We start from the raw sequence: 72,089 nt of genomic DNA, 5'->3' as shown, positions 1-72,089 counted from the left end.
GCATTCGTGACCCCGTGACCCTCCCCGGTACAATCCCTGTACCTTCACTATAATTCTGAACTATCACCCTGTTCAAATCACAGTGATAAGTCTTATTTTGTTGCCTTCTGATTTAGAGGCATTCGCTCAATTCATTATTCAAACAAGCAGAAAGACGAAATAATTACTGTTACTGTTGCTATGTCTTATTTTAAGAAAAAGGTGAAAGAGAGAAGAAAGAAAAAAAAAAGAAAATAAATAAATTTAAAAAAACAAAAGGAAAAAAAAATAAAGAAATAAAGTCAGTCAGGAAGTATAGCCAATATCAGCTTCACAGAGTTATATTCAGAGATTATTCTTAAGTCTTAAGTCACCAACTTTATCTTATTTTTGAGCTGAAATTTCTCGCAAATACGCTTGGGCCTGGATTTCCGAAGCAAAATAATGTGTGGCTCCCTTGAATATAACCTTTAGACAAGCAGGATTCTGTAAATAAACAGTTGCGCCCAGTTGTTGAAATGGCGCAAAGAGTTGTCTGAGCCTCTATCTGCGCTCTACAGTTGCATGGGCGAAATCACGGGCGAGTAAAAAATACCATTCAATTCTTTCTTGTTTGTGGGCCTTGCAAAATCATAAAGCAGTTGTTGCAAGAGAAAATTGCCAAAATAGATTAGCATAGCTCGGGGGTATTGCGAGGAGGTGGTAGATCGTTTAGATGGTGTTAGTGGGAAGCGATGAGCCCGCTGTATTTCTTTTTCCCTGTCCCATGAGTGTAAGTCCGGGAAAGCTCCTTTAAAGAGTGTAATCATAAAAGTCTTAGGGTCATTCTCCTCAGCTCCCTCCGGAATACCAAGAACACGTAAATTATTACGGCGTAGTCTATTTTCTTGCTCCTCGACTTTGAGCATGAGGTCCTTAACTATACCATCGTGTTCCTCGCCTTGTGTTTTCAGGGTTATGATGTATTTCTCGAGGTTTTCAGTACGCACTTCAACTGAGGCCATTCTATCTGCAATCTCAGCACATGTCTTGGCCACTTTCCTGATGGTGCTCTGAAGCTTTTGCGTGGCGAGGCGTGACCTTCGGGTGCCTATCTTGACCTCCTCTTGAAAGTTCTTTATGGATTGCAGCACTTCTGATAAAGTAGGTTTACCTTTAGAATCAGCCACCCCAGCAATGGTGGCTCCTGTGGGTGTATGGCACTCTTGAACACATCGTCGGTTCTGTCAGAGTTGACAATTGCGAAGGGGAATAGTACCATCTAAGATCCATTGTGCTGTCCTGATCAGGAGTCTCACATTTCTTATGTCGACTGGATTTCTTTCTCAGTATTTTTTTTGTGCAGAAGGTCTCATGGATAGCTCTGAGTCTGTGCTGCTATCCCAATTTTGGCTTCCTCCTTCACTTGCGACGGATATACTTCCATCCAACATTTCAGACTCATCCGTGAGCGAATAAAATTCTATATTATCTGGGGTGTGAGGCGGGGGAGCGAGGTTTTTTTCCTTATCAAGCCCACTGAGGGTCACCATATCTTCATTAATCAGATCGCCTTTCTCCGCTACAGTGTTATTGGGAATTTGTGGGCTCTGTAAGTCAACGATGGGACAAGGTAGTGGAAGTTTATACCCATCATCTTCCTGAGGTATCCCCAGACTGGTAGCTGGACTAGACTGAAAGATTGGTGTTTTAATCTCCATTGCGTTTTCAGTGGACAGTGCAGCCGCTATGGAACCTGTCCGGTCCACCGGACCATCTGTGTCAGCCACTTCTCCCACAATCACGCTATGTGTTTTCCCATCGATCGGAGCGAATATTTTGGAGATAAGTGGTTGTCCACCATGAGCATTTTGGGTAGACTGACCATTATTTACGCCTTTAGTGTTCTTTGCTTGTGTTTTTTTCCCTGTTTGATTGTCCACTCGCTCTTTTCTGTGGAGTTGAGTTTTTCACTTTGCTCTCTGTTTTTGGCTCCACGTGTGTCATGGCGTTTTTGGCGACTTTCAACTGCTACGGGGTTAAGCTGTAAAAGTTCACTTCCCTGTGGGCCTGTCAGTTGTGCACTTTTAATTTTATTTACTTTCGCTCCCCGCCCTGCCATCCTTACTTGTTTCATTACAGTATGTTGGATACAATGTATCTTCCGCGTCCCAAATACCGTCCGGAAACCACCACGGCTCCTGCGTGTCAGTTTCAGTGTCCCTTCTCTCACGCTCGGCAGGATTCTGTAGATCGCAGAAAACCCACCAAGGAGCACGCTGTGGTAGAATCCCACTGCAGGGCAGCGTCAGCCAAGGATGCAGGAGCAGAGCGTGCTGAGAGCAATGTGGACCAGGGGAGATGCATCTGCATCGCTTCTATCACAGCTCGTTCTTTTTGCCCAGCAGACGTTAGAATCGGGATCGGGACCGAAATCTGCAGGTACTCGACTTGCCCCATGAATCAGTTTTGAAGATCTTTTAGGCGTTTAGAATAAAGAAACAGGGTTTTTTCGGATTCATTTCAGGCCGGACCGGCAGAGCTGCATCGGCGGCGGCTACTCAGACGCCATCTTGCCTCCGAACATCCAAATAGTGTTTTCTGTTTTCTATGGCAAATAAAACAAATTTTAAGTCAGTTATGAATGGAGCTCTGTTTAAATAAGCAACAAATCTAAGGCTACATGCTATAATTCATGGAAGACGTGTGGCGCCGTGGCCAGGGCGACTGACTCCGGAATTTGGGGATCACGGTTCGATCCCCAGCGCCGGTGGCAGATTAGCCCAGCACCATGTGACTCTGGGCAATAGCTTGCTTAATCTTCCCATCGGCTCCCAGCGCCTAGAGACCCTTACGGGTGATTGTTTGCGCTTGACAAATGTGGATTATTATAATTCATGGGAGGCGTCTCTATTTCACAATTGAAAGACACATTCTGTTATCTGGAAGGTCAAGTTCTTCAAGCAACCTGTATTTCTACAAACCATTAATTCTAGTTAGCTGTCACTGTTTTCTGCACCTTTAAATGTCATGTTAATTTAATACAAACTCTATGTTATTTACAACCCACATTCTATAGTTAAGACAGAATCTAAAGTAGTCACAATAATTATACATTATTTATGTGCATGTTTTAGCATTCAAAGTGAAATAAATCTTTATTTGGATTAATGCAATCCATAAAAGACATTTGTTAAAAAGACACTGCAAAAATATAAATGCATTTTTTTATTGATGAAAAAACATTGACACTGCCTTAAATGAGACCAATAAGGATGGACACCTACCATAACCCATATCTAGAAATACAGAGTGTTATTGGCAGTGATGGTACACACTTTTGCTCTCAGTAAGATAAAACTTATAAATAAGTACACTTTAAAATGTTTCAAAAAAATAAGTTAGCAGGCTATGAATGTGCAAAGACCATAACACTCTATCAAGCTATTAAAAAAAATAACAGAATTCACATGCAGACATACTTAGTTTTGTTCATATGCCATGCTGTCATTTATCTCAAGTGATTTTCTTTTAATGATGGCACAAGTAATACCTGCTGATACAGCACAGCAGATGTCAGCTATCTCAAGATTGCACAAGAAATGAAAAGCCTCCTGATCAAATAAACACCACTCTGCTAAGAAAAGTGGTTGAATAAAACGTTATCTAATATCACAACAAAATTTATAAAAAATAATAAAGTGTATTGTAGCTTAATTTGATTTCCCATCACAAGGGTACTTGGTAAATTGTTAGAACATGCATCTCTTTTAGATTTGGAACTATTTGGTGCATAATACCCATCCTAAATCTATTGAGGTAAAATCTCTTCGGTACACCGGTCACCTTTATGAGGTATATTTGCAGACCTCGATATGTGGATCCTTCCAGGTATCGAAATTAGTAGTTTTATCCATCTCTTTTGTTTCTATGTTGTATTTCTTAAAACAAAACAATTTAAGTTTTTTTTGCTATAGGAAGGATGTTGACTGAACATTCAATGGATATGTTCTCGCCAATTTCCTTGAGTAAGCTTCTAACATATGTTACGCAGGGAATCGTGTCATAATAACACAGGGCAAGGCAGTCGAGTCAAGAATAACTTTATTTGGTTCCAAGAACCATTAAAGTTTGCCAAACATACAATACATTTTATTTGTACAGCAGCATGGTTAAAATCAATAAAAAGAGCATTTCATAGTACACAAACAGTTCAAAAAGGAATATAATCCTGGTACCAAATACCCAGAACAACAGGCTGCTTTGCCAATCATAAAGTCTCACGGATATATAAAAGAGTGTCATTTAAAAAGTTACAGCATTCCTGATCATCTAATGTGACTCATAACGTTTTCTAATAGCCATTGCAACTTTAACATAATTAATTACTGCAGTGTAAATCACAGATGTAGCCAAAGAGTTCAAGAAATTAAAACTTTCAATATAGGTACAAGGTAGGATTCCCCTCAAAAGTGGGGCTAGAAATTTTCCCTCTGCTCTTTATAAAGGGGGCAGAACAATATAAAGTGTAACATGCTCTGAGCTGCAAGGTTAGTGCATGGGGAAGGTGTAAGTATATTGGCCCATCCTGATTATTTTGGGAATGCCACTAGAAAGTGCTAAGTGCATAAACGTAGTCTAGTTAAAAGAAATCAAGTCTGTGCATTGATAGTAAAAGTTAGATAAGATTTCTGATGAGCAGGAGACAGACATAAGGGGCCTGTCACTACAACTGGAGAGCGGCGCGCGGTTACCCCAAAACGATGCGCTTCTTCTATAATAGCTTTTGCATTTGTGTGTATGCGAACAGGGTTGTCATAGTAGTGCCCCAGACCTATTTCATGTAGTTTATCTCTCACAAATCAGAGCCAGGAGATCGACAATGCACTGTCTAGATTAATGCAGTCCCTAATGACTTCCTTTGTGAACATAAATTATTCAGACAGCCAACTCTTTGCAAATAAAGCAGAGGGGCAATGTTTATTCGATCCTCAACAAATTCCAGCCCCCAACTCACGATGGCAAAAGAATGTGGGGGCGCTGTTTGGGTTCACCAGTAGACTTTTTATTAATTTATTTTCCAAAACCTGTAGATGGTGGCTTTTGTGATAACCCCACACTCCTGCCCCATACGATGCGACAGATAGACGTTTGGCTTTATAAAGGTTAACCAGCTCTGTCACCGGCTTGTGACCTAACTTCCAGGCGAAGCAGAAAAAACCCTCCACAACCCGGCTAGTATGTTGCACCCTTGCAGTGATAAGAGGATCCCAATTCATAGCGTTATTAAAAATGTTCCCCAAGTATGTAAAATTGGTCAGCTTATTAATAATCTTACCCCTTATGGCAAACTTTCTGGTTTTGGTCGATTTGGGGCCACACATCGTAATGTACGATTTAATAAAATTTGCTTTTAAATCGAGTGGCAACATAAAATCTGTTTGCTGTCATAGCCATTAGCATAGTGCCATCTGCGTACGATAGTAGTGGTCCCGGATTACCTCAAATTCTGGGAAAATCAATTTCTTTCTCTAATAAGAATGCCTCTAGGCCATTAGTATAAATTAAAAAAGGAAAGGAGCTAAAATGCACCCCTGCCGTACACCTTTTGTGGAGACAATAGGCCCAGTCTTTATCCCCTAAGGAGCTTCTTCAACACCCATTCTCCCCATTAGAGCCCACAACTTCTCCTGATTAACTGTATCAAAGGCACTGGACAAGTCCATGAAGGCCAGGTGGGTAGGACCCCTCCTGGCCTTCTTGTACGTATCCATGATCAGGGACAGATTGAGGCACTGCTCTGTGGTGCCCATCCCCTTCCTGAAGCCATATTGCTTTGTTGACATGATCCCTGCATTAGTCGCCCAGGTCTCAAGTCTTGCGAGGACGACCCTCCCTAAAACCTTAGCCGTGGCGTCGATGAGGGAGATTGGCCTATCCCAGGCAGGGTCACTCCTATTGCACTTTTTAAACACAGGAACCACAATGGCCTCCTTCCAGGTCCCGGGATTGGACCAATCACCACTGCTTTGAAAACATTAGTCAGCAAGGGTGCCCATAGATTGGGGTTACTTTTAAATAAATCTAATGGGACACCATCGGGGCCTCGGGCTTTCATACAGATACCCTTTGCTAAACCCTCCTCAACCTCGGCTACTGAGAGAGCTACACTTGATTTAAAGGCCGAGGTTGAGTCTAATGGCAAATCCTTACTTTTCTCCTCTAACTGGATGCAATTTGGGTTAAATATGGCCGCAAAATGAGATTCCCAGGCATCCCCCAGAATAAGAGAATCCTGTGCCTAACCTCGTCCGTAAAGAAAGGGCGGTTAATTATGTACCAAAAACTTTTGGAGTCTTTAAGGGCAGTAGCTCTCTCCAGATCTTCCCAGGCTAATCTCCTTAGTTCTTCTGTTCTCTGATTTATAATACTTTTGAATGCCTGCCTTGCGCTTTTGATTTGAGTTCTATCACGAGGTTTGGCATGAAGGGCCATTTTAAGGTTCTTCTGGGCTCTGGAACACTCGGTGTTGAACCACCATATCTCCCGGGGTATGCTTCTCTTAACTGATCTAGTCAATCTTTTAGCTATATCTGCACAGACCAGTTCAAAGTCATGAACTACGTCGTCAGGGGTAGCATCATGTTGGAGGCATCTCATAATAGAGTATAAAATTGCTACAACAGTTTTTTCCTTGAATTGGGTGGAGTTTATTTTACCCCAATTCAGTCTCACCCCTTTGTTGCGATTATAGCAAAGCCTTTCCCTGCCTGGGTTATTGTATTGAGGGAAATGGTGAGGGGTTTGTGATCACTGACACTGTTTGGTTCCACCTCAAAATCACCAACAAGTGGGAGGTACTTCCTAGAGATTAACATAAAATCAATACAACTTTCTCTGCCTCCCCCAACATAAGTAGGGCACTGTGATACAACACTAGTGGCCTAATTATTAATAAGGCCCAGATCATTTTTGATAATAATAGAATTTAATGCCTAGCCCTGTGGTGTATGAATGAAATGCGGCTTGGGCTGTCCCTCTATATCCAGCAACCCGCAGTCTCATTTGGTACTATACGTAGAGGTGGTACAGTTAAAATCCCACACCCAGAGGATACATAGTGGCTGCCACTTCTGGCCTGGGCAGAGCTGGCATAGTTCTTCTATGCATAGCTCCACGGAGTTTGGAAAAAGATCTGTGGCGCGACGTGTAGTTCCACCCCCTCCCCACTCCCAAATGCTTTAAAAAGATATAAAGAAGGCACTTACCTGTGTTTTTGCCACCTCCCCTGCCTGGCTGCTCTCCTTCCTGCTCCTCTCGCGTCCTCAATGTCATTCTTCATTAAAAAAAAGCTATGTTGTAAGTCTTGTGCGGGCGCATGCGCACACGCAAGACGTACAACGTAGTGGGTTTTTTTCATTAAGAACTTACGAGGATGCGAGAGGAGCAGGAAGGTCATTACTTTGGCCATTTGGATTCAAGTCACATCATTTTTTAACTATCTTCACATTTTCCCACTTAACTTAATCTAACATGTTTTACAATTAATTTCCAATGGTGACATTGTTCCTCTTCCCACACGTATGAGATCCTTTAGTATTTGTCTATTTTATGATATGTCTCATATTGCATTTTTATTTCTTTATTAAAACTTGAGCCCTAATTACAATGCCAGTCGGATGAGCGTCCGACCTCCATCATTGCGGTAAAGGGACTGGCGGACAGGTAGTCGGCAGTCCCGACTGCCTAATTAGATCCGACTGCCATGGAGGCAGTCAGAAGCATGCCTCTTTGCATTAAGACTTTGGCTTCAGCCCAGAAAAGGGCTGCATCACAAGCCCCAATGCCAAAAGGCATGCTTTTACACATCCCTGCGCCCTGTGGCAGGCACCTCAGGGTGTCTGCCACATGACGCATGGATGTTTGTAGGGGCACCGGTTTTGCTCCCCTGGCCTTATAGCGGAGGCCAGGCCCTGCTAGGGGTCCCCAAAGTCTGTTTCAGTCAGTCCAACCGCCATTGAAAGGCCGTCGAAAAGTGCCATTGATATTCGTACGGCGGTGCCTTAGGAAGCACCGCCCTCATTTTAGGGATTCCGATCTGACCGCAGGGAGCCCGTCGGAACTACAGCAGTCTTTCTCTCAAGCATGCAGTCGGACTGACCGCATTGTAATATGGCAGTCTGACCGCTGCTTCGTATGTCTGTGGGACCTGTCTCACTGACATCCTAATGAGCCCTTTGGTGTTCACATTTAAGTTAATAACTTCTTTAATGCAGTGAAGTTTGTTTACCCTTGCTGCTCGTGCCATGCTACCGTATGTAAGCCTAGACTACATCTGGTGAAACCTCTTTACTGTTGTGTGCCTTTCTATTTAGGCAGAATCAGAATTAATTCATAGCTCTTGTATCGAGGGCCTTTCTATTTGGGCAGTGTGGGAGTTCAGTCACTTTTCTGACTAAGCCTGTTACTTCCTTCCCCAATAGCCTGCCAGTTGGCATTCCTATATGTCAACACTTTCCACTACCATAGATAATTTAAAAGGATGGATGAAGGACTGTAAAATATGTTTAAGGTATTATATAAAACGATTTTACCTACAAACTCTGATGACCTGTTGACCAAGCACAAATACACTTCCCATAGTGATTATCTAAAAATATTGAGGCCTATTCATTGATACCATAATCATAAAAGGTTGTAAAATTGTACTTGGATCTTTAAATCTTCATCATAGTGCAGCTTTACTGCTTTATAGAATTCACAAATTCCTATTGGAATCCACATGAAAAGCTGAGCCTGGGGAACGTTTTCATATGGATTCCATGATAAAACATGTAATTTTCATTTGGGGTTCAACCTTCTCTGCACAGTGTTCTCTGTGGTGAAGAATTCCACAGAGGGGGGATGCAATCCCCTGTTAAAATGCAAAATGACTTCAAACATTTTTCTCCAAGAGGAACATATATTTTGTCCAATAAGAAACGACTTCCTTTACATTGCCAGTACATTTGGGGGTAATCCATTTCCCTTTGCTCTCTGCAATGAGATTTTTGCCAGCATTTGGCAAAGTCCCTAAACGTTGCCCTGCTCATCCTTCTTAGTGACTGTTTTTTTTTTTATATCAAAGCAGATAATGGGGGCCCACATTATTTTGTTACATTAGGGACTTTTTATCCTTAGCTATATCACTTATGGAATATTTTCTTCACCATTTAAGCAAAAACATATGACAAGTAAGGTTTTTGAGTTTCAGAAACAGCGATATTTAACAAATCTCAATTTCTAATATGCAAAGAAGTTGATATGAAACATTGACTGTTAGCAGACATCGATTTGTTAATATGTACTATCAGTTAATACCAATTTCTAATTTGTGATTCAGTATCCATCAAAAATTCCAAATCAGAAATCAGAAATTGCAAATATTACTGTGATAGCAAATGATGACATCACAAGCAGAGGAAGTGTTTTGGAATCATTCATTCAGAGTCTGGGAGGGAAATACACCTTTCCATTTCTTTTTTTAACTGTTATTTTTATTTTAACATAAGCTGTACAAAAAAACACATGATTTCAGAAAGGGGAAGGACAATTCTAAAAAACATTTCAATCACAATAATCAACATAAATTACAAATCAAAAGAGGTGCAATTATTCATACATAGTATGGACAGGAGGTAGCATTATCACAAATCAAGTAAAAACCTCCAGAAAAAAAGATTGAAAGCATACTAAAGTGCAGGACATCAAAACAAGAAAAAAAAATGACTAAGGTTCCTTGAGAGTAAGGTAAAGTGCATACACAGGCGAGAGTAAAGATAGTTGCCGACCACCAATAACCCTTATGATGATGTTACATGATGAAATACAGATTGACTTTACAATAAAGTGCAATAAGACATCACAAATACAATCTTTGTAATCATAATTCATTAGGTCAATGACTCAACCTTGTGGAATATTAGAAAAATATTACAGCCCAACCCTTTGGAACAGCAAGATTCACCTTTTGGAGAACTTGAACTATCCTGAACCACAGAGCCCAGACTTCCAATTAAATCAATGTACTGCCAAGAGCCATTGCAACTCTTCAAGCCACTGACCCTCTTCGCATAAGCTTTCTCAAAATGCTTCATTCTAATCACTTTATTCAGCCATTCTTGATGTACTGGGGCCCTGCAGGTTCACCACTGTTGCAGAGAGCGGTTTATAGTAAAAGCAATTGACAAGAACATCTGTACTCCTTTCACTATTACTGAGGATTGACCATTTTTAAAAAGGCCCAAAAGTACCAAATCAGGATCCAAATCCATTGCTTATCCCGAATCTTAAAACAGAAAACAGCTGCTGCCAAAAGGAACTCAACATGTGGCAAGTGTAAACAGTATGAAGCCACCCCCTTCACCCTGGTGCTTGCAATGAAAACAACAATTATCAAGTGATGGAAACATTCTATTCAGGGCTACTGGAATGTAGTAGGCCATCCAACAAGATAGGAACAACATCCTTTTGAAGTTAGCCACTCTCAACAACTTATGGTGTAGTGGTGATATAGTCTGCAAATCCTCCTCCAAAAGATGGCAATGTGTTGTTAGATGGATTTTATCTAAAATATTTGGGATCACATTCTGTTGCATCTCTAGATTCCATATTAGCCTGTACCTATCCCCTACACCAACCATCTTGGGCCTAACAAATGCACGGAGTGCAGGATAAATATTGAAGCTGGGATCAAAATGATGAGCCCTGATGAAGGATGTGATCTGATGATAATATGAGTAGAGCAGTATGTTTTCAAAGGTCTAACAATAAGATCTTGCAAAACCTTATATATGTTTTCAGAAATGTTGGAACCTAAATAAAGACTGGTAATTAAGTACCAGCATCCTGCAACATTTTAAGCATAAAAAAAGAATCCATCATACCTCTGCCATCCAACACTCTTGCACACAAATCAAAAAGGGCCGCCTGGTAATACATTTGGAAATGGGGAAGAGCAACCCGCCCTGTAAGTTAGCCAACTGGAGAGTGGAGTAGTTAACTCTTTGTACTTTTTTGTTCCAGATGAATTGCCTAAAAAGTACACCCAAATAAGCAAAACAAAATAACTACTATTTACTTTAATGGGAATGTTAGAGAAAAGAAACAAAAGCAATGGAAGAACAGACATTTTAATAAGACCACCAGGGTCAGGAGTGCAAAGACCATCTATCGAGGAGTCCCTTTAGTTTAAAAACCTCTGGGAGATAGTTTAGTTGTAGTCTTGGAATAATCACCAGTGATGAAAACTCCAAGATATCTATTGGATTATGGGCTCTGGCATGCAAATGCAAAAGGACAGGAAGGGCATTGATAGGGGAATTAAAAAAGAAAACCCCCAGTTTTAATTGAATTGATCTCATAACCCCTGATACCTTAAAAGCGGTCAAATTCATCTAGAATCTGCTGTATATTACCGTTTCCCGGCTTCTGATACAGAATGACATCGTCTGCAAACATTTTAAGCTTAGCCATGACCAGGAGAGGGGACTCAATAGCCTGAGAGGCTCTACTCCTAATCACAAATGGCTCTTTATAAAACATGAATAAAATGGTTGAAAGGGAGAACCCCTGATGAGTCCCCCTATTTATTGCCACTGTTCTTGCTAAATGGGAGTTTTAGCATTGGCCCCATGATATACATTTGAAAACATTCTAATAAAGTGGACAGGAAAACCAAAGCTCTCCAGAACTAAAAGCAACATGTCCCAGTTAACCATGTCAAATGCTTTTACAGCATCAATCATAATAACTATAGCATTTATCTGGTTAACTGAGAAAAGGTCAATTGTCTGAATTAGAAAGCCGGTATTTGCTGCCATCAACTGCCCGGCCACAAAACCTGACTGGTAACTATGCATTGGAGCCTGAGCAAATGGAGTGATAGGAATTGCCCATAATTTTATGAAGGACTTGTCATCAGTGTTGAAAAAACTAATAGGCCTGTATGAATTAACATCTTTAGAATTCTTGCCCTTTTTAAAGAAATTATTAATTATTGATTCCTTAAAATAGGTTGAAACCTCACCTCCTTTTTCTAAGAAAATTCAATAATTCTGTCCAAAAAAAAAGTCTTTCGGTGGTGAAAGTTTTTTAACATGCATCAGGGAAGCCATTGTTACCGCAAGCCTTCTCATTAGGCATTGTGCCCAAAGCATCCTTAACCATCTTCAGGAAAACAGTGGCCATAAATTTCTCAGCCTGAGTATCTGACGAACACAGCATTCTAATAGCTAGAATATATAGAGCTATACTTGACTGTGAAGTTAAATAGCTTGTTTCGTAAATGTCCTTATAGTGCCCGACAAAGACTTTATTAAACTTGATCCTTTTTCGAAAGTAGATCTCCCGTGGCGGGTTTCTGCAATTCCCTATCAAACGCAGCCTCCTGTCTCACCCGAGTCGAACAAGTCAAATACCTCCCAATCGGTTGGCTTTCTTCATATAATTGCTGGCGGAAAACCTTCGAACTAGTAATTTCTTGTAAAACATAAAAGCCCCCCAGGTTCTGCTTAACGTTTTCATGGGTTTTTAACAGCGATGCATGATTTACTTCTGATTGCAAATGAACAACCTCATCCACTACTGGGGCATTAAAATGCACCAGATTTAAGAGGAACCTATTAGCTGTGGCCTTCACCTGTGTCATCAACCCTGTGGGTCTCTGATTATATTGCTGAGGACCCAATCCAACCCTCTTCCCAAATAGATCACAACACCTCTTACTGCAAGACCAGCAGAGGCAAACAAAGCATGGTAGTACTGCCTTGGAATATAGACCTTTGGGGACCCTCACCAGTGCCCCACGTGAAGACATATAGTGAAAGAAACACACAGAAGAAAGGAACCCACACCCAGTGAGAGGGGAAGTGCCCACAGTACCCCTTCCTGGGTGAACCTAGCTCAGCTGAGAGCCAGGACACTGCACCCTGTTACACCAATGCCCTCCCCCCACACCACCACAATTTCTGTAATTTACAGAAATATCAAGGACATCATTATGGCAGAGCAAACTATTGTCAAATAAATCCTGATATCAACATATAATAAGGGTCCCTATATATCACAATTGGTGACAATTACAATTAGGACTTATTAGAAATCTGCTGCAAAAGCTCCTGTGTCTCGGACCATTACAGAACAGGTGAAATTGCCCCTTTACCAACATCTTCAATTTAGATTGATGTTCAATTGCTGCTTGAGCACCATGTGCTTTAAACATTTAGAGCATTTTAACTAAGTCTTTTCGCCACTGGCTGCAGAACAAGACATCTCGGAAAGGATGCAGCTAAGGGGTACTTCAGGGGCAGAAAACTGCCTTTGCTTGATTGCCTTTGACAGAACATGCTCTTTGACTTAGTAATCCCCAAAGTTAACCAAAATCGTGTGTAGGAATTTTTAACTGGTAGAACGATGCCCCGTAATACGATGGCCGCTTGTTAATGTCAGATTGGCAGAACATTAGGTGTATTTGTAAAGCACACCTTCACACATCTGCTTCTAGGTGCTGAATAACAGATGTTATTGTTTCCCAACTCAATAGTACTCATTTAATCAACCTCAAAGGGATGAAAGGCTGAGTCGACCCACCAAGATTTAAACCTGTGACTATGAGGCTGAACACAGGCACCTACAGAGAACACATTAGTCCATTAAGCCACAAGACCTGACTGTGCAAAGGCACACCAAATACGCAAGAAGAAATAGTTCCTCTAAGTGGTCATGTAGCCAAATATCTTTCTTGATGAATTAAAGAAAGCTAATGTGGCTAACAGGCTAAATAATAAACCCAGAGAGAGTGAAGTAGTATCTATTAATAATAGTGCATCTGTAGTAGCCGAACTAAGCTCAACTTGGATTATGAGAAACCATAATGGGCAGGGAATGTTGATTAACACACCTGCCATAGAAAAAGCTATTAGTAGGTGTTCAGGCAATAAATAAAAGTAGAATATATTTTTTTCCAATTACATGTATAAAATAAAATCCCAAATTCTCTTAAAAATTGAAGCAAATTGGCGAACTATTGTTTAAAAATATTTGTTTAAAATGTTACATCCCCAAAAAATTGTTTAAATGATATAAAAAGAAAAATAAACTATATACTAACGTCATTGTTTGTGTAATATACCTCAAGAGTAGCATCAGTCCTGCATGGATATCCTTCAGCAGCTCTTGCAGCAATTTGTCCTGGGGTTTAGGTTGATGGGGTTGTTTTTCTTCATTGTAAGAGTCATCATTAAAAGATTCCATAGTTTTGCCTTTTCATTTTGCTATATTGTGTACTTGTGGCTATTATTTTATAGTATGTGGCTGGAGTACATTCCTGTGGACCAACCACTATGACACAGACTGACAAAACCTCTCCAAATGCTCTTATAATAACTGATTCTGTTTGCTTGTGAGAAGAACTGTATTCCCACTCCCATGCTGTTCCTGGATTTAAGTAGGGTGTCAGTACCACCAATGTGGATAATAGGCACTATCACCTGTGATGCACAGCATGTATTTAGAAATGTGTGAATTTCAAATATCATTTTTTATTATCTATTATAATTATTGTAAACATGAAGCCTTAACAAGCAACCAGCTATCTCCAAACTCTTCTTTAGAGTGTTATAAGATGCAGTGCAGTGAAAAAATATAGGAGTCATGTTTGCTACCTGGAAAATGGGGTACTTTGGGAGTGATGAATCCTAAAGCATTACACACCACACCACCTGTATATAGAATATTTATTGACTTTTAGAACTCTAATGAAAGTTCTCTTTCAGAGCAGGGAAAATGAGGACACAGGTTCCACCCACACATCAAAGAGTATTTAGAAACTGTGAAATTGAATTGCCATTGTAGAATGCAAGATGCCTGTTTGGTCAAAATACATGCACATTTACTCTTTCCATCATGGAATCTAGAAAGTTCCAGAAAACTCTTGACAGTTCAATTGAGAGATTCTCTGTCAGGAGAATCAAGTAAGCACTAAACTGGGTTGTTGTGGAGCATTTAAGGACGAGATGGTTCTCCGAGATGTTGCATCCTAATTCCACTGCCGGACTCCAGGGCCCCAGGAAGATTTAACACTATTTGAGTGGAAGCTCGATAAGGGGGAAGGGGGTGTGGATGAAAGAAAGAGAGAAGTCTTCAGCTAGTATTCCTGGAAGTACCCACTATGAGGGCTAACCCTAATGTGTTGAATCCCACCTTCCAAATGGCGCCTTTGTGGATGGTGTGTTCTGTGCTAGCTGGTTTTTGGCTGTAAATCGCCACACACAAAGTCACATTTGATCTATTGCCCTTTACCCCTTGTTAGTTCTAGTAATATTCTTCACCTTTGAATTCCCCCTTTCTCATGATGCAGAATGGTAGGCGCCCTCACTCTCTCTCTGCTGTCAGATTGTTCTTGGTGCACTCCAAGGAGCATATTTAAAAGGGGATATCGCCACCAGAACATCACGTTTTAGCAACATTCTGGTGGCGGTATCCCCTTCTCCTTATTTGCAAAGCAAAGTTAAGCCACTCAACATGGCTTAACGCCACCATGTAAATAAGACCGCTAGTGTGTGAATAAGACACACGTTTGTTTTCCCTTCCACTTGTATGGTCTGATGAGTGTGATGAACCAATGCGCAACTTGTACCAACCTATGCCTGTCAGTGTTGGGAGCAGTATTAAGGGTTTCTTGACAACCGTCCTACTCACCTTACTTCATGAGAACATTTTGTTATGCCCTTTCAAATATTAATGCAAAAGTAACAAATGATGCACGGAATGCTGGACAATGAAAATATCCACCGCAGTCACAAGGATCTGGGTTTAATCCATCATTCTTTTGCTCACCACACCACCCCAGTTTGGACCCAGCCATATGCAAATCAGTCTTGACCCTGTTCCTTATGGGAACAGTCAAGCCCAAACAGCCGAGCAAAGTGTTCCCTGAACCAGAAACAAGCATCCTGGGACCGGTTTCAGGGCATCACCCTTCATCAGCCAGGCTAGCTTGAATCCAGTGGTGTGGTGAGCACGGGACCCACGTCTGGGCATACCCTTCCCACTTAGGGCAACATACTCAAAAGAAACAATTGATGGACGGAATGCTGGACAATGCAAACATTCACCCCCAGTCACAAGGATCTGGGTTTAATCCATCATTCTTTTGCTCACCACACCACCCCAGTTTGGACCCAGCCATATGCAAATCAGTCTTGACCCTGTTCCTTATGAGAACAGTCCAGTCTGAACTGCCAGGCCAGGTCCTCCCTGGACCGGAAACAAGCATCCTGGGACCGGTTTCAGGGCATCACCCTTCATCAGCCAGGCTAGCTTGAATCCAGTGAAGTGTTGAGCACAGGACCCACGTCTGGGCATACCCTTCCCTTAAGTCTCTTTTTTTACCTTGTGTCAGGAGTCGCTCAGAAGATTCATGTAATGACTGCTAAAAATGGTATGCTAATTCTCATAAATATTAGCATACCGTGTGCATTGTGTCAAAGCACACAACAAGATCACACAGTTACTCAGAAAACACAAGAATTGACTTAACAAATAAATACTACAGTTTACAGGTTATTCTGCCTTTAAACCCTTGCAATCTACCATAAATATGAACAGTGAACCACATTTAACTTATGCGTCCTTTTCTTTGCAGGTGCAGTGGTATGCATGTGCCAATAAAGAACAGCACTGGGTAAGTCGTTAAGTGTTCTAGTGCTAGTTCTAGTGCTAGCGTGTTACCGCCTTGTACGTGTTCCAAATATTGATTTTGTATCTTCTTTTCTTTTTATGGTGAAACTGCTGTGTTGTAGATTAGAGGAGCTGCAGAGCCCCGAAAGACTCTAGGCTTCCGTTATAGAATAAGTAAGCACGTGCTCGCGGCTAGGCAGGGCTAAAAAACCCAGCGTTTGGTCACGCCCAGGGAAACGCCCCACGCACTGACAGCTGGAAAGCATGTGGTCTGATTTTGAGCACATTGCCCATTGCTGACAAGGCATTAACTAGGCGTCCTTTATGCCTGTACATGAGAGCAAACCAAGTATATTATTTAAGGAGGATTTTGGGATTCCAGCAAATCTCTACTGTGCACTGATTGCCAGAAGCTAGACGTGTAGGCTACACCGGCTGCAACTCATCATTCAGATTAAGAATACCTGCTTACTGAATCTATATCTGCCATAAACCTCCGTCATAGTTTGATCAAACAAGTTCATACTTTGTCTAAAAATGCTCTAATTTTTCCCTTTCCTCTGGTATACTCCTAGGATGACCATACTTCTCGCCATTACATAGAGTGCTACCATTATGTACGTTTTTATATTTTGCAGCTGGGTTACCACCTGCTTCCGATTAATGGTAAATTCTGCATGCTATTTACAGTTTATTTTTTACTATTTACAAATTGCAAATAGACATATGGTTTGCAAATTGGTAATTGGAAATTACAATTTAAGAAACACAAACTCAAATCAGAAATAAAAATTTAGAAAATGTTCAGGACTCCATGCAATTTTAATGAATATAGTCACAATTTAATGAATTGAAAAAGTAGCAGTCACAAATCATTTTGCTAATGGTTTGTGACTCACAAAACCTTTCTACATCAGGTCCTAAGTTATTTAGCCGGCAACTGGGAGTGTGGCTCTTAAGGAGTTTTTACACAAGTGGTCCACAACTAAAGGAAAATCTCAAAACTCTAATTGGTGGCAATTCTAAACTTATGTCAACAAAATCAAACAAATATTATTTAAAATTCCTGTTCCGTTTCATTGGGAAATTTTATTCAATGCACAGTTTTTCTTTTCAGTTCCTGGGAACATTAATAAGAATATAATTGAATGAAAATATTGAACACATGTTTGATGTTCTGTATTTAATATGGATTTATACTTACAGAAAGTATGTGGAATTATCTTTAATTAAATGTTTGCAGGAAAGGTAAAACAGATTAAATGAAAAGGCTGTGATTATAATTGGCACACATTTGTAGTTTTTTCATGTTGAAGTTATAGAGTCTAAGAAGCATCTGTTTTAGGCATATGGTGATACATCAATTAATTCAAGGGTTAATTAAGAAATATAAATGTGTGCTCAGACTTTGATTATTTATACTGAATGAAGACAAGTGCCTATTTTCAATCAAAGACATTACAGTGTTTACTTTAATTAGAGCCTGATTTATATATTGGCAATAATCATATTTCATTGCAAGTGCTTATCTTCAATATAATGATCCACCCACCGAAATTAGAGTGGACCATAGTTTGGAAATGGCAGATGTTAGAAAGGGAGGTCTCTAGTTGGCAGTGGCTTACACTCTGTCCAAGTAGGGACCCTCCCTTCTAATCAGGGTAAGGGAATTACATAGCTAAAGTAACCCCTGCTCACCCCCTTGGTAGATTGGCATGAGCAGTTAGTCTTATCTCAGAGGCAATGTGTAAAGCATTTGTAGTGAAACACACAGTAACACAGTGGAAAGACTACAAATGGACACCACACCAGTTAAAAGATAACAAATCTTTATCTAAACCAAACAAGATCCAAAACGACAACAATCCATTATACACAGATCAAGATATCACTTTAAAAAGGTTTAAAATAGTTCAGTCCATATAAAACTATATATGTGTCACTTTTACCACAAAGTACCTGTGGTACCTCAAAATCAAATACAAACACGGGTGCAGAAAAGGTGAGGTGCCAGAAAAGCAAGTGATGCATCGGTTTCTTACTCGCAGGGAAGGTGATGCTTCAGTTCCGTGCATCCAGGGGAGGTGATACATCAGTTCTTCACTGTCACGCAGGGGAGATGATGCCTCGGTTCCTTACTGTGAAAGGGATGATGGGTCAGTTTTGTACTGTGAGAGGGAGTGATGCATCGTTTGTTCGGACACGCGGCCTTGGTTCCTTACTGAAGCCCAGTTTTGATGTAGACATGGTGCACAGGTGCATGGAAAATCCATACGAGCTGGGGTCGATGTGTTGGCAGCGAAACAGGCGCTGTGTCGATTCTTCCAGCCATGAGCAGGTGATTCCTTCAGCCTCACATTAGTCAGAGTGGGGGTCTCAGAGACAGAATGCTCTGAACTCGGCCGCACCCCGGTGATGAGTTGGTTTTTCAACCACATGGTTAGCTTGTGGTGAAAACAATGGCGCTGAAGGGATAATGCATTCATTTTCAGCTGTTCTTGCAGTGGATCAACCTCCAAGGGCCCAGAACAGGAATTGGCACCACTTGGAAAGTCAGAACTCCCAGCAGATGAGTTCAGTGGCTGCCGGTGAAGTTGTTGATGGCTCTTAGACTTCTTAGCAGGAGACAAACACACAGAATCTCTTGGAGAATCTTTTCATGCATGATACCAAAGCAAAAGTCCAGTCTTTAGTCTCTCCGAGACAGAAGCAGCATCTGTAGGCCAACCCAGAAAAGCAGACATAGCAAAGAGACCGTACTCCTCCTGACATCTCTCGAGCTCTTCCTCTTTGTAGACTCTCCTCTTGATCCAGAAGTGTTCTAAAAGTCTGGAGTTGAAAGTCCAATACTTATACCTCTTTTGGCCTTTGAAGTAGGCATACTTCAAAGGATAGTCTTTGTAGGGCTCAGATCCTGCTTTGCCTTTGATCCAGCGGATTACCAGCTTGGGGTTACACACACACCATATACTCACCTGGGCCCATAAACATTCATACAATAAGCTAGTAGTTCCGCCGGAGTCAATTTTGTTTTACCTACAAGATTTTGTTATCTTTACCCATATCTTACCATTCCAATCTCCTTGATAATACATTTCCTCTGGTCAATGAATCTAGTAGCTAGTAGTATAGGCAGAAATATAACATTTAAGTTTTTCAATAATCACAGACTCAAAGAGTTTTAAAAGTTTTATCTAATCAACATTTTGTGAGTCAAAGATCAAATACATGTTAACATCGGGTTCATTCAGGAAAGAAATCAAATTTAGTTCAAACTTAAATCTCAATAATATATTGTGATGACAGTACCTGTAAAGGGAGGAAAAGAAAGAGCAGATACAAGGACAGATTTCACAGAATTATATTTACCTAAGATGATAGATGAACCCAACGCCTTGAAGATGGGCCAGATGGAGTCCACCGGGACAGGTGGAAGACAGAGGATCAGGACAGGTTCAGGGCCGGGAAGTTGACCTCTTCTAAGTGCAACACCAGCGTCGCACCTCTCTCTGGCACTACTCCCCTTGAGTTTTCTTCCGCAATTACCCCTCTAGATGATTGGATTGTTGATCAGTATTTTGATCTCTCGAGCAGGGTCTCTGGCATCTGCAGGGTCTGAGACAGCGTCTCGGACAGCGTCTGTGGCAGAATACGTGTCGGATTCAGACTCAGACATCTAACTAACTAACCTACCTCAATTATACTATTCGTTGTTCGTGTACCACCCCCAAATGTTTCAATATCGTGTTTTCCCCTATTTCTGATTGGACAGGGCAAGGAGGTGAGTTCATCACACCATATTAAATGTAATATTTGACTTTAGGCTCTTTGTTTTATGTTTCCGCCCCTTAATTTACTTTCCCAAAGCTTTATTCCCACTCTCAATTCACATTATACTTAATACAAATTATACAAATTGTAATATGTTGCTCTTGTCCGGGTCGATGGGTTAAGTTCCCATGTGCTTCTTGACAGCTTGACCTTGGCTGGGCTTCAATGGAGTCATCATAGTTCCGGGCAGGGTTTAGTGCGCGTGCGCACAGATCAGGTGGGGTAGGGATTTCAGTCACCCTCCAAGGCCCATATACAAACTAATAATAAAGTCAGAAAAAGACATGTTAGAATACGAAAATAAATGAATTCACTGTATACCACTTATCACTACTCTAATCCCATTTACTTATAATAATCTTTCGCATTAGCAATTTAGTAGAACTTGCAAGGTTTAGTTTAAGCAAAAGCATGCGCATTATCATATGAGTTTCAAGGGGCCATTTTAAGAGCTATTGCGCAGCTGCAAAAGTTACCCTCCATGCAGAGAAACGTCATACTAAGTAGATGCAGTAGACGCATGCGAAGTGAAATTCAGCCATTTTAATGACACTCGGGTTACTGGTTAGTAATACAAATCGGCAAGCGTCCCCTAGATACTGTATAATGTATGTAATGCAATTTTTAGAATCCTCAAACAGGTTGATTAAGGTGTTATACGTTATTTGATTGCATTGCATCCGAGCAAGTTTCTTCTTTACGAAACCTTGCTCCATCAATCCCCTCTCTGATGGCATTTTATGCCATCACCAATTTTCTATTACTAATTCAGGTGCCAACTTTAGCACTTTTCCATTTCTATTTCTTCTTCAACTCTTTCTTTTTCCCTTTTGTGTTGTAACCTCCTTATTCTTTTGTAAAAATCTCCCTTTATTTCTTCCAGCTGTATTTCTTCTTATTTTTTCTTCTTTCCCTTTTCATTCACTCCATACTCCTTTCTTTTCTTGCAACATTTATGCCAAAACATAATTGCTAAAGCTAATAATGTTATTCCCATTATTGGCATTATTATTTGACCTAAGATACCTTTACCTATATTAGAAAACCAACTACCTATAGTAGAAATGTCAACTTCCAGTGGTTTCAAATCTTCTTCTAATTTCGTGATATTTTTAATATATCCTCCAATTTCAACACTTTTATCAGGAATATAAGTGCAACAATGTTGCGCTTTCAACATTTTACAGACTCCACCCTCTTTTGCCAATAATATATCAAGAGCAAGTCGATTTTGCAAAACCATAGATCTGATCGCAACCAATTCTGTATTGATCATCAAGAACCCTCCAGCAGTGTCAGTAGATAACCGATCAACTACTGTAGACAATTGACAAATTTTACGAGACTTCAGAATTACTCCCACTGAAGGTATCAATGCACCGAATATGTCACCTACTTTTTCAGAAAAACTAGCTCTTTTTATACGTGTTATTCCGTTATTGTCTTCATTGCTTCCAGTGATTCTTTTTACCTGGTATACTTTTGGGAATACTATTCCAAAAAAGCAACTCCCGTACCAATAATCAGGCAATCTGAAATAAGCTTTATTGCCACATACATAATAAATTCCACGAAATACTGGATCTGTTCCACCTTTTAGTCCCCATCCCCCAATTACTAAGAAATTATGTTCGCATTCACTGGAACCAATAAACACACTGTCATATTCAGTCTTTAATTTATGGAGGCAGATCTTCCCTTTCTTTTCAATGTCCAAGGACAGAGCAGCATGAGTCTTGCCAGTTTTATAAATTTCATCTTTCTCAGCCCACTGAGGTATCTGTGGTTTCGGTTCAGAAGCCCTTCTCTGGAAGTCCTGTCTCCTTTGTTCAACTAAGTTAAAAAATACCTGTCTTCTTCATGTAATCTACATGTTAAATTGTGTTTGTGTGCTTCTGCTTTATCTATTGTCTTCATTGTCAGAAAATATTCTCCCATAAACTGTGAGTCTCTAGTACTAAGAACTGGGTTCATGCTCTTTCGCATAGGAACTTCGGAAAAAATCATATCTACATTAGAATAATAATATTGCAATTTTCCTGTTCTATAAAATAAACTTGCTAAAACACTACAAGGGATACCATATCTAATGGAATATGATGATATGTCACACCTTCTGCTACTGATGCCGATAACTTCATACACACAAAACAATCATTAACTTCCATAGTGTCCACGTATTGCACTAGTAATTTTGGAAATACATTTAAAGCAGTGTCATTATCTGTCACAGTGTGTGATATGTCTAACTCATCTGGTGCTTCTAAATCTACTTTGTCTCGTCTTGTCTTATTCTCATCTGGTGCTTCTAAGGCTACTCTATTTCTTTTAGTGATAGCTACTCTCTCATGTGTGTGCATGTTATTCTTTTCTACTGTATCCATTATATAAGGAATGGCAACTGTTAGTGCTAACAAAATTATAAGTACTAAAAATATGCTACACATTCATATACTACAACATTTCTTTACACAATTACGTTTTGGTTTTACAGCCTTTTCGGACTCTTTTGGCTTGCACTGCACTTTCACTTTCTTCAAGTCTTCTTTTGTTTTCATTAGTTTGCGGCACAACTTGGTTAATTTCGTTTTCGGAATCTCTCTCTATCTGACCTTGTCCAGGGCTTATTTCTTTAGTGTCGCCTGCCTGGATGCGTTCTTCTTCCTTAATCTGACCCTGTTCAGGTTTTATTTAAATGTGCCTTTCTTCTTCTTCCACCTGAACTTTTTTTTCTTTTCCTGTCTGGTCCTGATCAGGTCTTACTGCACTTTGGCTTTCTGCCGCCTGAACGCGTTCTTCTAACCTATCTGTCCCTCCTCAGACTCAGGAGCTGTGGTTTCAGTTTCTGCTGTCCGAGTAGATTGTTCTCTCCTTGACTGGTCCTGCTCAGGTTCTCTAACTGTTGTATTTTCACTTTACTGAGCATGCCTTTCTACTCCTATCTGGTCCTCAGTCTTGTCCTGACTAACTAATATGGTTTGGCTTCTGGTTCTTACATTTACTTCAGGTATATCTACTATTGGGATCCAATCATCCTGACTGGTGCTTGGTTGTTCTTGGTCAGCTACTTCAGGATCTATTATTCTGGATCCTTCAGCTGTACAACCTTCAGCATCCCCAACTGCTTGAGTCAGCTGAGGTCCCTCTTCGTCAGGTGCTGGTACTCTTTTGGTATGGCTTGCATGGATCCAATTAGGCAAGCCCGCACATTTTACTGCTGTCGTTGTGACCAATGTAACCTGATGTGGTTTTTCCCACCCTGGTGCTAGGCACGATTCTTGAGGGTGATTCTTCACAACTACCCAGTTGCCGGGGTTCAGATCATGCGCTTGGTTTGGCTGCCTGGCGACTGCGTCTTCTCCAACCTGGTGAGAGATAGAACGCACTTGGTCAGCCAACTCTTTGCAGTACTCTAGCACCAAATCATCAGATATATTCAACAGCTTGTGTCCTGGTATGCATGCTTGTCTCATTGCTCTTCCCATGAGTATTTCATGGGGACTCAATCCGGTATTCTTGTCTGGAATACTTCTGAGTCCCATCAGAACAAGAGGTAAAGCATCAGGCCACACCAGTGGGGTGGATGCGCACACTTTTCCCAATCTTGACTTAATTGTGCCTTTCACTTGTTCTACCACTCCAGAAGCCTCTGGGCGGTATGCGCAATGTAGCTTGTGTTCAATTTTAAATGCTTCACAAATTAATCGTATTATTTCATTATTAAAATGAGACCCTCTATCTGATTCAATAGTTACTGGAAAAACAAATCGAGGAATGAGTTCTCTCAATAGAAGTTTGGCCACTGTCAAGCTGTCATTTCTTTGGGTTGGGTATGCTTCCACCCACTTTGAAAATAAACAAACTATTACAAGTACATATTTCAATCCTCGACAAACAGACAACTAAATGAAATCTATTTGAAGCCTTACAAATGGACCTTCTGCCTTTCTAATTCTTCCCATACCGACTATGGTTTTCTTTCCTGGATTCATTTGTTGACAGGTTAAGCATCTCTGGCAAAGATTCTCTGCGACATGCCTGAACTTTACATTAAACCAATCTTGTCTGAAAAGTCTAATCATTGCATCTCTGCCTATGTAGGTGTTTCCATGATACATCCTAGCCATTGTTGCAAGCATACAGTCTGGCATCTTTGGTCTGCCATCCAAATAGACCCATACACCATCTTCTGCCCTTCTCTGACAAGCAACTTTTTCCCACTCCTCTCTTTCTCTAGTTTCCACCTCATCTTGTAGTTCTTTTATTTCTTTCCATGTTTCTAATCCTGAAAGTAACATAAGTTGGCAGCTGAATCCACATGTTTCAATGTTCTTGTTCACTGCTATTTTGAATTTTGTGTTGGGCAACCTGGTCAGCATATCGGTTACCTGCCGTCACATGGTCATTCCCTGACTGATGTGCAGCACACTTGACCATTGCCACTTCTTTTGGCAATTGTATTGCCTCAAGCAATTCTTTCACAAAGTTTCCATTTTTAATGGGAGACCCTGAAGAAGTCAGGAAGTCTCACTGCATCCAAAGCTGGACAAAGTCATGCACAACCCCATAACCATACTGACTATCAGTGTAAATGGTTACTCTCCAATTTTCCCATTTTTGCAAGCTTCAATTAAAGCTATCAATTCGGCTACTTGTGCAGACTTGACTCATACACACGCCATCTACAAAGAGCTAATGTTCAGCATTCTCCAAAGGCTCCTCCTGTATGTCTGGACGAGGTTTGGTACTGAGTTCTGTCACGTCAAGACATCCATGTTCGACTTCATCTTTCACCTCTTCATTGTATGGATCTGGTAACAAGGTAGCTGGGTTAAGAACAGTACATCTGACTATGGTCATGTTTTCAGCCCCTAGGATAATTCTTTCGTACTTTGTCATTCTACTTGTGGTAAGATACTGAGTTCGGGTTCTTGTTAAAAGAATTACAACTGCATGTGGGACGTACACTTTTACAGGATGTCCCATCACAATAGACTCGCTCTGTATCCAAACTCATGCACGTTGCAGCTACCGCTTATAGGCATCCAGGCAATGCTGATGCAACAGGGTCCAAGGTAGCAGAAAAATATGCCACCCGACGTCGCATTAGACTCTGTCTCTGTGTTAAGACTAAGAGTTCACAATTATCTCTCTCACAACAGAACAGTGCGAATTCTTTCGAATAGTCAGGCATACCTAAAGTAGGTGCTTCACACAAACTTTTTTGTAATTTTACCCTACAATCCCTTGTCTGCAATATCCTACGACACCAAGAAACATCCTTATTTCTTTCTGGGTTTGTGGCAGTTACATTTGACTTATTATTATTATTCTCTCAAAGGTCACTTTTCTTAGTCCTGTCTGTATATGATGTCCCAAATATTTAACTGTTGTTTGGCAAAACTGTAATTTCTCTGGGGACACTTTATGTCCACCTTTGGCTAGATGGTTCAATAAAGCAATGGAATGAGTAACACAGTCGTCCCTTGTTTTCGATGCGACCAACAGGTCATCAATATACTGTACCAGGACTGACTCCCTAGGCAGCACTAATGTTTCAAGACACTTTTTCAAAATTTGATTAAAAATTGAAGGACTTTCAGTATACCCTTGAGGAAAATGATTCCAAACATAAATACGATCCTCAAATCATCAGGATGCATTGGAATGGAGAAAAAGACATGGCACAAATCAATTACGATAAACCATCCTGCTTTCCATGGTATCTGATACAAAATCACTGCAGGGTTAGGTACTATAGGGCATCATGGCGCAACAATCTTGTTTATCTTTCGTAAATCTTGTACTACCCTATACTTCCCGTTAGGTTTCTTGATGCCAATTATAGGTGAATTACAAGGTCTACTCATTATTTCTTTTAAAATGCCTTGTTCATCCATTTAATAATTTTCTGCTGCAACACCAGCTTTTATTTCAGGACTCATTTTGTATTGTCGAGTATTTGGGTAAATTGCACCTCCTTTTACAGTCACTTTTACGGGATCTACATTTTTCAGTAATCCCACCTCTTTTCCTGTAATATCCCACACTTCAGGATTCACTGTTATTTTGACCTCATTTGGTAAGTCTTCTTTGGTCTTTACAGAATATAATTAATCTACTTCTGTTCCTTGTTTTGCTAGCATGATTTTGTACTCTCCATCTTCGTCTGGAGTCGGAATAGCAACAGCATCCGGTGTGCAAAATATGGTGCAGTTCATCTTGCACAAATGATCCCTTCCTAATACGTTTACAGGACTGGAGTCACACACTACAAACTTATGCATCTCTTTGAATTTGCTAATACATACCTCCATTGGTTTTGTAATAGGGGTTCTAATTTGTTTATTCGAAACGCCCACTACTTGGATTGCTTCTCCCGAGAGGGGTAGGTTTGGGATGTCTGCTGTTCTCACAGTAGAACGGGTAGCACCAGTGTCCAATGAAAAGGTAATGTAATTTCCTTCCACCTTACCATCAATATATGGACTTGATTGGTCTACCAGCAAGGATGCGCCAAGTAAACACTCCTCTTCCTCCCCCCTCAGGCACCCTCATAAGGTGCTGTCATCAAAATAAGAATCCTGCAAAAGAAACTGCGATGTTACAAAATATTTCTTACCACTTCCTTCTTGAAATCCCGTGTCCGTACTGTACTTGGCTTGACTCACAAAATTTGGCAAAGGGGCAGGTGGCAATTGACTCTGTAGGTTTACAACCTGCTGTGGTCGACTCATTATCACCTCATTCTGCATCTGTGGATTTAAATTTTGATTTGGGCCATTATTATTCTGTATATTTTTACACTCGTTTTTCCAATGCCCCAATTTTCCGGACCCATGACAGGGAAACCTTTTCTTTGCCTCTTCTCTGCTCAATCACCCTTTTGGTTTGCCCCCATTATTCTCACCATGACCTTGCCCCCTTCCTGTATTTCCTGCCTGATTCTGTAGCTGGAGCTCTTGATGTTCTGCTAATTTCACTTGAGCCCACATCACTTTCTCCTCTAAATTCTTTCATCTATTGTCAATTTCATCACCACAATATTTTGCATATTTTAGGATCTTATCTATGGGCTTCGCTTGCCAGCACAGATTGTGCTGCTTAATCATTTGAGATATATCTTGCTGTCACCCTGACACAAACCGATACACAAAATGAGTCATGCCCTTATCTCCGATATTTTCAAATCCACTATACTGCTTGAACACCTGTAAAAGGCGCTCATAGTAAGCATGTACAGACTCATCTTTTTCCTGAGTTGTTCTATATATCTTTATCCAATCAGTTTATTTTGGTGGAATTTTCCCTTTCAAGAAAGTAATTAATTGGTGATATTTCTTCATAAACTCATCACTAGCCCAATTTACTGTAATTTTACATTCTGTCCACAAATAAGCAGGCACCACTTTGTCAAATAAACCATCCAAATCTTTCAACAAAACCTTTGAAACCTTCACAAATCTCTTAACTTCCCTATACCATTCCACTGTTTTTTTCTCAACTTTGAGAAATCATTAGTAAATGATAAAATATCCTGTCGGGTCCATTGGACATGTACATATCCCCCTCCTGGAACCTCTCTCATTGGGTACAATCTTTCAGCCTTCTCTGTTTCTTTCTTCAAATATTCAGATGTCGATCGATTTGTCTGTGCTTCCTCTTTTTTCTTTGTACATCTAACTTTCCATCAATCTAAATCTCCCCATTTTTGTATTATTGTCGTCAACTCCTTTATCTGCAATTTTCTTCCCAACATATTCATGTTCTCCAAATCTTTATCCGAAAGTTCTGCTCTATAGGGTTTCTGCAACACCTTGGATCTCCCTATTTCAATCCCCATTTCTGAGGCCAAATTTGTCAATTTCTCATTAAATAATTTCGTATTTCTAGTTATGCTCCTGGAAATAAACAGCAGCTCTTCTTCACTATAGGTGTTTAACCTATCCAGTCCTACATTTCCAGCTATCATTTCTTCTAGTTCAACCCTTAATTTGAAAATGTCTAATATTTTCAGTGGTGGGTTTGGTTTCTCTATTTCTTGTGCCCATCTTTCTATTTCTTCTGGGGTTACTATTGTGGCATTTTTCGTCCCAGTGGATGTCTCTATTCGTACTTCTTTCGAGCAACCTGGTGTAACTCTTCTGGGTGTGTCATTCATTTGCCCTCTTATCGGTAAGTCCATTAATGAAATCACTGACACACATTCACTGGCTTGGTCATCAATTACTAATTTCTCTTTTCTAGGTTCAATGATGAGAGTAGTCATGACGGGTGTTTTAGGACAATTTGATTTATCCCCATTCAATAGGACAACAGGACTTATGGTCACTGGTATAGTCAGGGCTTCAGGATGCATGTTTAACTGAGTAATTTTCTGTATTATTTCACTTTTTTATTTTTATTTATCGCTTCCCTTTCTTGGCGTACCCTTTCCATTGTTTTTTCATGTACAACCTCTGGAACTAAAGGTGTATCTAGAACTGGGGTACTCAGGGTAGTTCTATTAGATCTTTCTTGATAAGGCTGAGGATTTTTCATTAAAATATCTTCTAAATAATCATCTTCTGAGTCTCCACTACCAGCCATTGTTGAGTGCTTTGTTTTCTCTGTGCATTTTCCTCCTGTCTGTTCCTCAGCCATCAATACAGGATATAATCCTTCTGTTACCATGGCTTGCCTCCACTGTTTCATCTGCCTACCTCGGGTTTCGCGTGGAAATTTGGGATAAAATCTGCTCCAGTTTCGGTCACTTCTTGATTTATCGCACTCAAATGCTTCAGTCTCCAATTCTTCTAATGCCTCATACTGTGTTAATCTGGGTCTGGATTCTAATTCGTTCATTCTAGTACGTAAGTTATGTAGGATTCTTCCATTAAATGTTCCAAACTCTGGGAAAGCTAGTATTCTATCATCTTTTGTATATTCTATCCAATTTTCTAACCATACACAGGTATGATAGCCTCTCTTGCTACCAATTACTCTCACTTTTATATGAAGGAAAATAATCCCTAAATCAGTGCTTCTAGTCCTGCATAACTTTCAGCACCTTCTTGATCCAGACAAGTAACCTCACTGCAGTGTGGCTTCCATTCGCCAACCGCTATTCAATATTCCCGGGAATTTCCAGACAACATAGAACAGAATACAAACTAATATGTTAATGCATAAATATTTGAAATAATTGAACCCACACTATTCTCTACCTAACTAACTAGAACCCTAACCATAGCTCTGCTACCAATAAAAAAACTGATCCAGTGGATTACCCGCTTGTGGTTACACACACACCATATACACACCTGGGCCAATAAACATTCATACAATAAACTAGTAGTTCCGCTGGAGTCAATTTTGTTTTACCTGCAAGATTTTGTTATCTTTACCCAAATCTTACCATTCCAATCTCCTTGATAATACATTTCCTCTGGTCAATGAATCTAGTAGCTAGTAGTATAGGCAGAAAAATAATATTTAAGTTTCTCCAATAATCACAGACTCAAAGAGTTTTGAAAGATTTATCTAATCAAAATGTTGTGAGTCAAAGATCAAATACATGTTAACATCAGGTTCATTCAGGAAAGAAATCAAATTTAGTTCAATAATAAATCTCAATAATATATTGTGATGACAGTACCTGTAAAGAGGAAAAGAAAAAGCAGGCACAAGGACAGATTTCACAGAATTGTATTTACCTAAGATGATAGATGAACCCAACGCCTTGAAGATGGGCCAGATGGAATCCACCGGCACAGGTGGAAGACAGAGGATCAGGATAGGTTCAGGACTGGGAAGGTGACCTCTTCTAAGTGCAACGCCAGCGTCGCACCCCTCTCTAGCACTACTCTCCTCGATTTTTCTTCCGCGATTACCCCTCTAGATGATTGGATTGTTGATCAGTATTTCGGTCTCTCGAGCAGGGTCTCTGGCATCTGCAGGGTCCGAGACAGCATCTCGGACAGCGTCTGTGGCAGCATACGTGTCGGGTCGGATTCAGACTCAGACATCTAACTAACTAACCTACCTCAATTATACTATTCTGTGTTCGTGTACAACTCCCAAATGTTTCAATATCGTGTTTTCCCCTATTTCTGATTGGACAGGGCAAGGAGGTGAGTTCATCACACCAAATTAAATGTAATATTTGACTTTAGGCTCTTTGTTCTATGTTTCCGCCCCTTAATTTACTTTCCCAAAGCTTTATTCCCACCCGCATTTCACATTATACTTAATACAATTTATACAAATTGTAATATGTTGCTCTTGTCGGAGTAGATGGGTTAAGGCCCCATGTGCTTCTTGCCAGCTTGACCTTGGCTGGGTTTGAATGGTGTCATCATAGTTCCGAGCAGGGTTTAGTGCGCGTGCGCACAGATCAGGTGGAGTAGGGATTTCAGTCACCCTCCAAGGCCCAAATACGAACTAATAATAAAGTCAGAAAAAGACATGTTAGAATACGAAAATAAATGAATTCACTGTGTACCACTTATCACTATTCTAATCCCATTTACTTATAATAATCGTTCGCATTAGCAATTTAGTAGAACTTTAAAGGTTAGTTTAAGCAAAAGCATGCGCATTATCATGTGAGTTTCAAGCGGCCATTTTAAGAGCTATTGCGCAGCTGCAAATATTTCCCTCCAAGCATAGAAACGTCATACTACGTAGATGCAGTAGAAGCATGCGCAGTGAAATTCCAGCGTTTTGTCGGCCATTTTAATGACACTCAGGTTACTGGTTATCAATACACATAGGCAAGCGTCCCCTAGATTCTGTATAATGTATGTAATGCAATTATTAGTATCCTTAAACAGGTAGATTAAGGTGTTATAGGTTATTTGAGAGGATTGCATCCGAGGAAGTTTTTACTTTACGAAAACTTGCTCCATCACCTTGACCTAGCTCTAGACATACTACAGGGGGGTGGAGACAGCATTGTGAGAGGACAGGCACATCCCTATTCAGTTGTCAGTGACAACTCCTCCCACCATTCTAGTTAAGGATGGCTCATCAGTCTGGTGATTGGTCATCAGGATGTGCAGGGCACACCACAGCTCCCTTTGTGTGACAGTCTAGAGTGAATACACAAACAGCCCAATAGTCTTTCTAAACCAGACATCGATTCCACAGGCAGACAGAGGCACAGGATGTGAAAGTGAGAAAATGCCCACTTTCTAAAAGTGGCGTTTTTAAACACATAATTTAAAAACCACCTTCACAGAAAGATTAATTTATAAATCCTGAGTTCAGGAAACCCAAACTCCAAATCTCTATCTCTTCCCATCCCAACTGAAGGTTACACTTGTAGGATGTTACAGGGCAGCTCCAATGATAAGGTATGGGAGAGATAGTCCTTGCAATATTGAAAATGAAATTGGCAGTATTTCACTATTAGGACATGTAAAACACACCAGCACATGTCCTACCTTTCACAAACACCGCACCTGTCAACGGGTCTACCTTAGGGGTGTCTTACATGTAAAAAAAGGGAAGGTTTGGGCCAGGCAAGTGGGTGCACTTGCCAGGTCGATAAGGCCAGTTAAAAACTGCACTCACAGACAGGCCTTAACCTTCGCTTTTCTCACATAAAAGTCACCCCTAAGGTAGGCCCAGGATACCCCTGTGGGCAGGGTACTGTGTATATTAAAAGTACGACATGTGGGACATGTCCTGGTAGTGAATTACAGTATATTTCATTTTTCACTATGGTAAGACTATCTGTCTTATACGATAGGATGGGAGTTTGTTCATAAGATCTTATAAACCGAACTTCCCATTGGTACAAGATAGGGAACGGAGTTTAGTATGCCCGGACTCAGAATGTAAAAATGCACCATTTAGTAAAGATGATTTTTATGTTCTGTGTTTGAAAATACCACTTTTAGAAAGAAGGTATTTTCTTGCTTAGCCATCCTGTGTGCCTTTGCTGGGTTTGTGGATAGACTGTCTTGCTTTGGAGTGCCAGGGGCTGAAGATGTGCATTCTCTTCAGGCAGCCACTGGGAGGGGTTGAGGTGTGTCCTGCCTTTCCTGGATGAGTCAGGGCTTGGCTGAAAAGACCTGGGCTGCATTTAGAGTAGTGGGAGGAGATTTTCTTGCACCTGAACGGACCAGGTCTGCCTTGGACAATGCTGTTTCCACCTCCTGCCGGGAAGCTGGGCCAGAGAAGGCAGAACTGGTTTTTGCTGAGCACAGACACTCTCTGCCACAGGAGAACTAAGGAATTTTGAGTATAAATATTGGGGTCCAGACTCCAGAGCTTTAGAACTCGCTGGAATCGAGGAACCTGTCAAGAAGAAGAGCTGGAAAAGCTGCCATGAGGAGTACTACACCTTTGCTGTGTTGTTGCTTTTTGGGGTTGGCCTGCAGTTGCTGCTTTGGCCTTGGGCAGTGAAAGGACTGGACAGAACTTTCTCTAACTTGTTGATGAGTATCTCCAAGGGCTTGTAACCGAGCTCGTCTCCTGTTCACGAAATCTCAGGAACAGCAAACACTTCACTCACCTCTGGGCACCAGCTCTGTAACTGTGGGTTTCAGCTGCCTCAGAGGGGGAAAAGCAGCGGACTCCATCACTGATTTCATCACTGCCTCTGTGTCCTGAAGGCACCACAGAGGGCACTGCCACATCTCACACTGCAACCCTGGTCTTACCTTCAACAACGACCAACGCCATCGCCACTTAACCACTGCTTGCACCGCCTTGCTTTACCTCACCACCCTGTTCTCACCAACGCTGTCGCTGCTCTTCAACCGGCTCTGTCGCCTGCACCACGATCTGTCAGCACCGCATCGAGCACCGACCGCTTTGCACAGTAGCCCTGGTGTCACCAACACCGCTGGATGACCGCCACCGAGCTGCTGCCTGCACTGCGACCTGAGGACAACGCACGTCACACCGCTACTCTTTGCAAGGCAACCGCAACAGTTGCCACATCCCTCCGCATCAGCTGCAATGAAAACGGCACTGTTTACGTGTCAGTCGACCCTAACTCCGACCCGCTCTGACACGGTCAGCAGGAACTTAGATTTTGTCGTTTTCAGTATCGCGGTACCACTGGACAGAGCTACCGACTTTAAGGCACTGCATTTTAAGTTATTTTTCCAAAGTGCATCTTTTTAAGTACTGTGTGTTGGATTTTTGTGGTTTTGGTCTTGTTTTGGATATATACAAATATTGGATATTTTTCTAAACTGGTGTGATGTGCCTTTGTAGTGTTTTCACTGTATTACTGTTGGTTATGTGCAAATGCTTTACACTCTGCCTCTGAGATAAGCCTGACTGCTCGTGACAAGCTTCCAAGGGGGTAAGCAGGGGTTCTTTTAGAAGTGTAACTCCCTTATCCTGACTAGGAAGAAGGGTCCCTACTTGAACAAAGGTCCCTTCCTCTGCCAAATAGAGACCCCCATTTCTAACATGCACTCTCTGCAGCATTAACTCAGAAAAATTTGAAGTTAAATGTAGGCACTTTAGAAAGTGAAATTACGTGAAGAGAAGTAAAAAAGTTGTGCCCTACAGGATGGTATACATATTTATTTTTACAGCTTTATAGGGATACAATGAACAGCTCCTCTTACTGTGAACAGTGCTGAGTGCATTCTCTATTGTCTTTGCACTGTCTGAACTGCATACATTTAACATAGAATTTCTATAAGTCAATGCACGAGTTGCATACAACAAACCTAGAGATAAGCAACTGTGTCCGAGCAGTGCTTTCTGCAGTTCAAGAACTAACTTGGAGACATTTTGAGTTAAGAGTATGCATATTATACACAGCAAATGCAACAAGATTCTTTCAGTAGATATGACATACAAAATGGAGCAAATATCATCAGCTATAAATGGCACTGTTTTTTTTGCTATGTTGGTGTAAGAAATGGAACAAATACATTTTAAAATGAGAAAATTTGAGGTGCATTCTGTGTTCCATTATTTTTCTAAGAATGTCGAAAATCATTTGGCTTAATTTTGTAACAAACATTGTTCGTGGATCACATCTTTTTTATTCAGTAGTGGAATTGTAAATGAAGAAGTAGTGGAACTGTAGCCATTGGGGTGTGGCCAATGAAAATAGACAGAGAAAGATGCTGTTTTTGAACGGCAGAAATATCATTCTCGAGGCAGACCACATCAGCTCCCTGGGTTAAGCACCTGTTGCAGGGCCTTCTCCAGGAATTTCACAAAATGTTTTCCCTCATCATGTGCTTCCCTGCAAAAGCAAAATGTCTAGTCAAAGTGAGCAGAGCATTTCTCTCTCTTCTTGCCCCCATAATGTCCTCTCACTTGGTGTGCTTCTCTTTAGTCTTTCTACCCCAGTACCTACCACTGATACTCTTTAGATTCACCCCTGAAGGATGAAAGGCTTAGCCACCCTCTGCTGGCATTTGAAGTGATGACTTTGTGCTACACATAGATCGATTAAACAACAAACTACTGTATCAGTATAAACAGTTACATGCATAATTCACACAGATGTCATGTGCATTCTAAAGACTGCACAAGACTGCAACAGAGGTCGCTACATGAATGCTAACCGACTGCCTGAAATTTCACGCAGAGAAAATGGAAGTCTTGATTTTCTGACCCAACAACTCCCCCTGGGAGACCACCTGGTGGCCCACTGAACTGGGACCCACCCAAAACCAAACAACTGGGCGCGAAACCTGAGCATCATCATGGACACCGAACACTCCATGAGACCCAATCAATGCTGTCATATCCACCTGCTTAAACATCCTCCACATGCTCGGAGTGATCTTCAAATGGCTCTCCCTGGACACCAGGAACAGCGTCACCCAGAATTTGATCACAAGCAGGTTAGACTACAGAAACACCCCAACACCCTCTGCCATGAAATACCCTCCCAGCTCACAAACAAGCTCCGCATCATCTGAAAAAAACACTGCAAGACTGGTTCCCAACCTGCCCCGCTGCACCCACATCACACCTCACCTCAGGGAACTCCACTGGCTCCCCATTCAGAAAGCTGCCAGTTCAATATGCTCACCCTCGTCTGCATCAGAAGGGACCCGCCTACCTCAGTCAACCTGGAACCCCCGAGCTACCTGTCAATCATTTGCAGACATCCCCAGAATTTGTAGAAGTAGGTGTGGAGGCCTCTCATTCTCTCATTTAGGAGTAAAGATTTGGAACATCCTCCCCAGGACTTCAGAACAGCCACAACGCTTACAACATTCCGCAAGAAAATGAAGACCTGGCTCATCGACTGATACCCCTGACCTTTCACAACTACTCAGCACCTAGAGATCCTCACAGGTGATTAGCCTGCCCTCTACAAATCCTTTTACATTCCAATGCATTGCATAAAACACCTTACCTAACCTAATGACAGGACCTTCCAGCAATATTTTTCTGGTTGTTTTTGAATGGTATCAGCGGCCATAGTGTCTTACTAAGGCAACATCTGTGGCAGAAAGGAGTGTTAAAAATGCCTGATACAATACAATACTATGTATCAAACAAAAATAAAAGTAAAAAAACCTTGCCATGCATGTTCTTCTAATCAGCGTAAACATTTGTATCCAATTATTTTGGAATTGGAGCCTGAAGTCCGTGTGCCTTGCTCTGTCAGGGAAAGCCATGTGACAAGCAGGCGCAACTGAGCCCAACTAAGGGGGGTTGAAGTATTTAAAACCTGATATCCTGGGGCCCTACCTACAATGGATCGTGAGCAATTGGGCTAAGTACTCCTTCAGCACTTGACAATCAGTGGTAGCGTAATTCGAGTAGTTCTTGCTACAGGGATCCACTCACCAGGATACCCCACTAGACCTCACTCACTCCAGTTCTCTCCCCTTCCTCACATGGCATACTGTTCTTGGCAAGCAGGTAGGCATTTGTGCTCTGGGCTCCTGCAGGTGGCCTTGTATGTCCCTGGATGATCTCCTATCACCCAGGTGGGAGAGTGCTAGGCCTTGGCTCCCAGCTTGCTCACAGGCAGAAGTCTTGCAGAGCGTCTCCTCCTCACACAGCCCAACTGGCTGCTTGACAGTTGGCAATTTTGGGGACCTCGAGATCCTTTTCTTACAGTCAAATTCCAGACAACAAATGTTACTTAAGGTCTGTGTGTTTTTGAAGTTTGTGTTGTGGTTATGCTTCAGTTTGACGTGCTCACTCCTCTGCCCTTCCCTTCATCCAGGAAGCAGTCAGTCACAGCGACTTAACTACAACTCCGATAGCCCCACAACACAGGCCATGGGAGTGACTAGATGTTGACACCTGGAGGTGAACCACAGTGATATGCGTATCAAAAGGTTACCCCAGGGCACTAGCCCTACTCTTTACGATTCTCTTATCAGCCACATCTCTTTTGTGAGATGTGCCTAGGTCTCTTTCCAGGGAACTCTCTGTGAATCTGTGCCGGGAGGTAATGAAGATCTTATGGAGGTGCAAGACATCTTGGTTTTCATTTGGGCTCCAAGCCTCACTTACAAATCTTTCCTGCAACGATTTTCTAATGTAAAGAAATAGGGGAATGGCTTCTCTTTAAGACAAAACTATTGGAATGTTAATAGTAGTTCCCACCCACTTTAAACTCTGCTTTGTTAACAAATGAATCAAACATTTAGAATTATCCACAAGCAAAAGTTGGACATGCATTTTCTTTTCTTTGCAATCAGTTTTCTTGGTATTTATCATTGTGCAAAAAGTATATGGGGTTTTCTACGAACCTATTCAGTTTAATAACATAGATGGCGATCCACAAAGCTGTAGATTCACTTAAGGTTAGCAAATAAGCTTTCTAGCTAGCAAAATCGATTTCCTAAATCCATAAATTTGGAAATGCTGTGACTTCTCCTTGAAAATTGAATTGGCTAATATAGGAATCCTGTCAATATGATGGAATTTCAGTTTGAGCAGTTTTTCTTCTGGTAGTGGGGTGTTGGGTGATTTTTACTGAATCCACCTCCAAATATCAGATGATCACCCACAAACTTGGAGATTGGGGTATCCATTCAATTTCTGAAGATCGTGCCCTTCCTGAAATTGAAGGGCAGTAGTAAGTGTGCTTTCAAGGTGGGAATGGTAGGCAAAACCCCCAAATTGATGGGGTTAGAGCAAGAGCTTTTTGCACAGGAATGCACATTGTTCCCTTGGAGAAACAAAAATAAAAGTTAAAATGCAAATGCTATTTGCATCACATTTCCACATGAAGAAAGGAACACCTTTTACATTTCTATACCAAGCAATATTTATTCATGTAAGTACTCTATGACTCTGAGACTGTGTTAGAATCATAGGAGTTCTTTTGAAACTGTTTGAGAAGCCCTGATTTATTTTGATAATTTTCATTATCATCAAGATAAGAAACAAGACAAAATAATGACACTAACACAGGCTGTTAATAAATTTCAGTGAATACATTGAACAAAACAAAAATGTAAAAAAAAGTATGATCAAAATCGTGACATAAAATAAGAAAGCAAACAGGTATAAAATAAATAGATAACTTTTTGCAATGACAGTCACAGGAATGACAAAATACATATTAAGGCCAGGTAAAGGTAAAGAAACAATCACAATGATAGGCTTCTTTCAATTTAGACAAAAGAAATTGCATCACAAACAAATGTATGCTAACATGGCAACTGCAAATTAACTATATCCTCCATGACATCTAAAATTAACTTTTCTTTTAAGTACACAATTTAAAAAGTCTGAAATTCCATGGCTGCTGTGCGTCCAACCATCTACTAGGGTGAAACCGTGAGAGAGCCATCGTTCCAACAGGCAGGTTTCTTCAAAAAGTTCAAAAATGCACAACACTTGTAAAGTATGAAGTACTTGGAAACAGAATGTAAGTGTCCCTTTAATTACATGGTTAGTCTAAGTCATAGGATCAGTAGTTACATTTGAAAGTTGTGAGGCGTCGAATTTGTGGGTGAGTGCACTCTGGCGAGCAAGCATAGCAAGCGAGCCCGACTGATAAAAGAGGAGTTCAGGGGGGTTCTACCCCCGAGAATTATTTTTTAAAAGAGTGGGCAAATGGTAAATTTGCAAGCAAATTTGAGAAAGCAAGAAGGTTGATAAAGCAATTGTGAAAGTGCAGTTATTACAGCAATAAAGATACTTCATACAATAACATAGGTAGCTGTCTATTCAGTATAACGACAGAACGTCATAACAGACTTTGCGATAACAATGCAGAGTACCTCACAGATTTTTTTATATATCGATATACTTTTTGAAATTAAATGCACTGAGGAAGTGCAAGCTATTGTGATTTGTTGAACTGGACGCAGTGAGACAGCAAGGAATAAACTTAAAAAGGTAGTAGGGCACCCTGCAAGGCACTGTATTTGTCACTGAGGGCAATCAATCATAGAGTAAACATTTATAGTCAGGCAATACACCAGTGATTTAAGTGTCTCCAATATCTGGACAGCAGATAGGGATAACTGAGCAGGTCACAAAATAGCAGCATTCAAGAAATGGTGGGATTAACATATTGTTTACTTTTTGTAGTCAAAATCAGCATGTCTGTCTTTAGTAGCTCTGAACTTCTCAATGACAAACATTAAAGTCAGGGATTCTTTTAACAAAGTCCCTCTCTATTCAGAGCATTGCTAAAGCATTCAATCTTTCCTCACTCCTTGTGTACCTCAGGAGTGTCTTGATTCTGTTTAAAGTGGAAAAACATCATTCAACCTCTGCTGTTGTCATAAGAGTGGTAATGACTATTTTTAGCAAAGCCACAGGCTCTGTAAGTGACTTTTCCACATTAAGTTTCTGAATTAAAGCCAGCAAAGAAATGGAACCAGTGGCCTCCTGATACACATGCATGGATTACAGTACAGTCAACTCAGTTCTCAGATCCTCTTTGATGAGCATAGGATAAGCTTCCACAGCCTGGTTCAGTGCTTGCTCAGGGAAGGAAGTATCATATTTTGCAAACTGATCACTTTGCAGTAATGTGGCACTCACCAAATGTTTTGTATAAGAAAAACAATTCTGTGCATGCAAAATTATAATCTCACGTATCTCCTTTGAAATTCAGAGCAGACAGCTGATGTTTTTCTTGTGGTTTGAGAAACTAGAATCGCTTGGCAGTCTGCTGTCTAAATCATCAATTCCATCTCTGACTTGCTTCAAGCTCATGACAAACAGACTGGTAGCTCTTTGCACAAAGACAGTATCAATTTCTCGTTTTTGTAACTGGTTGTATAGAATGTCGACATGAGGCATTATTTCATCAAATAAAAACAGAAATAACTAATACTCTCTGTCTTGTAGTGTTCTCGCAAAGCCACAAGCTTCATTCTGACTTCTGGATTCAGAGTCAGCATTGGCTTCTATGGTGTCAAAACATTTCTCAAGATCAACCCTATATTGGAATATTAGGTTGATTGCAGATATGTGAAAGTTGCAACGAGTTGGAGTTCCCTTTGGAAGCCTTTTGGCCACAATTTCCTGAAGTACTTCCATTATTTTGGGGGAACGTGAGACGAATGCAGCAATGCCTCCTAAATCCAAAAAGAAAATTTGGGCCTCTAACACCTTTGTTTCTGTCTGTTGCATAATAAGAATACGTTGGTGGGCATCACAGTGCACATATTGGGCATTACAGTACACATCTCTAATTCTTTTTTGTGCTCCAACAAAGATTCGACTCATTACTGAAGCACCCTCATAGCTTTATGCAATATGTTTTTATTTTTGAGGCTGCTCTGGAAAAATTAAGTTCAGTTCACATAGTATAGCTGCAGTAATGGTTTCTACACTAGAGTCTCTTAAATGTGTGAAACCATGGAACCTCTCCACAGCTTTATTGTAATTGTCAATGTACCGAAAGACTAGCATGGACTGTGTTTTAGGGGCCACATCAATGGTGTCATCTGCCTGAATAGCCACAAAGTCTGTGTTTTTCATTTGTTGGAAAATGTAATTTCTCATAATCCCTAGCATACACAGGAGTTCATTTTGTATCACTGTGCAAGTGCCCTTCAAGACTGTAACACTTGCAAAATCTGCTTCCATTTCATTGTCTATGCTTACTATTAAATCCACATGGCCTCTGAATATACTAGGATTTGAGGAACTTTCAGATCCATCATGCCCTTGTAATGCCAGTTCAAAAGCTCCACGGAAATTAATGCAATCAATTATTTTTGACAGTATGTGTCAATTCCTATCAACTGCTTCATTATGTTTCTGTTTTGATTTGCGGTATGCGTTGCTTATGTGCACTTTAATTGGTGTGTCTCCAAACATTCCCAGTCTCATCAGGTTTTTCATATGGATTCTTGTGTGTGCATGCTTCTTTATTTTGGCTGACAAATGCTTCAAGTCTGCTACTCCTTTTTTTGTCCAAGGAATGTCACCACCAAACAGCAAGCAGGGGAAGCAGAACAGAGAATTGGTTTAAGTACTACCTGTAAGCCAATCAAAATTTTGTGTCCCAGGTGTTTGAGAATGTCCATTTGTAAGTCTTCCCTCTGTCTTGGGCACTTTTTTGTAGTTTTAGGATTGGCCGGTCAGGTTCTAATTGTTTTACAATTAGGGGCTTATTGCGATGTTGGTCGATGTTGCCTCTGACTGACACCAACACCGTCTCAGACTCGGGACAGACCGACCTGAGGTCGGTCTTTCCGACCGCCTGATTATGATGCGACCGAACACTGTTCGGTTGGATTCCCACTGTTTTCTATGGGAGCTTGTGTCATGGCCATAAACCGGCCGTAATACAGGCACCTATAGAGAAATGGGTGTGTGTGTAAAACCCTGCACCCTGTGGCAGGTACCCCATGGTGCCTACCTCACAGTGCAGGGTTTTATAGGGAGGTACCCTAGGTACTCCCTCAACAACAGACTGTAAACCGCGGAGGCAAGAGGTCCCAAAGTAACTTTCTGACTGCCTTTCCATGTCAGAAAGGCTGGTACTAAAAGGCTGTGTGAAACCAACTTCGCAATCCTGATGGCAGAAACACTGTCCAAAGGTGAATATGGTACGGTTCTGACAGGCTAGAAGACACCGAGAGCCGGTCGGAACCGAGTCAGAATGACCAACTGGTTTACGTTTTGACAACCGTCATCATAATCTGTCAGTTGGACCGCAAACCAACCGAGTCTGTCGGAAAGCCTCTGACCGCAGTCGGATATTAAAGTTTCCTGTCAATAATCAAAGTACAATGTATTAGGTTTGGTGCAAATACATCACATTTCTATATAAATACATAGATTATGTAATATTGCAGTATATCTCTAACAGCTCCCCTTTGCACAACATGACTGAAAAATACAGCCTTATAGCCTGCTGCCTCAGTGTGCCATACTAGTTGCTGAAGGCCCTGAAGCAGCCATAGCTTATGCTACAGGTGAGGGTCTATAACAAGGCAAAGGAAAGTGCCTTTGACAAGTGGTATAGCCCGAGGCAGCTGGGCTTTAAAGCTAATATGACATTCCATCCACTGAGGGTAGAATGTTTGAAATTAAAAAGGGGGAAACAGAAAGACAAACTTTAGAAATATGTTGGAACAGAAGGATTACCACAGCCATTATTATCCTGAGCAAGTTCATGGTCTTCAATGGAGCTCTCAACATTCAAATCTATCTTTTAATATTGATTATACAGTTCCATGCCTCAAATCGAAACTGATGTGCACCCATCCCACCCACCATTTAGACCACATATATAGCCCTTAACTACAATGTAAAAAAGCTATAGCACTAGTTTCCTTACCGTAAACACTGGTGTTGTTGTGCTGTTGGGGTGCAAGATCAGCAAAGGAGGTTGGGTCCTCTGTTATTATTTGCCCAAAAATTAGGTAAAGTTAATCAGGCTGAGGCTTTAACAGATGCTGAAAAAAAATATAACATAATTTAGTAATGTCAACCAAACACAAACTATACTCAAAAACCAAGCAATGCCTGTGGAAATCATTTTAGGTGAAAAGAGGTTCCTTTGGATCCCTAGTTTTAGTGGTAGGCATTGGTAGAAGTGCTAGGTAGTATTACTCTCTACGATTGAAAGGATGGGAGAATTTTGTAATCTGATCAATAGACCTTCACACCATGCTACACCCAATCCCTGCCCACAAACTTCCACATTCTGGAACTCGGTCTAGGCGCAGAGAGTTAATATGACTGCTGCTAATAACGCATACCATGCAGATCATTAAAATGCATAGAATGCAGATAGTTCAATGCGTTTTGTCAGAGAGATGCTTTTTTGACTTGCAGTTCAAATGTCACAAGCCTAACATAGCAGAGAGAGCTATCAACTGTCATCAAAGAGATGCACACAAACTGCAAGGCCAAGGCATAGGTTAGAGGCGAGCGTTATGATTTTTTTTCTCCAGTCAGTATCATAATTTTGCTAAATAGGGTTCATTAGAGTAGAACAACATTCTTATTAGTAAAGTCAAAACAACCACGTGTTATGTTTTAACGAATGCGCAATCAAACACAGAAATGCTTTTCAGTACGCATCCTACATCCTTCCACTTCATCAACTATGGGGCATATTAACAAGCCAGGCGATAAAATTATCGCCGGTTTAGCGGCAGAAAACTGCCGCTAAAACGGCAATAATTTTATCGCCTGGCTTGATAATATGCCTCTTAGTTTCTTGGAATAGAAGGAGGGTGCCCACACTATAAATTGAACAGATACATACTTTACAAGAACAGGTGGAGGGAATGAAACGTCTCAGGGATGCCAGTGACGTATTGAGTGGCTTTGGAATCACTACAATGAAAGACCTTTTGCTACAAACTGACCCAGCATTCAATGTACAGAAAAAGAAACATTTAATGCTTTTTGGTTCAGATGCAGATTAATGTACTCAAATCTGCATGGGGTGCAGTCTTGGAGATAAATCAGATGCTGAGATGCGTGTATGGTTTATTGGGTCATCTGTAGAGTGAAAAGTGGTGGAGGATGGGGTGAAGATGGGATCGAGAGCTGACATGAATCAATTGTGCATAAGCAGAGGGGCATATTTACAATAACTGGCGCATCCCTGCATATCAGCAGGGATGCGCCAGTTATTGTGCGCCACAGCTCCACCACCATGGATGCGCTGCATTTACAATGCGGCTCACCATGGGGCAAAAACGGCACAGATGCGTGACGCATCTGTGCTGTAAAAGTGGCGCATTGCTGGAGTTACGTCGCAAGCACGACGCAGCTCCAGCAATGCTCTGGGGGGCCCTATCTTGTAAATGCTGCGTCAATCCTTACGCCTGCTTCAGGCAGGCGCAGGGTTTTGACGCAGCATGGGCCTAAAAGTGACTGAGTGAAATCTTGTAGATTTCACTCAGCCACTTTTAGGAGGCGTTCCTGCGACAGAACGCCTACTTCTGGTGCAGGGCTTTACAACGTGACGCATCTCCCTAGATGCGTCACGTTGTAAATCTGTCGCAGCATGGTGCTAGCTTTGCGCCGCCGCTGCGTCACAAAAGTGACGCAACGGCGGCGCAAAAGTGGCGCACGGGGCTTGTAAATCTGCCCCAAAGTTTTCAGTCCACTGTCAGGAAAGGCAGGACCTACTAATAGGGAGAAGGACCGGACGAAAGGCATAAGATGCAGACATGCAGTAAAACATGCATGGCGTCTCCAGAGTGAAGGAAGGCAGGAAAACAATTAGCGTGTAAGACAGAGGAAAGGTGGAAGGTGCAAGATATGTCACTGTCACAAATTAACCCTCCCCATCCAACCTGCACTGTTGACAGGCACTAAAAGGAAACATTTTGCAGTAGAAGAAAATGCTCGTGTACATGTCCAAGCAGCAAAATGTGTGACTGGACAACAGTTAAGCTGGGGCATATCATGATCATTGATGTTGTTCTCAATTACACACAGACCGCAAAGGGCCCTGTGAGCGCTGCAGCAGTGCAACCTTTTCTTGAAAAAATATACAACAGTTACCTTCCATTCCTGTTAGTCTGCCTTTTACTGACTTATATAGAGTATTTAAAAATGTTCCTGTGTGTTGAAGTTTCCTTCTGTTTTCATCTGCCTACTATATGACACAATTTGTTTTGGGTGTGGGGGCGGTACGAAGGGGCTAAAAATAGCCTGCATTTCTTAACCGAGCAGCAGATTACTAGAAAGAAAACTGTTAATGGGGATGAGAAGACTTGCAGAAAATAACAAAAGACAGAAATGATTCACACCCAGACAAACCCCTTACATCAGTTATGTGACTATATCATAGTCATAAAACAAACAATCTAATAAAGCGTCTGAGGGCAACCATCACTTTTACAATTTGAGGTCCAGGTCTATGGAGGGTTAGGATCATCGCAGTACAAAGAACCACTGAGTACGATGTTTGGCACCAGTTTACTTATTGCTTTTGTGGAGCTAATGTTGCTTTATCCGTTTCCAGATCCGAACGCATGAAGTCAGGGTTTCAGTTAGTGGCCCACAGAAGACTTCACAACCACACTTTATTTAACTGAAAACAGATTCTGTGTATTGCTGCTAGGATTTGACATTTGATATGAGGGTGTCTAGATTGGGTTTGGAGGGATTGTGACAGCATACTGACCAGCATGGAGGTTTGCTTTTGTTCGAATCCTGTCCCTATGTAACATCCTGCTGCTGCTCCACGCCAACAAAGTAGGAGTGTAATTGAACCAGGCCCTAAGCCTGACCGCTGGGCACACCCTCACTCGTGCACTACTGCGTCAGGCCCCAGGGGGCACGAGGTCACATGTTTTCTCCTGCAGAGTTGTATCGTAATCGTATCCTCCTTATAAGATTATGATAAGATACTACCCTGCTGGAGAGAACATGTGACCCCACGCCCTTTCGCGCCTAGCGCAGAATCCTGAGGCCCTGGGGGCAGGTGCAGGCAAGCGTGGGGCACAATGGAGGAACAGTGGCCTCCTGGCAGAGTGCAGGCTTGCCCGCGCCAGACCTGCCCGCGCCTCACTGCTTTGGGGTATCCATCCATGTTCCCATCCATTTTGGTTGATATGCTGCCTGGAGTATTGGAGCTTAAGTTTAAAAAACAGTGACAGTAGCGGCTAGCAGGGCTCTTAAAACTTGCACTTTGGCAAATTCCCACATCCACATCTTCTCTTAAAAACATTCTGTTAAGGTACAACATTAACACTTACTGTGGTCCCTTAAACGGAATGTTTTAAGGGAATATAATGTATGTGTTTTTTATATAGTAAAATTATGAGCCATTGATCACTCCCGCCATACTGATCATAGAAACCCCCATCCCAGAAAGGCCTCAAGGCCTGGTCAAATGGAGACTTGTGACTCGGCCGGCCGGCGAGCGGGTTACTTTACTTATGTTGCTAGCCAGCACACACGCAACATGGGCCATATTTCCTTAGTTTCCTATAATTTTCTTTCATTTAGTGATAATCACCCTGTCTTATGCACCAAGTGGGTCGGTAAGGCTTGCCCTTAATTACATTTTTCACACAAACATTTTAATTTATTACAACGAGCCATGGCGGCAGCATGAGAGACATCATGCGCAAAACGTAATATTAAATAGGAAACCTCTGGAGAATACGCCTCATTCCAAAGCCACAGGGTTATGATCACCAACCGAGAAACACGCTAAACAGCATTCAAAGAAGACATCACATGCATGATGTCATGTAGCAAGGAAACGCATACTTGTCTTGCTCATCTAACCTGGCCAGCAGAGGTGAGTTTTTGGGGTTCGGTAAGGTTTGGGCATTATCATTGCTGTTGTTATTATCCACCCCTAACAGAAAACAACTTCACTGCTTTGTCATGTCTGGCTGAATCTGTGGCTTCTCCCCTCTCCCCCTCCCCCACTAAACGTTAACTGCCATCTGATCATGGTCACACGCACAGTTGCGTTGGTTTGCCGCCTACATTTGCTTGGAAATCATCAAGTATGTGGCTGCCTGTGGTGTTATGGTCATCGACTGAGTGTCGTGTTGACTCATCCTCTACTCGATTCCACTGGATCTTCAAGTAGTGGGGTGACTCGAGCCTGCTGCCTTCCTGGCAACAGCAGCATAGGTGTGTGGCACTGGTGATGGTGTGGTTGGTCTTGCTCGCTGGCAGAGGGGGGCGAGACAGACAAAGCCAATAGCCTACTCAGCAACAGCAGAAAAGGCCAATCACTGCATGGCAGAGAAGTCTGTACTGCTCAATGTCAGTTTGGTCAGGAAAGGCACTCGGCCAAACTGACATGCACACTTTGTTGTGCGCTCTTCGTTCTACTTGCAACAAGCTCACTTGCCAGCAGCCATCATCATGTTATGTGTCCTCCACCTCCACCAAACATCAGCCTGCCCCACCCCCCTTGCCGGCTGCCGCCATGGCCTAAGGCTGACTGGCTCACGTGGCAGGCTGATTATTATGTCAATGAAATTGTAAAGTTTCTTCTTGCTTTTATTTATTTTTATATGGGCAAATTTAAGTGGGGCAATTCTCTGGTGCACTAAGGCAGAAACCCCCACTGCATAGGACTGAGGGGAGCTGACAGTAAGTTGTAAGGGGAGAAAGGGGGAGCCATAGTAAGGCATGTCAATGCAATAATAGTGGTGGAAGATCAGAATGAGATCAAATTACAGAAATCCAAGGTGTGGGATAAGGACACTATAAACTTCTCTGTTTGCAGACTCAGTAAGGGATTCATGTTTATGCGGTGAGAGTTGATAGATCGCCATGATAGTAGAGCTTTCTAATGGGGGAAAATGGTCCAACACCATAACAGGTTAGATAGCAAATGTCAAGGTGCTTCGTGTAGGGTAGACGTGCAAAGCAAGACAGTCAGTCAGCAATCTGGTGGTTAAATGCCCTCGAACATGCCCTGTAACCTATTATCCAACAAATGCATCTTTCAACAGTGGGCACCATATTTCCCCAAAAACCTGCATATGATCAGTCAGCCAGAATATCTTTCTTTAATGAGATTGTTTTTTTCACCAAACCTCTAAATCAATCCCATGAGTGGAGATTATCTTCGATTTCCAGTTCACTGATGTGCAAATTTCACTGCTAAAGGGGGGTCAATCTATTGCTTGCATTGGTTTTTGATACCTGTAACTTCAGAGACTTTGGGTAGAATCACTATAGGGGCTTATAGGACGAAGTCAGCATCACTTGTTCTTGACAACGTGAAGCCTGCCTTTCTCCAGTATAGCTTAAGGACCATGCAATTCACCTTTTGGTCCTCCACATCTCCAGCAAGAATTAGGGCTCAATTTGAGTTTGTGCAATCTCGGAGAGGTCAAGAGCCAACATTAGGAGTGCGTTACGTCATCCCATTTGTGATGATTTTTGGCACCGCATTTTGTCAAAATCAGCGTGAACGGAACCACACACATTGCAAGAGGGCGCTGCTTCGTTCTGCTACTTGAGTAGATGTTCTACTTGAGTGGCAGCTTCCTTAACACAAATGGATGGTTTCTTAATGCCAACGGTACCAACCATCCGTGACCGCCCGTGTTGAGAAATCTCCCAAGGAGGTGGTCTGGAGTAGAATTTTCCTCACTTGCGCTCACCAACTTAGCGTTGGTGAGCGCAAGTGAGAAAAAAGTTCTGCTCTTCGGAGTTTTTCGGAACTCCCGCAGGAAAAACTCCACAAACTCTGTGAGTGGAGCAGAATTTCACTCCCAGGCCTATTAGTAAATAACCAAGGAGAACCTCAGTAGTGATGGGGCAAAATAACAGAACCACTGCAGAAGGAGAACATTGTAAAGTATGATCCTCCCATCTATGATGCAAGAAAATTTCTACTTCTCCAATTAAACTATACTAAAAATGCAAAACTAAGCTTCAATTCCATCCATAAAATAAAGAGAAACATGTCAGTGTGAATCTTCAGTAGAAATTTCTAAAAATAAAGTATTGCATAGCATTAAGCCATACAATGAGAATAAATCACAGAATGTAAGGCACAGATGTCAAAACCTCTCCTATCCTAAAGAAGTCTCTGTGCAAAGTGAGGAGGGCATTTAAATGTATGATGCTACCACTTGATAGGGGAGGTTGGTATGTCCTGAATTTCTTTTTTTATTATTTTGTTTGTTTATTGCAAAAAATGCGCATCTTGTTGACAGGGGAGGATGTGCCGGGCGCTGAAGCGCCATCCATATATCAGCTATTATTGGAGGAAGAAGCAAGAAATGTGTAAGTAAAATGTAGTGAGCCAAGCTACTACAAAAAACATGGTTCAAGGTTGGGATAACAGCATACAAAGTCTGGAAAGTGGTATGCAAACGACTGTCATTCACCATACTAATTATAATACACCTCTTAATTTAACAGGGAGGTTTCCAGCTATGTTTTGGGACTATAAGATGTTGGGGTGGAGTCTTAAGGGGATTAAATATCTGGGCGATTTATTTAAGGGGGGAGTATTACTTTCATTTGCAGAATTAGCTGAGATTTATCAGCTTCAACATCAGGAATTATTTTAATATTTGCAAATTTGCGACTTTTTAGTTAGACATCATCTGCACGAGGGTATTATCGCTTCATCTTTAGTCGAGGCAATTAGGAAAAGGGCAAAGATTGGGGCATTATATTCCATATTAATTCAAACACAATTGGACGATTTGGCGGCTCAAGATTCTAAATGGTGTCTACGATTAGGGTTAGATGGAGAGTTTATGCAGAGTTCCATCGATGCGGCGGGGAAGATATTGTTATCAGCTAATTTGAAAACGCAACACTTTAAGACTATATTTGATCTATATCACACACCAGAGAAGATGATGAAATGGGGTGGAGATAACGATGGGAAGTGCCTTAGGTGTAGTAGTGATAGAGCTGATATTGTGCATGTATTCTTGGACTGTACGGCACTTTCACAATTAAAACAACAAATTGAGCTGTTTTTGTTAGAGATTACAGGAACTATAATCTACCTAACAAGAGAAATGATGTTATTGGTGATTTGGGGAAATGTGTCAAGTGAGCAGCCTGTATATACATTTAGATATTTGACATGTATTGCCACTGCGGTGGAGCGATTATGTATAGCCTCATGCTGGCTTCAGAGAGAGGCCCCCTCATTTGAGATGTGGAGGGCTAAATTTTATAATATACATAATTTGCAATATAGCCTTTACTGTACGAAATCACCTAGGCGGCAAAAGCTGGGGATGCAGATTTGGGATTCAATGATACACAGAGCTTAATTTGTAAAATATGAAGTGCCAGGGCTCTGACCAGGAGGCCACTGAAGCTTGCACCACACATCGCCCTTGCCATCTCTGCCAAAACAACTACTGACCATCTCTCTCGCATGTGAATGCTCCAGTTCAGATTATTCCAGGTCCCCAAAGCAAAAGGAATGGCTGGGGAGGTAGGTATTAGTAATTTCCTAATGTATATTGTTTTCCTAAACAACTGTTATACTGCTAATCTCTCAATTACATGAGCAGCGACACCTTGTGGCTGACTGCCCTAAGTGTGGTCTTGACAATTAGGTGCCGGTGCCGAGCACCGGAAACCAATTAAGTGCCGGTGCTCAGCACTGGAAAGCTCCGGCCCAAATTAAGCACTGATGATACAACATATGACGTGATTATCTGATTTCAGAAGCTAGGGAATGATGTGATCAATGTATGTTTTCCTTGCCTTCTTTTTTTTCTTCTTTATTTTATGTTCTTGGTACTTCAAATGTCAATGAAGGAGTTGTCATCTGTTGATTAAAACTGATATGTATTTTTGCTATGGATTGAAAAATGAAAAAACATTTTTTTTTTAAAAGTCTCTGCGTAGTGTGTGTTCAAAGCCACAAGCATTGCCTAGTTAGAATTAGACCCTCCTAAATTACTGTCACAGACCCAATTAAAGACCATCTTCAAGCAATACTCTCTTTAGCAAAACACAGTCATAGTTTCTTCTTCTTTGATGTATGTTTTCAAAACACGTCAATAGCTCTTTGCTCCTTTGATCCACATTCCTCAAGATGATCTTGAATGTATGCCTTCATTCCACACATACAGTAAGCATCCCCTCTGTCCTTAATTTCTTTCACCCTTCTCACTTCCTTATCTGTTCCACACAAAGGAGCTTTCTTTCCATGCATTAGGTCATCCAATCAGGCACTGGAGAGGGGAAAAAACACTCCATTCAAAAAGCATTCATATTGAAAGTTAGACATTGCGAAACCCAAGTGCTTAAGGCCTTTGGTCAAGTTAACAAATTCAAAACTTCAATACATGTTATAACTAATTAAATGCTAATACACAAAGTCTTGTTAGAGAAGTAAATGCATTTCTCATGAATACATATGCCATTATATAGCTAACAAAATATCTTCTTATAAATGCATAGAAGCTATAACTCATTATTACTGAAGCAAAGCATTAGCGAACACACACATTTATAAATGCCATGATTATATAGCATCTGTACTTCGTATGTGGCTTTACGTGCACTTTTCTCTTGCGGTTTGCATTATATCTCATGAATACATAAAGCCTCAGAATACATATTGGGCCTAATCAATAATAATGGGGGTAGAGTCAATTTTATGCTGCTAAAAGTTAAAAAACAGAAGTTGCCAAACAAGTAAAGCTGTTGCCTCACAGTTTAGGTAAAGAGAAGAACATTGCTCTGCACTGCAGAAGAAACTGCACATGTATTCAAACAAGACTAAAAAAGGAAACAGTTTAAAAACCCAAAGTAAACACCTACATTTAGTATTGAATAATATACATAATTTAAATCTTTGACTTATTATATTCCCCTTGCAGGTACATTAAGAGAAAACAAGATTTAAACTGCTCACGAAGACAAGTCGCCTGTAAGTATAATTTTACTCTTATTAGATGATTGAAACTAAATTAAATGTGACATCTCTCAAACATTAAAAAGTATAACAGTAAAACCATTTTTGTTTAATTTATATTGCTTGCAAATGCCAAAATGTCAACGAAAACAAACTACACAACATTCCAAAAAGGAAACAGATGTGGTCTTATATGTTATAGTAGTACCAATCTTTATTTCGGCCATTTGGCCATAAAAGAAAAACAATACACATATACAATCACAATAAATCAAAACATTAAAACATTGGAAGTACATATGTTAAAAATACAATAAAAACTGTGCATCTAAAATTTTAAGGGGGACCCAACACCTTTAAAATGCGGTTGCGCGTATTCCAAACATTAGTAAGAAATTTTGATAATGCGAGGACAGTTGGACCAGAGAGATCAGATTTTAAAATCCTATACATTGGAGCATATTCCCTGCCGCCCATATTCCTAATCAAGGGAAGAAGCCAGTATTTCCGCGCTGCCCTGTAGGCTGGGCAGAAGAAGGCCACGTGTAAATCGGTTTCCTCCAAGGCATCACAAGCCGGGCACTGCGTCGTAGTGGGGGGCGATGACCAAGTACTTGTAAAGGACCGAAAGGGCAGTGAGCCGTATCTCCATTGGAGAAACAGCTTCCTAGCAAGTACCGGAAAGATAGGATCCAATACCCTCTCAAACCTATAAAGGTCCTTGCTTTGCAAAAACACAGAGGATAGAGACCCTTCTGCCTGGGTAACTCGGGCCCTAGCTAATTTGCGTTCGTGGTATACGTTAGTCAGGGACCTTTTAGAGATATTCAGTGCGGCATTCGCAGGGTCAGTCCATAAGTCGGGGAGCCCTAGTTCCATGCAGGTGGATTGGATGTTTCTGACCCAAGGGATACGGAGCGCTTTTGGGTGGTTCAATAATTCTGCCAGTTCCGCCCTGTATGCTGCAAGATCATTACTGCTCCACAACCTACGCCAGAAGGCTATTGGTCTCAGGCTTATTTCATCAGATAATGGTCGTAGACCGAGGTCAAGCCTCAAGGGGAGGAGCGGGGTACTGGGGGGAAGCGCGGTTATCTGTCTTATAAACTTATTTTCTGTTAATGACAGGCTATGGCATGGTGTGTGTCCCCACAGTTTCCGCCCCATACATGATCGCTCCCCTGGCCTGGGCCTTGTATATCTGAATTAGGGCCCCCAGCGGGCGGTATGAGGAGCCGGTCATCATCCGGGCGATACCCCCAGTAATTTGTGTAAGTTTGAGGTTCGCCCTAATCTGGTGGGATCCCCAAGTCATGGTTTCATTGAGAGTCACACCTAGATATTCAAAGGTGACAACCCTCTCGAGCCGTGCTACTCCCAATTGCGGATTCGGCCGCAATTTTTGGCTCGGATTTAAAACCATGAATTTAGTTTTGGCCGCATTGATTTCTAGCCCTCTGTCCGTACAGAAGGCTACAAATGAATCAAGGATCCTCTGTATCCCCATGGGGGTTTTAGATAGCAGCAGGGTGTCGTCCGCAAACATGATTGCGGGCACCCTACTGCCATTAAGTTTGGGGGCGTCAGTATAATCGGTGGCATTTAGGTGGGCGATTACCCCGTTGCCAACACACAACCCTGCCTTACCCCTCGGTCAACGGGGAATCTATCGGTCAATTCCCCCGACCTCCCACACCTCACTCGGGCATAATTATTATGATGAAGCCTCTGTAAGATTACTAGGATGTCCGGGGGGACGCCCATCTCTGCCAAGACGCTCCAGAGTTTTCCCCTGGGCACCAGATCGAAGGCGGCCCGTAAGTCCACAAAAATTGTGTACAGACTGCCGCCCTCGAATATTGCTGCCCTCCAATAGATGAGATTCAACCTAAAAGCCTGGTCCACTGTGGATACCCCCTTCCTAAATCCCGCCTGATAGGGACTAAGGGCACCCACCTCTTCCATCCAATCCTGGAGGCGATTCAGCAAAACCCTGCCAAACAGCTTCTGTGCTACGTCGATTAAGCTGATGGGTCTGTAGTTGGCCGGGAGGAGAGGCGAGCCCTTTTTAAAGATAGGGACCACCTCTGCCCCCAGCCAAGTACCAGGGATTTCCATGCCGCTTAGAACTCCATTGAAAAGGGCAGTAAGGTAGGGGGCCCATACAATGGGCTCCTGTTTGAACATATCCCCAGGTAAGCCATCCAGTCCTGGCGCCTTTCCAGAAGCAAGACCTGAGATGGCAGCGGTGACCTCACCCAGCGTTATCAGCTCTCCTTCATAGCCTGGCCAACCAACCTCGGTGACAGTAGGAGATTCTCCCGGCTCAGAACTGTAAAGAGACTGAAAGTGAGCCTGCCACACCCCTGGGGCAATATTGGGCTCTATTGCCGATTGAAGATGCCCCGACCCCCCATTCACTATCCTCCAGAACAGACGTTGGTTTTGGGTCGCTAGGGCCTTGCTAAGTTCTTCCCACTGATTTTCCTCCCACTCGGCCTTAGCGTGGGCAACTAGTTTCTTGTAAGCCCGCCTGCTTTGTCTTAGGCTATCCCCCCCTAGTCCCTCCTTAATAAGTCTGAGGAGTTCTGCTTTTGCCCTTCTGCATGCCGGACTATACCATGTTGTTTTGCCTTGTCGCCCCTGTCTAGGTTTTCGTGAGCTACTAGAGAGATGAGGGGCCGCAGCCTTTATAAGGTCCGCATGAGCCTTGTACAATTTAGCCCGGGAATCATTATTGCTTGCCTCGTTGTCCAAACTCCCCACAGTTTCCAAGATGGGAGTTATCCTGTCATAGAGCATGGGGAGTTTGTTCTTACTTGTAACCAAGTGCTCCCACCTGATTCTTCTCCTACTATTTTCCAGGAGAAGCGCAGGTTTGTTCCCTTCTACATTGGTCACAGGAGCTTGAGGGCCAGGGATGACCAGGTCGAGCTCGAGCGCATTATGGTCGCTATCTGACCGTTCCATAACCCTAAAATCCTGAATGGTCGGCCACTTCACTATTTGGGCCAGGACATAATCCAGGCGGGACTCTCTTCCCAGTCTGTTGTAGGTGGTTTTACTGGGTATATCTGATTTCAATCGCCCGTTACAGGCTCTGATTCCGAACTTTAGGGTTAGAGCTGTGATTTGTAGTGCAAGTGGGGTCCAAGCCTTCGGGGGGGGAGCTTCCACTGGGGGGACTGCCCATCTGGCCTCTTCTTCCGATGAGAACCCCTCCAAAAAACCAGGAAGTGGCTCAAAATGAGAATTAAAATCCCCTCCCACCACATAAAATGAATCACTCGGTAGTTCAGATATAAAGTTCGTGAGTTCATCTATGGTCGGTGATTCCTTTGCAATTCCCACTGGCCTAGAATAGATGTTAATTAACACAAGTTTGGCTTGGTTAGGCCAGGATAATGAAACCACAAGAATGTCTTCTGAGTTAGCCGGCAGCCGTGTTGCCGTGCAGCCTAGATGAGATGCAACCCAGATCGTCAGCCCCCCTGACGGACGGCCCTTGCCTTCCCACCTAGCTGGGATGGAAAAGGACATGTAGCCTTGATGACCATAATTCTCTCTAGCCCAGGTTTCCTGGAACATACATACATCTCCAGTCTCGATGTAATTTACCCAGTCCGGGTCACCCAGTTAGTTGGCCAGTCCAGCAACATTCCAGCAGATTAGCCTTAGGTGTTCGGAGGTGTCAGTTGCCGTGCCAGAAGGGTTGGAGGAGATGGTTACAGGTGCCGCTTCGATCAATAGTTCTGGGACATTACCGACGGTGGGGGCAGATGGCTCAGGGAGACTGCAGGGGCCATTATCCAGGAGCTCTGGACCATTTAATAGTTCAGGAACATTGCCAGCACTACGGGCGAGTGGATCAGAGAGTCTGCAAGAGCCATTGTCCGGGGTCACCGTGACATTCAATAGACCAGGAATTTTACCAGCGATCGGGGGAGATGGATCAGGAAATCCGTCGGTGCCATTATCCAGAGTCACTGGGCTGTGAGCAGAGAGTCAGTCAACCCCATCCAAGCTGTTCAAGCAGTTAAAACGATTGAAGTGGAAATAGGGTGTATCAGGCACTTGGAAGTTAGGGTGCTGTGCATAAGCTTTGTGTCCGCGTCTACGTTCCACCCTTATCCATTCGTCATGCGGAGGAGCATAGTGCATGCGAATAGGAGGGAAGAAAAAGGATACTGGGCGGGTCTGGATGGTGGAATCCAATGAACGATTTACTCCTTCACAAATATGCAAAACGGTGCCCGGATCTTTAAAAGTTACCAGAATGCAGTCCCCTATTATTGTTTTTCTGGTCTTCCCTAGCCAAGCGACCCTTCTAACCATAATAATCTCGTTGTTAAAATGAGATGGTAAGGGTCGGTTCCAATTTAGCCACTTGATCACCTTTTTCTTTAGGGATTGGTAATCTTCATTTTCGCCAGTTCTTAGTTGAGGAGCACCTGCTAACACCACCGTTAGATTATTAGCTTCTGGCGGCAGATCTGGTCTCCGTGGTCTTGGGACTGGTCGCCCCGGGGGAAGAAGGAGGGTGCTTCGAGCTTCGGGGAGGCCATCATTGGTCCCTGTCTGAGAGCTTTTGGGGGCAGAGTCTGTTGGTTGTAAAGGCCTATAAGTTGGATTATTACGCGGTGACTGGACTGGAATAGCCATTAGTTGCTGCAGGGGGGGAGCAGTAGGAACACCCCGGGAGGGGACTATGTTGGTACCCTGTAAAGCTCCTGTTTTAGGGGCGTTTCCTACAGGGAGATGAGGTCCCACATTCTTGAATTGCTTACTAACTAAGGTATTTAGGGATGTGTCTAGTATAGTCAGCCTTATCTCAACCTTTTTCAGGCTGTCACTAATAGGCTGCAAGAGGGAACGAAATAAGAATTCTATACTCCCTATAGATGTGAGAGGGGGTTTGTGTTGGATGTGTTGGCCACTGGATCGCTGTTAATAGCAGCTGTGTTGGGGCTTGGATCTTTGGGGGGGACAGCGATAGGCGCAGTCTCATTGTCCTTCCCAGATTGGAGTGCATTTTTATGTTTTTTGCCAAAATCTAGGTGAGATAGTTTGGTTTTCCCCCGCCCCCCCATGGACTTCCTACTGCGTTTGCTAGGTGGAGGCATGTGCATCTCCACCACAACACTTTGCTTTGGCTTGCTCTTCTTATTTATATTCGAGGGGGGAGATTGGGTAACCAGGTTAACTGGAGTATCAGATGACAAGAGTGGAGTTGTGTCTGCGACTTTTTCAGGCAGCATGCCAGGGGTGCTTGGGATTTCCCGAAGTAAGAGGGGGAAGTCCTCAAGGGTCGTCGGATTCAAGCTATTGGGGGGAGTACCCTCCTCTTGAGAGATAGGATACGGGATAATTTCAGTCAGGGGTCTACTCTTCATTGATTCAATGGATCGCCGACGGTCCGCCCTACGTCTCTCTAGGGAGTTTTCTTTGCCCCCATCTCCTTTGGCGGGTTTGAAGTAATTGTCCAGCGTCCCAGTATTGCTACCCCCCTCCCTTGCTGGAGTTTCACGTGCTGCAGGTGAGGGCATCACCTTATGCACAAGCAGAGTTCAACCAGAGTTTGGGTGGAAAGGATAAGGGGTATGGCCCAGCCCGGCCTCCTTTGGCCTCTGATGGCCACAGACGGTCCCGCCCTTGTCCCGGGCTTCTCCCGGCGAGCTCTCGCGCGCTCCCGTGCAGCGGTACTCACGCGTTAGTTTATAGCTGTGGTGGAGGTGGGCAGGTCGTTGGGGGCGGGGCGGGGAGGGAGAGCAGCCCAGGTGGAGCGGGCGCGGGTTGCTGGGGCTCCTGGGAAATGGAGTCCCAGCCCTCTTGCTCGCAGCCCTCGGCCCCTGGTGTACCCCCGCAGCAGCTTCAGCCCAGGAAAGCGCCCCACTGCGAAGCGGGACCCGCGCAGCGGGTTCCGCGCGGCGTGGACAAGGTTTCACAGAGTGTCCTCAGGAATCCAAAACGGCAGAGGCAAGTTTGTTGGAAGGTCCCACGAACTGCAGGGCGAGCCGGTATTTAATTCACCTGGTCGTTGGGGGCGGGGAGGGAGAGCAGCCCAGGTGGAGCGGGCGCGGGTTGCTGGGGCTCCTGGGAAATGGAGTCCCAGCCCTCTTGCTCACAGCCCTCGGCCCCTGGTGTACCCCCGCAGCAGCTTCAGCCCAGGAAAGCGCCCCACTGCGAAGCGGGACCCGCGCAGCGGGTTCCGCGAGGCGTGGACAAGGTTTCACAGAGTGTCCTCAGGAATCCAAAACGGCAGAGGCAAGTTTGTTGGAAGGTCTTATATGTTATGTAACTTTGTATGCATACTTTGCAATTTCATTAAATAGAATTCCAGTTGTTGCTATTGGTGTGTCACTAGTATTACACCATTAAAAATGTGAGCGAGCACCACATCTCTATTCATTGTTAGAAATAGAAATTGGAAGCATAGTCCTGGAAATAAAAGAAGCATCAACCAGTGCCACAACTCCAATTGGCCTAATGCTTGCTGCAATCCTGGCAGTGTTACAGAAACAGCAGATTATCAACCCTCACATTTAAGGCCAATGTATCAGCAGTCATGGCTGTCACCACCAGCCCATTTGATGTGCTATCATTTGTGAGAGATGATCCAGAATCCACCTCCCCAGTTCCACTGGCAGTGCAGATTCCATTCTCGCCATCAGATCTTTGTGATGGTCTCCAAAACTACAGTTAGTCCATCACGATTTGCACAGCTGTTGGTGTAGTGCTCTTATTTATATTTTCACTTGCATTATTTCCTCTGGGTGTCATCTCGATTTTCCATCAGCCCTTCTTTTGATCCAATTTAGCAATTCACCATCGCAGCAACTATGAAAAAAATGGGACTTGCCCTCAACCAGCATTTGAAGTTTTGCTGGAAAAAGAGCATATGTTTCAGCCCTAGAACTTGCAGCTGCAAAGAAAATATTGTGAGCATTTTTAACTGCAAGGGTGTGCTCAGAAAGCAAGGAGGAGCTCCTGAGAAGTGGTGCAGCCATTTACAGATGACCCAGAAAGGTTCACTTGTTGTATGCCGTCATATACCCCGTCCGATCTGGGTTTCACTTATGGTGTAGTGTGGGACCAGTCTAATGGTCTCCATCACTCCAGAGTGGTAGGACTGACCCACTGGGATACAGTCCAGTCCAGCAATGCTGCTGGAGAACATCATATATGCACTCTTTAACCACCACACCAGCCAAAACTTCTGTATGATTAGACATTGTGCTCTGCCTGTAAGTTCTTCTGAACGTGTTAATTTTAGTTGTATTTTGCAGGTATCCCTGAAAGCACTTCATCCTTCTTGGTATAGCCTCTTCCAAAGTGTGTCTGCCAAATGAAAAAGTTGCCTGATATGTGCTAAAACCAGTATTATTCTTCAGTGAGAAACATTGCCTTCTACCAGAAATCAGACAGCTTGTTTTTCTGGCCCCCTGCTCCTGGTAACACACTTGTCCCACAGTCAGAGCCTCTGTACTATCATATACATTTATGTTCCACACCACCTCCACACTGAACAATCTCAGACTTCACTTCCTATTTATGGATGGGGAGTGTGGAAAATAGTAGGGGAGAAAGCAAGGAAGAAGAGTCCCCACTCTCCGGACCTCCTAACTGATTCACAGTCTGCCAAGTCAGTATTCCTTCTGTGGGCCTCTTGCTCTGTGTCCTATTCCCTGGCAGCAGTATGAAGCACTCTGCAGCACCAATGGCCCCTGAAAATATCCCATATGCATTCATATAATAGTGTAGGGACCAGACCTACGCCACAGACTTGTCAAGACCCCAGCCCTGGGTTCCTTATGTAGTGTCACAGCTCACTATGTCTCAAGCCGTGGTGCCCCTCATCATCACAATAGAAGCTGGAACATTCAGTCCAGGAGGATCATCGAGACCTTAGGGAATCCTCCTCCTCACTGTCCACCAACACTCACAGGCTCCACAGTGCAACATCTTGCCCTCACTACAGGCAGAAAGAGCTTGGAAGGTCAAACAATTGGGCTGTAGGATACCAGGCAACAAGGGATCCCAGAAGAAGTGTGGTTCACTCCATGAATGCTTAGACGTGTTTAGTTAATTACATTTATTTATATTATTCTACTTTTATACTACAATGTTATATTTGCCTTTTTTCTCTATGCTCATTTTCCTTTAATGTGATGGAACAACTTAATGTTTATATAATAATTAAAACATTAAAGTTGTAATTTCATTCATTAATGTGAATAGCTTTAAAACCTTTAACTTTTTTGTATACATGTGAAAATTCAAATTGTTAGACTTGTCAGCCTTAGGTGGTCTTCCACAAAACCTTTAGACTTCACCTCTTGTTTTTCAAAATTTGTTTTTGTTGGCCTTAGGACTCAGTGCACTATACCACAGCTAACCAGGGCTAAAGTGCTTGTGCACACTTCCTAAAACATGGTAACAGTGGCTTATACCTAACTGGCATATTCAATTTACCTTTAAGATCATAGAAAAGTGGTATACCATATACCATGGGCCTGAAAATCAAATGCTACTTGTCAACCTGCAGCACTGATTGTGCCACCCACTTAAGTAGCTCCTAACTACATGTCCCATGTCTGCCATTGCAGCCTGAAGGCAGTTTTAAACTGCCAATGTTGCATGGCAAAATAACCCCCTTGCCAAGCCTTACACTCCCCTTTTATTACATGCCACTCCTAAGGTAGGCCCTAGGTAACCTATAGGGAAGAGTGCATTGTAATTAAAATTGAAAAGGTTAGACATGTGTTTTTAAGTTTTACATGTCCTGGCAGTAAAAAAACTCCTCAATTCGTGTTTCACTACGGTGAGGCCTACCTCTACCATAGGATAACACTGGGTTGACTTATTACATTTAATTTAGTTCTAACTTTTGATTGGGAACAAGTAAACTACAACCTCCAGCTTCATCCCGCTGGAAACAAAAATTAGACTTCCAAACAGTGACTAAGTCTGGGCATAGAAATCTTCACTGTGACTTAATCCGGGCACTCCCAGATGACTACGCTTCCTACTCGGACACCGCCTGAAGCCTTGACCCGCTGAACGTCTTTCTTCTCAGAAACTTTACCTTCAAATTTCTCCTAAGTCTGAAGGTAGATGCCAACTGGGCCCACTTTTGTATCAAACTCTAGTTCTATCCTGGGTGACCATATTTTTCAACTTTTGCGCTGTGTTGCGCGACTAGATGTCAAAGTTGGCGCTTTGACATTTTAGGAGCTTGTTTTTTCCATACATTTTGAAAATTCATAACTGAGGTTCTACTGATCGAATGTTTGTAGTTTTGGTGTCAAATAATTTATTAAAATGTACTTGATTTTTCTAAATGGGTGTGAAATTTGGTTTGTGTTCTGTTTTCACTTTATTACTGTTTGAGTGCTGCATAAAAGCGTAACACATTGCCTCTAAATTAAGCCTGACTGCTTTTGCGCCACGCTAACAGGGGGATAAGCACAGGTCAATGTAGTGTCGTTTGTGGTTCACCCTGACAGGGATTCTGGCTATTGTTTGAACAGGGTTAATAACTCAATCAACCAACAACCCAATTTCTCACACAAATGTTGTGAATAAATACATTACTTCAATATTTTAAGATAATGGGTTAGCACTGGGGGAGGATGTGACGCCTTCCCAAATAACAAGTCACAGAATCCTGTCAGGGTAAGCACGGTGGTTCATATTTGTCAAGGGCCTGTGTTCCCCTTGCATCATTCTAGGTGGTGCAAGAGCAACACAAACCCTTAAGTGTGATTTACTGTGCCATGCAGAGTAACTTTTTGTGGCTCTCTGTGGCATAGTAAATCTGGAATAACACATGGCAGCACAAGTCACTCTCTTGCGTTACTCTTCCCTGGAAAGGTGTCCATGGGTGGAGTGTGGATATTACTATGCACCTACCCATGGGTTAAGCACATTCCTAGATTTACTAACACTAGTAAATCCGAGAATGCATGACAATGGTGTACTTTTCCAAGGGAGGCAAAATGAGAAGAAATATGTGTATTGCTGCTCATTTATTCCTCTTTCTACATGTGCTGCATTCTGCAGCACACACAGAAAGAGAAGACAGTCTCAAATGATTGTTTTTGTGCAGGAAAGAGTACCTTCCTGCACAAAAACAATCCTGGTTACAATGCAGGCACACTTGTACCATGGTGCATGGGTGCCGACATTGCTGCTTGGCAGCCACAAGTGTGGCATCACAGAAGGAGAGCAGTAACGCACCATATCTTTGTTGAACTGGTGCATTCCCTCCCCCTCCTTGTCACACAATGCAGCACAGCACACACAATTTCTTGTTGCATTGCACTGTGTTACTTGTTGCTAAATCTGCCCCTCAGTGTCAATAATGTAATCCTGGGATTAACCCCTAATAGCTATGGCATAAAGTGGAAAGGCATAACCTACTTTAAAGCATTTAACAGAACCAAATCTATTAAAAGTCGAAACACAACACAACCGATTTTTTAAAATCATGAAAAAGTTAATAAGTAACACTACACCAAATAGTTTAAAATCCAATGAGGTGTCTAAGATACATGAATTGAAGGCAAAAAGAACCAAGGAAAAGTAAAGCATCGATCAGAAGTTTCTGTTTATGGTTGACTGGGGCCTAGGTGTGATTTCAGGCCAAACACAATGGAGCTGAGGTCGGATACACCAGGCGGGTAATCCCAGTAATTTAGGGCTTTATTTTTAGTTTGGTAAGCAGGATATCCCTTCACAACTCTTGCGGATTACAAGTTCCATTGTCTATGATGCACTTGTAGTATAGAGAAACTCCAGTTGGACAAACCTGGATGTTGTAAACTGGCAGCTAAAAGGTCCAAATGGAGCCAACCTGAAATTATTTTAAGACTCAACTTTCCCAGATTTTTGAGGTAGTTCCTTTTGGTCACTTCCAATGCTCTCAGGACCTCAGGGTCAGCACTGAGAGTACTGGACCCACTCTAGAAGAGGTCAGAGCACAGTTCATTCAAGGACCATGTTCCACTGATCAACTGAGTATGCAAGGAAAAAAGACACTTGCAGCTTTTGGTATCTTTGTGGCCACCGAAGAGTCAGCCAACTGAACCTTTGAGTTCACCTCTTGGCCCTGGCAACAGGTTGGAGCAAACCCAGCCCTTTGGGTCTCCACAGAGGTAACAGATAGCAGGCCAAATCCACTTGCATTTTTCCAAAGGTCCAGGTGGTTTCTGAGGAGCTAGGGTGCGGTACTACTTATGTTCAATTCACTAACCAGTGAATGGGGTAACCACTGGACACTCCCTAATCAATGGCTAAAGTTCCCAGAGGTAACCACTCCCTCCTTTCCAGCATACCCTGTTTGCCCTACTGCAAACTATTCCATAGTGAACTATTCCTGGAGGAGGGTTATGAGTAGTCCCCTCCCACTCAACAGTTCTGTTTATTGGGTCAGCTCCCTCCTCCAGTGAGACTGGAGCTAAGTGAGTTAAAGTGTACCCTGAAATCAAAAGATCAATTTTCTCAAAGATTCCTCTATCACTCAACTATTAAGGTACAGGCCTCTGTTCCATTTCAACTTAACAAAGTTGCTGAGCCCTCCTCAATTGCCATTCTTTGGGTTATATACCTCATCCAGGCTATCCTGCCAGACTTTAGCCATTGTCGCTACTCTGGGAGCAGTATTTCACACCCATCAAAGGGGAGCACTAACATGACCTTCTGCAGGTATGTTAATGCTAATTAGGTTACTAGAGACTCCGTTTTGTATGTAACAAGCAACAACCCTATACACTGAAACTAGCTTTTGACTGACTGCTAGTCACATTAGGAACATGCCAATTCTTATCTATGAAATCTTCATCTTTTAAACACTGGGTACCATGTGGGCTGCAAAGCATACTTAGACATGGCTTACTTTTCTTGTTGTCAAAAATGGTTATTTTGACAGGTTGACAAGCAGGCTGGAAAGTTGTTAGGAAATCATGTCGGCATGAAGCTACATTTTCCTTGCCAGCCCAGTGGGTGGCACAATAGGTGCTGCAGCCTACAGGTGAAATATAACATCCATGCCCTAGTTATATTTTCTGCACCACATACTAGGGCAGTGTTTCTGACATTCTGGGTATCGACCCACAGGTAGGTTGCAAGATGATTTTCGGTGGGTCATGAAATCACAAGTTATAAAGATGCCTTAAAATTCAGTATTTATCTTGTTACATTTGGCGCAGAGAGAGAGGTCAAATGTCATGCTCTGTCTTCTCACAAATTGCTGCTTCGTTTTTTTAACTTGGGGGTTGGGGTTTACAAACGCCTCTCACTTCGCAGTCAGAGAAAGAAAGGTAAAGTATCTTTGTTAACATTTTGCTGGGTACAGGGAATGTTAAAAGTAGAGGTTGTAGGATGTAATTTTTTGTAACGCACAATAAAATGTAAATAACTGTAAATTAACTGTACATATTCAGCAGAGGGAAAAGCAAAAAAAAGAAGAACTTTTTTTGTAATTCTGAAGTGTGACAGAAGCAAAGATATTTCATAGGATTAAAACAAATCAAGATACTTTACTTGGTAAGGCATAAGCAAAAAATATTCACCTGAACCTGATTTCCACACATTATCATTTATGTGTAATATAGTTTTATCTGTAAAACCGTTTGTCTGTGCAAAGTTAGTGTCCATTTCAATGGAAAATGTGCTGTCTGTATTTGTCTGTGTGCTAGTACATGATGCTTTAGTTACATAAAAAATTGCTCACCTGATGTCCGATAAAGATAGGTAGGTTATGAAAGTTTGTGTTTGTAAAATGTGAGTTGTGGTTCTAAAACGTTTGGGAAGTTTATTAGGTTCTTCCAGGGAAGCTAAATGTGCCAATTTGTGTTCAGAAAATGTTATGGTGGGTTGGAGCATATGCCCTGGGAACTTGGAAGCAGTGCCTCAGTGTGCAGAGTTAAAAAAAGGCATTACCAAGCCCCAAGCATTTGGCGGTAATCACCCAAAAAGAGGAATTTTATTAAAAATTGTTGTTTACCATTATTCACTATTAAAATGTTTTAATGGTGAATTATACCTATTACTAAATACTTCTGTATTAATTCAATTTAAATTAAATCTATAAATGCTCCCCTTATATTTTAAAGCATCAAATTTAATGAATGACACAAAAACAATATTGTTCCACATATAATATTATTTAACTTCGCCATTATTATTTACCATCAACCTCATTTTATGAATCAAACATGCTTCAATACAGGGCTCTAAATTACTAACATAACTCCTTTCTCACAAACATTGTTGAAAGTGTTTATATTGGCCATGGCAGATTTGCTATTAAACCTCCGGTCCAGTCACAGAAACATTAGGGAAGTGCATACATTGGGAGAGTCTGATATATTTTTCTAACTCCAGTCTCAGTAACATTGGGGAATGTGCAAAAATAAAGGATGTGCACAGGTTTACTATTCAGAAAAGTGTGTATATTTGGGAAGTCAGGGTAACTACTCTGCTCCAGTCCCAGGAACATTAGGAAAGATGCATATATTGGGAGTGTCAGATTTACTATTCTCATACCAGTCCCATAAACATTGAGAAAAGTAGATATGTTCAGAGGGTCAGAGATACTATTCTAACTCTGCTCCCAAAAACATTAAGGAAAGTCTGAAAGCAAAGAAGCTCTGATTTGCTATTCAAATCCAGTCCCACAAACATTGTTGAAAGTGCGATTATTAGGTGTTAGGTTTGCTTTTCTAATTCCAGTCACATAAATTTTGAGGAAAATGTGAAAACAAAATAAAGGGGTACAGCTTTACAAATCTAAATCCTGACCCATAAAAACTGTGGGAAGTGCATACATTGGCAGCATCATATAGATATTTCTAACATCAGTTTCATAGATAGTGCTCAAGCGTATATAATTGGCAGGTAACTGAACTATTCTAACTCCAGTCTCACAAACACTGAGGAAAATGTCAAAATTTTGACTTAAAAATAAACCTATTTCTATAACAATTTTGAGATATTTATTGACTAAATAATTAACTAACACATTAATTTAACTTGAGCTCCAACTTATTTAATACATTTCATAATACTAAAAGACTATCAATCCAATCCTTCATGCATACCACAATCCTTAAAAAATAAGTCATAGAAAAGAAACATACATGTGCAACAACAAAAATAATAAGAAACAGATAACTTATTTTCTTTAAAAAATAACAATAATTAAAAACACATTAAAATAATAAATCTAGGCAACACATGCACTCTATCCCTCCCAAACAAATAGATATAGGGCTTTTGCTTCCTTTTCTGTGGTGCTGTGGCAGAGCAGTGAGTGTCAGTGGCCGCTAAAAAAAATTTAACCAGATCAAGCCAGCAAGTCTCTTCAATTTAAGTGCCCACACCATACAATGACATAGCTGGCAAGGAGGTCCACCTACTGTCATGTGCAATAAAACGTCTATCAGTTCATTAAAAGTATCCAAGCAGGGAACAGTTCAAATTGTGAATATAGTACATCCTCTTCCTCAGCCAATACTTGTGTTTCTTGCCTGGCATGGCCCTTTGTCAGGGCGTCACAAGGGCACTTCAAAATGCTGAAAGGAGAAGCCTGCATCCAAAGTGAGTTTATATCATCTTGAGGAATGTCTATTTCTTGTTACAAAGTCTAATGGGTAGTTAAATTAAGTGATTACTGTTTCACAACAAGGCTACATTTTGACACCCAAGTGTGCTTACTTAGTCTTAAGAGCACACCCATGGGTATTATTCTTCATTCTTCATTGCTTATTTCAAATTATCGCAGGGGAGTACCATTAATGCATTCTGTGGAATGAAAGTCAAAACACAAAAAGGTTTGTAAAATACCTCCCTAAATCAGTACAAGTTACAGGATTTATATTTCACAATACCTCTGATTCTCACTCATGCTATTGAGCATCTCTATCACAGGTTCATGAATAGAGTTCACAAAATTGCTGCTAATACCTGCCAAATACAATGGGCCTAATATACAAAGGCAAGCTTTGCAAGATTATTTATGGGAATTTGCGAACTGCCCCATTTTTACTGATTAAAATGCCCCTAAGGTGGAGTGACTCTTACGAGCAGATGTTTGGGTAAACATATTTTCTTTCATTTTTGACTCAGACAATGTTGTTATTCATTCCCGTGGGGAAGATGGGGATAATACAGCAGAAACTAAGGTCACTCTTGTCTTCAGTCCATCAATTGGCATCAATGAAGTCATATTTGCAATTAATAAGAACTCCATGGGAAAAGGGCCTGGATGGTGTCCCCATGGACACTTGTAAAGCAAATACTGAGCTCTGGGCTCTAATAATTACTAATGTATTTCATACCACAGTCATCTGCCCAGTTCCTAAGTCCTGGAAGGAGGAAGTTATTGTCCCAATTTTTAGGGAAGGGGATAAGAATCATCCAAGGTGCTCCCACCCACTTTCCTTACTAGACTGCTCCACTCGAATTTTGGGCAGAGCTTTTCTGTCAAAGTTAGAAGTTTTGGCTGCAGAAAATAACATCTTCTCCATGGTCGAATTTGGGTTTCGGTCAGGAACTGGCACAGTGAAGCATTGAGTTTGTCTCTTATACTGGTGAAGTATCCCTACACATGGTGTTTGTAGAACTCTGCTGTGAGTGTGGCAGCATACATGTGTGCCAAACTGTGGACAATGCTGGAAAATCCAGGGATGGAAAGGGCCCTTGTCTCATTGCTTAGGCGTCTACGGTGGGGTACATCAACTAAGGTACTTTACTGCCTGGATGAGCAACGTACTCCTTTGTGTAGCTCTATATCAATGCAGATTCCATCCAAAGGGAAGAATTTTTTTATGTAGGCTTTTATTTATACCCTGAACACTGCAAATTAAATTTCTCATACTGAGGTAGGATTGGACTATTTAGAGGATGCCTTAAGGATTTCATTTTTGTTGGTGTGGATTAAGATTTGGCATCTGCCAGAGGCAGGTCTTTGGAGATTAATAGTCAGAGAGTGCATAGCTTTGGACCGAATAAACAGAATTCCATGGCTTGACTGCAGAAAACACAGATTTTCTTTTACAGGAGTCCCTGAGGTTCTTATCAATCCAAAGTCTCTTGGTGTGGGAGCTTAAGAGCGATAACCTTCTGTTTTTATCTGTCACTCCAGGATGCATATTGGCAAAGCAGACGGTTGAAGCCAACTCTGTGCTCATTGCGAAAACTTGGACTGGATATTTTTACAGTACATAATCACAGCATAGGTTTTATCTTGCCCATTTGTTATGTACTTTGCATTTTGTGGTAGCATTTCTAGCACAGGGATTTGGTTTTTGACATCCTGATATGTTCATGTGATAACCATTCACCTCAGAGCATGATGCACTTATTTTTATTTTGTACTTTATATAATTCCGTGCATGCTCACTCCCTTGTGCCTTTCAAGCGATTAATATTAGGAACTGTAGGTAGTGCATGTTGTGTTTACAGCAACTAGGCTCTCAGGAAGTCATTAATGCAGTAGTTAGCTACATAAGATCTGCCTTAATTGTGAGAAAATGATATGGAGGGGTAAATTACATGCAGTTGTCTGAGGGTATGTATGGGGGTTCAGTTATCAATTCTTCTCGTCTTTTCGCCTTGACTGTTATTTATATTTACTCTTTATAGTGCAAGGCAATGATATGTGAAAAACATTACTTGCAGTGCACAATGCACTTTGTAATTTTGTATTTTATATAATCTCCTTCACATTTCTTTCTTGCACCAAATTTTTGAGTGACTAATGTTAGAAATAATATGTGTTTAGAGAAAGTAGTTCTCAATTAATTTATTAATGCATTATTTAAACATATTCCATTTGTTTCAACTGTGAAGAAATTATATGGATGGGTAGAGTAAATGTAGTTGTTGGGAAATACTTAGAGGGGGGCGTATGCATCAATGTTTTTAGCTTTGATTGTTATTTTTTTTTTTTTTTTTTTTTTGAGAAACCTTTATTTTATATCAGTGACACAGCTATTCAGCCGACATCCCGGAGGTACAGCAGCTTTAGAGGTTCAACACATGCTTGCGTCCACATATCACTGACAGGGGAGCCAAAGGTTCTATTTTGCATAAACATAAATACAACCCTAAACACAAGCAAGGCGAAAGGTACTGTAAACACCAAGAGAGGTTCCCATCAGGGGGGGACGAGCCCCATCACGTCCAACAGGCACTGATCTATAGTAAGGGAAAGGAGGGAAAGGCAGAGACTCTAGAAACAATCACATATCAGCGGGAAAGTCAAAGCCGGAAAAGGACTAAGGGGAAAGTTGCTCCTCAGGCGGATCCGGGTCGGGGGGCAGGCATATGTCCCCTCTGTACTGGTTCCATGGCCCCCACACAGCATGCCATTTCCGAGGGCGCCCCCGAGCACAATACACTGTCTTCTCCCTAAACATGCTCCAGTCCATGTTTTCCATCCACGCTGTCAATGTGGGCGGCCTATTGGAGCCCCACAGCCGAGCGATATCGCGTTTGGCTACCATGTTCCCCAGGGTCACCCACTGAGTCTGTGCCGCGTTGTGGTCAGTAGGACTCCAGACATTCAGGAGACAACATCGCGCCTCAGGCTGCATAACAATTCCTGTCACCTCCCCCATCACCTCGTGGACTTGCCTCCAGAACTCCATAATCGCACCGCATTCCCAAATAATATGGAGGAAGGTACCCACCATACCACAGCCTCTCTTGCATAGGCCCTCCTCAGAGAAACCCATGTGAACCAACCTGGGCCCCGTCACGTAGACCCTATGGAGTATTTTAAGCTGCACCAGCCGCAGGCGCGCGGGGATAGCGACCTCTTTGGGAGAAGAAACTGCGTACTGCCAATCCTCATCATCTAGTTCAAGGCCGTCCCTTATCCATTGGGCGCGCAACCCTAGGAGAAGATCCACCAGAACATTGATAAGCTTCTTATAAATGAGCGAAATCGTGCTCTCTGGCATGTGACCATCCAGGATCCGATCTTCCAACGGAGAGGACTCGGGCACCTTCTCCCCCTCCACAAGGACTGACCGCAAGGCGTGGCGCACTTGTGCATATCGGAAGAACTCCGTGCTCCCCAGCTCGTATTCCTTCTGCAGCTCCTCGAACGACTTTATCTTACCCTTAACCAAAAGGTCTCCAACCCTGGATATGCCGATCAAATCCCATTTCTCGAACCCTTTTGTGCGCCAAAGCTTCCCCAGAATCTCGGAGTCAAACAGAGGGGTGGCAAGGGTAAGCTTACCCCTCCAGCCCAGCGAGTCCGTCGCCACCTTCCACACATGGACGGCCACTCTGGTGGGCCCCGTGAGGGTGAGGTCCGACGATTTCGAATACAACGCTCTGTGGTAATTACCCCCACGGAGCAACCAGCGGTCCATGGCGAAGCCAGGGCTGAGCGCCGGACCATAGACGCCATGGTTAATCGCGCTCAACTGAGTGGCCCAGTAATAACGTCGAATGTCTGGAAGCGCGATACCACCGTCGTACCACGGAAGCGTCAACTTAGCGACTGCGATACGCGGACGCCCGTCCCATAAGAGCGCGCGCTGGTGGCTTTCGATCTCATGGAAATAGCTGGCCGGGACCAGGTCAAGAGTATTCTGCAAGGCATAGAGGAAACGGGGAAGGGACATCATTTTAAACAGTGCAGCGCGGCCAAGGAGGGAGAGCGGCAATCGCCGCCAGCCCGCCACATCCCGCCGCAGGCGCGCCAAGGGAGGGAGCAAGTTCTTCTCGTAGCGCAAGATGGGGTCGGTGGAAATATAGATCCCCAAATACAAAAAGCCCTGCTGGGCTATCTGGATCGAACAGTTACGCGGAACAGGCGGGACATCCCCACACAGGACATACAAGTGTGACTTCCCCCAATTAATGACTAGGCCCGAGTTTCTACCGAAAGATGTCAAGACGTCACAAACCACTATCAGAGATTTCTTAGGCAAGGCAAGATATAACAGAATGTCGTCAGCGTAGAGTGAAATACGGTCTTCGTGGTCAGGCGACCAGCGAAGCCCACGTATATCCGGGTGCCACCGTATCCACGCCGCCAACGGCTCAAGAGCAAGGGCAAACAGCAACGGCGACAGGGGGCAACCCTGCCGGGTGCCTCTCCCGAGCTCGAAAGGTGCCGACGCCCGCCCGTTCACCACGATGCTTGCAAGAGGCCCCTCATAGAGCAGCCTCACCCACCCCACGAATCCAGGCCCGAAGCCGAATTTGGCCAGCACCGCCCACAAGTATGCCCACTCTACCGTGTCAAAGGCCATCGTGGCGTCGAGGGACGCCACAATAGCCGGCTCTCGTATCGTACCCATCCTAGCAATCACTCCGTGGAGGCGTCTAAGGTTTAGTGCCGTGTTACGGTGCGGGATAAAGCCCGACTGATCCGGGTGGATCAAGTCGCCAAGTACCCGGACCAGGCGGTTCGCGAGAATCTTGGCAAGGATTTTCGGCTCGGCGTTGAGGAGCGAGATCGGCCGATAGGAACCACACCTATCCCGGGGCTTTCCGTCTTTATGTATTACCACGATCGTCACCAGCCGTTGATCGAGCGGAAGAAACCCGTTCCTCCGCGCCTCCACGAACATGGCGGTCAAGTGAGGAGCAAACTTATCCGGACAAAGCTTGTACAGCTCTATCGGCAGACCATTTGGGCCCGAAGCCTTGCCGGAGCGCAACGCACGGATAGCACCTGCCACTTCGTCTACAGTGATATCACCATCGAGGTCCTCCCTATCAATGGCGGAAAGGCAGGGCAGAGCGATGTCACGCAGAAGATCACACGAGTCCTCAGTCGATCTATCCGAGACCGAGGCGTATACCGTACGAAAATAGTCTGAGAAACACCGGACTATACCGTCGGGATCAGTGACCACCTCTCCCCCCTCCGTCAACAACTCCGGCACCACACGATTAACACGCTCCTTTTTGTCCAGCCATGCCAGCAATTTCCCGGCCTTATCACCAACATCATACAACCGCCCCTGCTGCTCCCTGTGAAGGGTCTTGGCGGCATTTGTCACCAGATCCCTATACTCCAATTGCTTCAGGCTCAAATTGTGCAGCGTGGACGTCTCAACATCCCCTTCCAAGGCCAACTCTAAAGCCGCTATCTCGTCCTCCACTTGTATCACCTCGGCGTCTCTCCGCCGCTTGGCGGCCACTACCTGGGACAAGGCTTCTCCTCTCAGTAAAGCCTTAGAAGCTTCCCACAAGGACACCGCGGAGTCAACTGAGCCCTAGTTTTCTCGAAAATAGTGGTCAACTGTCTTCAGCAACGCGCTGCGCAGCTTGGGGTCCCGAAAGTACCAGGGGTTAACGGGAGCCACCCTGCCCCCGCCACCCGGCCTATGTCCAGACGTGCCCACACCGGTGAATGATCTGATATGCCCCGTGCCATGTGCCTAACCTCAGTTACCAAAGATGCGTGTGCCGCCAGAGTGAGCAGATAATCAATCCGGGAGAGACTCCCGTGGGCCCCGGAGTGGAAGGTGTATTGTCGCTGAGTGGGGTGCCGCAGCCTCCAACAATCTACCAGGCCAAAAGTATCAATAAAGTCGGGAAGCCACTTCTGAGCCCCCCGGTGTCTCTGAGCGGGTACCTATCTAGCATTCCAGAACCAACCGCATTGAAGTCCCCTCCCACCACTAGCATCCCTTCGGGGAGTTCCAACAAGGCCTTGCCCAGATCAGCAAACGTGGAGGCCTGCAAGGCAGGAGGGACATAAACAGAAACCAAAACCAACGTTCTGCCCTCCCACCTCCCCGACACGGCCACAAAGCGCCCCCTATCATCAGCAATGGTGGAGTCAACCTCAAATGGTAGGGAAGCTCTGACAAGTATGCCCGCACCCCTAGAT

This window comes from Triturus cristatus, chromosome 6 (genome assembly GCF_964204655.1).
Source record: "Triturus cristatus chromosome 6, aTriCri1.1, whole genome shotgun sequence".
NCBI classification, from domain to species: domain Eukaryota; kingdom Metazoa; phylum Chordata; class Amphibia; order Caudata; family Salamandridae; genus Triturus; species Triturus cristatus.
The sequence above is the reverse complement of the archived record's forward strand: the minus strand, read 5'-3'. Positions refer to the sequence as shown.